General features: G+C 42.5%; 1 protein-coding gene across 2 annotated transcripts; it reads left to right on the top strand.

Moving 5' to 3' along the window:
- The first annotated feature begins 36,273 nt into the window (after window positions 1–36,273).
- ACKR3 (atypical chemokine receptor 3) lies at window positions 36,274–63,937 on the top strand. Of its 2 annotated transcripts, XM_073633644.1 has the most exons (3): window positions 36,289–36,387; window positions 44,978–45,089; window positions 61,976–63,937. In XM_073633644.1, the coding sequence occupies exon 3, from the start codon at window positions 62,006–62,008 to the stop codon at window positions 63,128–63,130; it is 1,125 nt and encodes a 374-aa protein (XP_073489745.1). In that variant the 5' UTR covers window positions 36,289–36,387; window positions 44,978–45,089; window positions 61,976–62,005; the 3' UTR covers window positions 63,131–63,937. The 2 variants fall into 2 exon arrangements, with proteins under 2 accessions (XP_073489746.1, XP_073489745.1); XM_073633645.1 differs by lacking the exon at window positions 44,978–45,089 and having other exon boundaries at window positions 36,274–36,387.
- The last annotated feature ends 8,152 nt before the right edge of the window (window positions 63,938–72,089 follow it).

Below are 72,089 nucleotides of genomic sequence, written 5' to 3'. Positions count from 1 at the left end.
AATGTAAGCCAGTACAGTGGCAAAACTTTATTGGCAGCTAGGGAAACAAAGACGGTCTGATATTTACAGGTAAGAAGTTTCATCCTAGGAACAAATGGAGATTATTCCTGGCATAAGTAAAAGAAGCACACCTGACCAGGAGATCTTCAGTCGAGAGGCTGTGGGTCACATAGCAAAAATGTTGGCAGAGCGGCAACAGGTAAGTACCGTATATAACTTGAAGGGGGGTTTCTGTGGTTAGAAGAGGGGGAGCATTTTCAGGATAATTGTACCAAAATAAGTAATCTTTTCTCTACGCCAATCCTATTTACCAGATGTGTGTTGCACTGTAATTAAAAAATGTGCAATTGCCCCCCCAACAAACAGATTAACCCCTTTCAGCAGCTAAATATTGTAGTCAAATCAGAAGGCCAGCATTTTGTGTTGAATGTGTTATCATTTATATCCCCCTACTTGCTCACCATACAATACAAATGTTAATTACTGAATAAGCAGTAAAGCTCAGCCCCCAGGTCTTCCTTCTTGTGATACTATGGGGTTGATTTACTAAATTCAGATATACTGTGCACTTGCAAAGTCCAGTTGCATTTTGCAAGAGCAGTCGCTCTAGAACTTAGTAAATGAGCAGAAGCTCTGCTGACTTCCATCATCCAACCATGGGCAAGCAAAAATGCTGTTTTTTTTTCCTTGCATGTGATTGGGTATTTGTTGCAAAGTGAAGCTTTACCTCATTTAATAAGCTCTGAAGCAACTGCACTCTGCAAAGTATACAGTCTATTTGCCTTTAGTAAATCAACCCCTGTGTATTAGTAACTGAAATCTTCCCAAGGCTGCCTGTGCTACTGTATATGATCTTCTTCTATGCATTACAAATAGGTGCACTGTTTTCAATTGTTCCCAGGACACTGATAAAGAGGTCCAAAGATCCAAACAATCCTTATCTTGAGCAAAGCAATTTTTTAATAGTCAGTGAAGTAGGGCATCTGTAATCAAAGCTGGGCAAAGTTTGCATTAAAGTGTTTGTTAACCCCAAAAAAATATATATACAGATCCTGGTCCCTTAAAGCAGATCACACAGCGCTTGTGTTGTGTAATCTCCCCCTCTGTACTGTAAAAAAAAAAACCCTCAATCTGCATGCCCTCTCTATACTGACCGCGAAAATCAGGGCTGCTCCGCCCTGATCACCATGGTCAAAGTACGTCCCTCTGTCATACACTGCTCTGCTCTCCTCTCTCCCCCCTCACCCCCTCCTTCCTGCCTGTCAGCTGTGTCTGTGTCACTGTCTCCACCCCCCCCCTCCACCGCTACTACTATCAAAAATAAAACCCTACAATGGTCACTACCAGCCCCTCTATTAGAGGATGGAATAGCACACTATGTACTTAGTTTTTAAAAACAAGCAGTCTAAATACCGATTTGCAGCTGTCTTCAGGCCGGTCACGTGACTCGCGGCCGCTTTACAGCTACGAGAGACAGAGCTTCTAAAGGAGGAGACGAGTGGCCACGTGATCTCCCCGGCTGACGTCAGAGGGAGATCACGGCTCCTCCCACAGAATCCATCCATTGGAGCTGTGAAGCTGCTATGAGTCATGTGTCCGGCCTGAAGACAACTGAAATTCGGTATTTAGACTGCTCGTTACATAGTGTGCTATGCCAGCCTCTAATAGAGGGGCTGGTAGTGACCATTGTAGGTCTTGCAGTCTTATACAAATGGGTTAACAAACCCTTTAAGGATATTGCGATTACTATTTTTACACCTTTATAAAGTGAATAAAGTGAATTGAATTCAAATTTCGGTGAAAAGTGGATAAGATTTCACTGACTAATAAATGATTGAGAAATACATCTCATAAATTCTACTGAATGATCCCACACATCTGTGTTTCTCCATCTTGAATTATTGAGTTCTGTAAACACTGAAGGAATGGTTGATAAGGAACTGGAAAACATATACGATCTCCTAAAAAGAAGCTTAAGTTCCACCGCTAGATGGATATGAGAAAATAAAATATTAATATGGATTATACCATATTTATCTGACTAAAAATATAAATGTTTAAATTACAATTGTATATTTTTTTCCTGCCTATAATAAATAAACAGAATATGTAGAAAATAACTTTCATGTCTTTTATTGTTGCTTTAAAGTCCTGCCTTCTTGGGTACTGTATGCCTCCACAATAATTATCTTGTTTTGTTTATTTTACTGGAGTTCCTGTGCTCAAAATTACGTGTGACCAGGGTAGCTAGTTAAGAAGAATAACTTGAAGGGGTCATCCATGCTATAATTGCATGCTCTGTATACTTTTTAACTTAGAAAAGTAGTCATGTATTATGAGAGGGAATGCCACAGAAAAAACTACGATAAATAATTTTAATTGGAATAAACCAGTTAACAAAAACAGCAGCAGTTAAGTGTATTTATATAATTGACTCTAATGTCAAAAAGTCTGCATTTAATGTTGTGTAGAAAAAAAAACACAATACTTTTTTTGTGGCAATGTACATATGAACTTATGAAATTCTAAAGCAGTTGCTGGGCATTTTTTGTTATGACTACGATCCTATAAGACTCTTGCTGGTGTTTGGTTGAGCATGTTGGAAAATGTTAAATTATTTTTATTCATCTCTGCAAAATGCATGAGATCCTCACATTCATCTCTGTTAGAATACAGTACAACATCTACTGTCACAGGATGTACCTGTGAAATGAAAAGGGGATTCTTTGCAGTTCTAACTGCTCTTGATGGAGGAACCCGAACCTTTTGTACATTTGGAAGACGTTTTATTCATCTCTGATGATAGAGTTCCAAACCTTCATATTTGATTGGAGACAGTGAAATATTCACTATCAAATCAATGTGCTGTAAAATGAAAAAGGGACATACATAGGTCTATCTTCCCCTATAGAGCCAACTGAAGTCATTTTGTAAGATTGGGGTGGCTGAAATAATGTGAGTGAGAGGTCAGGTGGACAAATTAATAACACATTTGGAAATGCAAATGTACAGTAGCTAAATCTATACAGTTGGTGGATGATCTCTGTCAAAAATTTAGATGAGGCACGGAACATATAATGATTGCATATATGAGCAGAACAAAGCATTGTGCTCAAATTGCAAAAACAATGTTTATGCAGATAATTACTGAGAACAGGGCCATTCTCCCCTCATCACTGATCCCTGGCTAATTGTTTAAAATACTTAGAATCCCATGTATGGACACCCTATAGTATTTAGCTTTATAGAGACTTTAAAGGGAGGTATGCATGTCATTTGACCATCCTTGGAGCAAGCTATTGGCAGACTGTGCCACAAACTTCAACTTTACTGACCTCAACATTTTTTATTAATACAGTAAAGAGGGAAAGGGTGTCATTATCATGATCCTCCTCGGAATTATCTGACAAACAATAGAAATCTAAATGGGCTTTCTAACTTGCCCCTTGACTGTTGTCCCTGACAGAGGGTTGTTGGAGCAGTTGGGGTTTTGATGCCCTCTCTTTTTCTTTTGGCCTTCATCCAATGCAGTGGTTCTCAACCTTTCTAGTGCCGTAACCCCTTGATAAAATTTCCCAAGTTGTGGGGACCCCTAACAGTAAAATTATTTTCGTTGGTCATTTCATTGCTGTAATTTTGCGACTGTTATGAATCGAAGTATAAATATCTGATATGCAGGATGTATTTTCATTCCTACAAATTTAACATCTTAAAGCGTAGTGATTAATCACAAAAACAATCTGTAATATACAGCGCAAAATATTTATTTAACATGTAAGTTACAAATGAATAAAATGCCCCACCGAGAGACAGGGTAAGTGCCGGGCAGACGGTGGGCGGGCGGCAGGGCACAGTGGGAGCATTGATATGGTACGGGGGCAGCATTTGATGGTACAGTAGGAGCAATTGATATGGCACAGTGGCTGCGTTTGATGGGCACAGTGGCTACGTTTGATGGCACAGTGGCTACGTTTGATGGCACAGTGGCGACAATTGATGGGCACAGTGGCTGCGTTTGATGGGCACAGTGGCTACGTTTGATGGCACAGTGGCGACAATTGATGGGCACAGTGGCTGCGTTTGATGGGCACATTGGCTGCATTTGATGGCACAGTGGCAACAATTGAAGGGGACAGTGGCTGCATTTGATGGCACAGCGGTGACGATTGATGGGCACAGCGGCGGCGCTTGATGGCACAGTGGCTACGTTTGATGGCACAGTGGCGGCGTTTGATGGCACAGTGGCAAGGTTTGATGGCACAGTGGCAAGGTTTGATGGCACAGTGGCTGCGTTTGATGGCACAGTGGTGGAAATTGATGGGTACAGTGGCTGCGTTTGATGGCACAGTGGCGGCAATTGATGGGCACAGTGGCAGCGTTTGATGGCACAGTGGCAGCGGTGGATGGCACAGTGGCGGTGTTTGATGGCACAGTGGCGGCGTTTGATGGGCACAGTGGCTGCGTTTGATGGCACAGTGGCGACAATTGATGGGCACAGTGGCTGCGTTTGATGGGCACAGTGGCTGCGTTTAAAGGCACAGTGGCGACAATTGATGGGCACAGTGGCTGCATTTGATGGCACAGTGGCGACAATTGATGGGCACAGTGGCGACAATTGATGGGCACAGTGGCGGCACTTGATGGCACAGTGGCTGCATTTGATGGCACAGTGGCGGCGTTTGATGGCACAGTGGCGGCGTTTGATGGCACAGTGGCTGTGTTTGATGGCACAGTGGCTGCGTTTGATGGCACAGTGGCAGCAATTGATGGGTACAATGGCTCCGTTTGATGGCACAGTGGTGGCAATTGATGGGCACAGTGGCGGTGTTTGATGGCACAGTGGCGGCGTTTGATGGCACAGTGGCTGCGTTTGATGGCACAGTGGCAGCAATTGATGGGTACAATGGCTCCGTTTGATGGCACAGTGGTGGCAATTGATGGGCACAGTGGCGGTGTTTGATGGCACAGTGGCGGCGTTTGATGGCACAGTGGCGGCGTTTGATGGCACAGTGGCAGCGTTTGATGGCACAGTGGCAGCAATTGATGGGCACAGTGGCGGCAATTGATGGGCACAGTGGCGGCAATTGATGGGCACAGTGGCGGCGTTTGATGGCACAGTGGCGGCGTTTGATGGCACAGTGGCGGCGTTTGATGGCACAGTGGCGACGTTTGATGGCACAGTGGCGGCAATTGATGTACAAAAATGCTTTTATTAATTAGTATCTCTGACTTACCAAAACACTGGTGTTCCGTTGGAATCAGCCGTCTGTGTTAACCGGAAAAGACGTTTCGTCGCCGCCATCTTGGTAGACTCGTCCTCAGCAAGCGGACTTCGGTGGGTGTAAAAAGATGTCCACTTGCCGACTTCTAAGTGCAGCCTCACTGCGGATGAGAGTACCAAGATGGCGCTGACGGAAAGTCACTTCCGTGCAGTCTCTCCTCTCCCGGAAGTGACATCTTGCTGGCCAAGGTGGACAGACTCCGGCATAACACAGTATCTTCGGGTCCGTCTCGGCCAGCATTCGCGACCCTCTGGCAGATCGGCAATCGACCCCCCAGGGGGTCGCGACCCCCAGTTTGAGAACCGCTGATCTAATGTGTATGATTTATTTTTGATGCATGCTGAATAGAGTTGATCTCCCTGTCCCTTTATTTTACAGCTTATTTGCCTAGATAAAGGTTTGCTTTGTTGCTAATTAATAGCTCCCATAGAATAAGCCATTCTTTTAGTTATCTATTACTGGAAAGGGTAGTACTTATATCATTTATGCAAAAACTATAAACTTTAGATGTGAGTGAAGACAGATAGCTTGTGTAACATATAAAGTAACTTGTTACCATTGAGATCTATAGGGGATCTTCACTTGTAATGAATATTGAGCATTCACTGCCATCTCCCACTGAGGTCCTGCCAATAAAAGTCCTTTGATTTCATGGGATGGCGTCTACTGGCATTACACAATACCTTTCCAGTAACTCAAGAGCCAGCAGACCATCAGCTAATGTGTATGTATCGTTTCAGACAGACAGACTACAGCACCATATTACATTTATGTGGATTTTGCTCACACAGTGTGCATTTGACCTTTTAGGTGGCTTCTCAAAGACAAATGCTCAAACTTTATAGTATGCTACATTATCCATGGGCATACACAAGTTTATATAGTTAACTAATGATAGAACAAATTATTCATTGCATTTGTTTATAAATAATGATGTGATACAGAGTGAAGAATACCTGTAGTTATAACAATCCGCCTACAGGTGCACTGTATTTGCAGATCATGGACAATGAATTTACTCTCCTCTCCTGGAATGCAGAGTAAGGTTTAGACCCATGGGCTAGACTCTGCCATCTGCTGGATGTTCCTCATTAATGTGGTGCGTTTACATTGCAGTTCAACACTTGATTTTATTGGCAGTGTTTAAATGAAGGTCTTACAGCAACGGGAGTTGCAGACCAAATTTATAAAGGAGTTCAAAGCAACTTTAAACATTTACAAAACAGCCAACAAATTTCAGGGGCAAAACATGCTCCCCTTCAACGGGGCTGCAAAACATATACAAAAATATAATTAAATGTCTTTGTATTTGTCTTGTAACTTTGGCAAAGGGATAGCGTGTTTGCCCCCAAAATGCATTGGCTGTATTGTGAATCATTAAATCCTTTAAGAATTTGGTCTGGTTCTCCTTCTATTGGTTTAGGCGCTGAGTGCCATTCCTGGGTAGCCATTATCACCTAGCCCTGGTTGCATGTAAGCTGCCTAACCAGAACCAGGGAGCTCTTCAAATGACTGTCTTTTTTGCTTTGCTACTGCATTGAAGTTCCAGCATCCCATGGGTGTATCCCTTAGAGCCTAAGATCTGTCTCGCTATCCTGCATTTTGGACTGCTTTACTTGTACTGTCTTTAGACTCTGATTGTCTTGATTCTGTCTGACACCTCCCTCAACCTTTTGCCTGTTTAAACGTTTTTTTTTTAATGTTTTTTATTACTAGACATCAGGGAGGTACAATATATACAAGTTCCATTACATAGCCAAGGCTATATAAACAAAATTTGAATCCAGAGATGCGTACTCAACACTAATTACATGAGCAGACATCAGCAAATAACAAAAAATTAGCCTATTACGGGTTTTTATCTGCAAACAGAAAACCTTTTACAAAAACAAAAAAAGATAAACCAACAAAAAAAACAAACAGGTGTAAGCATTACGAAATCCACTAGAGTGTGTGAGACCACCTTATTGCACCCCAACAAGGGGTCCTTTTCACCCCTCTTCCACCCTTCCCAGGGATTCCTCAGATGACTGATTTACCCTCCAGTGCTGCAGTACAGTCTTCCCAACGAAACCAAACCTTTGTATATTTTTGGGGGCAACCACGAGCATCATACGTCATCCTATAAAGTGGAAGATCAGTATTAACTAATCTCTCCCACACCCCCAAGATTAAAGACATAAATCCACCCGTTTGAACTTTGCTTTACAATTTTGTACTGTGACTAGTTTGCCTGTCCAAGTTTTCCAATGTATTAACCTTCAGCATGTTAGCAGCAAACCTTCTGTGGCTCTGTTAAATATCTGACACACTGGAGATGTGCCTTGGCATAGGGCAGTGATGGCGAACCTATGGCATGCGTGCCATAGCTGGGACACCGAGCCCTCTCTGTGGGCATGCCAGGGGAATCCCCCAGCCAGGCAGTCACTTGCACTGATGATGCAGGCACGGAGGAGCCAGCTCCCTTCCTTGCATCAGTGCCAGTGATGTCGGGGGGGGGGGGGGTTGGGCAGCCCATCATCTCGTCCCATGTGTGACGTTTAGGGGGGTGTAAAGTTCTTCCTCCACTGTCCCGAGGGTCTGTGTTGCAGCTTATTGTCTCCCCTGGACCCCTACACCTCCGGTAAGGCATTCAGGCATTCCTCTCTGCAGGCGCCCTATTCCAGCTCCCCCCTGCTCGAGGACGACTTTGGTTCAGTCTGTCCCTCTGGTGCAGCCTGTGGAACAGCGGAAGTGGAGGGGCGGTGCTCGTAGCAGATCATCCATGGCCATGGGAGAGTTGCAGTGGCTGCTAGCTGACCTCCCAGCGGCGGGGATATCGAGGAGCAGTTGGATGGCAGGGACTCCTACAATACTGCCCGGGGAGACCTGGATGATGAGGCTATGGAGAGGTAAGGAGGAGCATGGATCCTCTGATCTACATTGTACTGTGTATGGAGGGATGGGGGTGTGAGTAGGGATGAGCTTCGAGTTCGAGTCGAACTCATGTTCGACTCGAACATTAGCTGTTCGCAAGTTCGCCGAACACCGAACAATTTGGGGTGTTCGCGGCAAATTCGAATGCCGCGGAACACCCTTTAAAAGTCTATGGGAGAAATCAAAAGTGCTAATTTTAAAGGCTTATATGCAAGTTATTGTCATAAAAAGTGTTTGGGGACCCGGGTCCTGCCCCAGGGGACATGTATCAATGCAAAAAAAAGTTTTAAAAACGGACGTTTTTTCAGGAGCAGTGATTTTAATAATGCTTAAAGTCAAACAATAAAAGTGTAATATCCCTTTAAATTTCGTACCTGGGGGGTGTCTATAGTATGCCTGTAAAGGGGCGCATGTTTCCCGTGTTTAGAACAGTCTGACAGCAAAATGACATTTGGAAGGAAAAAACACATTTAAAACTACCCGCGGCTATTGCATTGCTGACAATACACATAGAAGTTCATTGATAAAAACGGCATGGGAATTCCCCCCAGGGAAACCCCGAACCAAAATTAAAAAAAAAAAAAATGACGTGGGGGGGTCCCCCTAAATTCCATACCAGGCCCTTCAGGTCTGGTATGGATATTAAGGGGAACCCCGGCCAAAATTAAAAAAAAAAAAATGACGTGGGGTTCCCCCTAAATTCCATACCAGACCCTTCAGGTCTGGTATGGATTTTAAGGGGAACCCCGCGCCAAAAAAAAAAAAAAAAACGGCGTGGGGTTCCCCCAAAAATCCATACCAGACCCTTATCCGAGCACGCAACCTGGCAGGCCGCAGGAAAAGAGGGGGGGACGAGAGTGCGGCCCCCCCCCTCCTGAACCGTACCAGGCCACATGCCCTCAACATTGGGAGGGTGCTTTGGGGTAGCCCCCCAAAACACCTTGTCCCCATGTTGATGAGGACAAGGGCCTCATCCCCACAACCGTGGCCGGTGGTTGTGGGGGTCTGCGGGCGGGGGGCTTATCGGAATCTGGAAGCCCCCTTTAACAAGGGGACCCCCAGATCCCGGCCCTCCCCCCTGTGTGAAATGGTAAGGGGGTACTTACCCCTACCATTTCACTAAAAAACTGTCAAAATAGTTAAAAATGACAAGAGACAGTTTTTGACAATTCCTTTATTTAAACGCTTCTTCTATCTTCCTTCATCTTCTTCTGGTTCTTCTGGCTCTTCTGGTTCTTCCTCCGGCGTTCTCGTCCAGCATCTTCTCCGCGGCGTCTTCTATCTTCTTCTCCTCGGGCCGCTCCGCACCCATGGCATGAGGGGAGGCTCCCGCTCTTCTCTTCATCTTCTTCTTCATCCTCTTCTCTTCTTCATCTTCTTCATCTTCATCTTCTCTTCTTTTCTTCTGCGGGCCGCTCCGCATCCATGCATGGAGGGAGGCTCCCGCTGTGTGACGGCGTCTCCTCGTCTGACGGTTCTTAAATAACGGGGGGCGGGGCCACCCGGTGACCCCGCCCCCCTCTGACGCACGGGACATGACGGGACTTCCCTGTGGCATTCCCCGTGACGTCACAGGGAAGTCCCGTCAAGTCACCGTGCGTCAGAGGGGGGCGGGGTCACCGGGTGGCCCCGCCCCCCGTTATTTAAGAACCGTCAGACGAGGAGACGCCGTCACACAGCGGGAGCCTCCCTCCATGCATGGATGCGGAGCGGCCTGCAGAAGAAAAGAAGAGAAGATGAAGATGAAGAAGATGAAGAAGAGAAGAGGATGAAGAAGAAGATGAAGAGAAGAGCGGGAGCCTCCCCTCATGCCATGGGTGCGGAGCGGCCCGAGGAGAAGAAGATAGAAGACGCCGCGGAGAAGATGCTGGACGAGAACGCCGGAGGAAGAACCAGAAGAGTCAGAAGAACCAGAAGAAGAAGAAGATGAAGGAAGATAGAAGAAGCATTTAAATAAAGGAATTGTCAAAAACTGTCTCTTGTCATTTTTAACTATTTTGACAGTTTTTTAGTGAAATGGTAGGGGTAAGTACCCCCTTACCATTTCACACAGGGGGGGGGCCGGGATCTGGGGGTCCCCTTGTTAAAGGGGGCTTCCAGATTCCGATAAGCCCCCCGCCCGCAGACCCCCACAACCACCGGCCACGGTTGTGGGGATGAGGCCCTTGTCCTCATCAACATGGGGACAAGGTGTTTTGGGGGGCTACCCCAAAGCACCCTCCCAATGTTGAGGGCATGTGGCCTGGTACGGTTCAGGAGGGGGGGGGGCCGCACTCTCGTCCCCCCCTCTTTTCCTGCGGCCTGCCAGGTTGCGTGCTCGGATAAGGGTCTGGTATGGATTTTTGGGGGAACCCCACGCCGTTTTTTTTTTTTTTTTTGGCGCGGGGTTCCCCTTAAAATCCATACCAGACCTGAAGGGTCTGGTATGGAATTTAGGGGGAACCCCACGTCATTTTTTTTTTAAATTTTGGCCGGGGTTCCCCTTAATATCCATACCAGACCTGAAGGGCCTGGTATGGAATTTAGGGGGACCCCCCACGTCATTTTTTTTTTTTTTAATTTTGGTTCGGGGTTTCCCTGGGGGGAATTCCCATGCCGTTTTTATCAATGAACTTCTATGTGTATTGTCGGCAATGCAATAGCCGCGGGTAGTTTTAAATGTGTTTTTTCCTTCCAAATGTCATTTTGCTGTCAGACTGTTCTAAACACAGGAAACATGCGCCCCTTTACAGGCATACTATAGACACCCCCCAGGTACGAAATTTAAAGGGATATTACACTTTTATTGTTTGACTTTAAGCATTATTAAAATCACTGCTCCTGAAAAAACGGCCGTTTTTAAAACTTTTTTTTGCATTGATCCATGTCCCCTGGGGCAGGACCCAGGTCCCCAAACACTTTTTATGACAATAACTTGCATATAAGCCTTTAAAATTAGCACTTTTGATTATTCATGTTCGTGTCCCATAGACTTTAACGGTGTTCGCGTGTTCGAGCGAACTTTTTTCCTGTTCGCATGTTCTGGTGCGAACCGAACAGGGGGGTGTTCGGCTCATCCCTAGGTGTGAGTAGTGCAGGAAGTATGTGTCAGGTAGGTGAGTGTAGGTGTCAGGTAGGTGAGTGTAATGTGGTCAGGTAGGTGAGTGTAATGATCAGTGCATGTGTCAGGTAGGTCAGTGTATATTGCACAGTGTATTATGAGCATAACTCATTGCTGAACCCTGTATTCTGAGCGAATCTGGCAGAATCGTACAATTTTGGTCCCTTAGGGCTCATTCAGAGGGATGATCAGTCCCACCCTCTATACAGAGCTGCCGGTAGGTTTAATTCTGTGTTGGCACTTTGAAAGGAATAAGTTGGTTTTGTGTCACGGTTTGGGCACTCAGGCTCAAAAAGGTTCGCCATCACTGGCATAGGGCTTCCGCCCTTACTGGTGACAAACAAGGTTAACAATATCTTGTGACTGTAGTGTTCATTCAGCAACTGGTTGTTTTATGAGAGTGAAATGACCAACAGGGACTTGTGTAGAAACAGAATGATATCATAATATTTTTTAACACCAATTTACCAAGTCAACGACTTACTAACCACTAAAACCAATGACTGTTACTCCATACTCGTACTATTAGGCTGGCCATACATTATACAATTTTCTTGTAAAATATCCAAAACCATATAATATGAGGTCAAATTCAAACACTTTTAATTTGTATGGCCCTTGTACTGCATAATTGAAGGTATATTTAAAGGAAATTGCATAATGTATGGCCAGTCTTAGACCTTTATGCTGCCCATGATACTGTTTACCACCCACTCCTCCTCCAAAACACGACTATCTTGGCCTCCAAGACTCTGGTCTTCCCTCGTGCTCCTTCTACCTATTGAAGTATTCCTTCAGTATCACCTACAACTCTATCTCCGATTCTCCACTCTCTTATTCCTTCAATAGGCATTTCCCAAGGCTCTCCCCTTAGACCCTTCCTACTCCCTATCTACGTCTCCTTCCTTGGTCACTTGATAGCCTCCCACAGCTTCCATTACCACTTCTGTGCGGATGACACCCAAATCTATCTCTCTACTCCTCGTTTCACCCCTTTAGTCTCCTCTTGCGTTATTAAATTACTAACTGACGTATGGATGGATGGATGTCACATCACTTCCTAAAACACCTCCTCATGCCCTCAACCCTGACTGTTCCATCGAGATCCATAATACAACTATCATTCTCTCCCCTTATACCATGGTGCCAGGTGTAATCCTGGACTCTGACTTGTCCTTTCAGCTACATATCCAATTAATGACCAAATCTTGCAGACTTCACCTCCTTAACCAATGACACCACCAAGCTTACTCCGTTGTTATCCCTCGCCTCAACTATTGCTCTTTCCTCATTGGCCTACCTCTACACAGGCTATCCTGCTTTCAGTATATCATGAATGCTACTGTAAGACTTATCTACCTTAACCGCTCAGTAACTGCCACCCAGCTCTGCCAATCCCTGCACTGACTTCCGATTGCCTAACAAATAACATACAAATAACTAAAAACAATATACAAAGGTAATGTCAACTCTGCCCCAAGCTACATCACCAATTTTATCTTGAAATATCACCAAATCATCTCCTCTGCTTTTCCCAAGACCTCCTGCTCTCTAGCTCCCTTCCCCTATGCTTGTATTCAGGACTTCTCTAGAACCTCCCCCAACCCTTCAGAACTTTCTCTCCCAATCTGTCCAGCTATCTCCTACTCTGTCCACCTTTATGTGATCCCTGAAAACTTCTCTCTTCCGGGAAGCCTATCGCGCCTCTGCCTAAAACTGGGAAAAGATAGTTTCTTTTTTTTCCATTCTGCCAGCGGGCTGAACGAAGAAAAATTAAAAAACGGTTTCTAATGACTGAATCCCCCTTTCCAGGCCATCGTATTCTGACAACGCGAATCTCCACTGTCAGAACACACTGATCAGTGACTGATCCGCTGACTGATAAAAGTTTTCCAACATTCGTGTTTGAATTTCGATCCATCTATGGCCAGCTTAACAACTGAACATTTCTTTCTTCAACTCATCCTCACACAGTTATGACCACTTTATGACCACTTGTCCCTCCCTATTAAATTGTAAGCTCCCGTGAGCAGAGCCCTCCTAACCCTCTTTGTCTTTTGTATATTGTATTGTAACTGTGCTGTCTCCCTTTATATTGTAATGTGGTACGCAAACTGTTGACGCTATATAAATCCTGTATAACAATAATAACAACATTTGTATCAGCGATTCCATGGAGATGGATTAGAACAGCTGTAGTGTAGGTGTTGGTACACATGGTTTTATATATGGGTTAGAAAGCATATCATCCAGAAACTTTATTAAACATTATTCTACAACTGGTGTCTATAAGCTTTCCACCCAACACGGAAACATCAGATTTCATGTCAAAATGCACACATCAAATAACAGCTGTGTCTATTTTCTACATCTGAAACATAAACCAGATCTTCCAGGTGGAATATAGTTTCCTTGCTTCTGTCTGTATTTCTCACTAGATAAGCTTAGTCTCCATGTCCTGCAGTGGGAGAATTCCATGAGGCTATGTCCCTGTGTCATCCTAGTGAACAGAGGTCAAGAACTCTCCTTCCACCGTGTCACTGCGCTGAAAGGGTAACACTCTATATGCCCCCTATCAATTTCTAGTGTGCGGCAACACAACTAGATAAAAGGCATAGGGGTCCATAGAATTTTGTGTCTGTAGCCAATGGTTAAATTACTTCTTCTCTCTTTATAACAATCCTGGACCAAGTAAACAAAAACCATACCATTCATTTTCAGTTGGACTTTTGCTAGTAGCATTTAAGATTTTTGCCTGCGGAAACTGAACAATTTAGATTTAAACTGCACACCTTAAAAAAAGTGTACTTATACACAGAGTTCATGAGCTCGTAGATTTAGGCGAGGTATGTCGGCTTAGATGTCTTTTTGGATGTGTACATGTCTTTGGCTATATGCTCTTCCATAAGCAGTGGCTTATTAGCAATGTTTCTGATTATTTTGATAGTGTTCTCTACATTTAACTCTGGAGAATTTAAAATGCCATTTTTCTGCCCTCTGTCAATAGGATGTGTCTGTAGCTCCCTGGCGGGGCTCCTTGGTGTGTGTCATCCCTCCTTTGTTGTTGAATACCATCTTATGCCTACCTTATGTTTGGCTGCACTGGGAGAGTCTATACAGTAGGTGCACTTTTGGATCCTCCTGAGACAAATTCTACTTTACACTCATTTAAGTTATTATGGCTAAATATATGTAATTTTCAATATGGTGAAAACATGTATAATGAATAATATGTATTGGATGTATATTATTATTATTTTTTTCTTTCTTTCCTCCTAGCAATCTTTTTTAACCGCACCCCTTAAGCCCCTGAAGAAGCCAACAAGACGAAGTGTGTCGGGATGAGCTATCCTTCCCTATTTTGATATCTTGATACATTATTACGTAAACATGTGATATATCCACATGAAATATCTGCATAGATCTCACTATATATGTGTAGGGAGGGACCTCGATCTTTAGGGGTGATCTGGTTGAAATATGGGTTGTGGAGGTTTTTCATAGTTTTAAAGGGGTGTATACCCCCAATACTATCTTTTAACCAATTTTGTAATAAAGAACATTTTTAACCCAAGTATATGTTTTGGTAATCATTCTGTGATGAGGTTTTAACACCTTAAAGTGGTGTTCCACCCAAAAAATACATGAAAATTCCTTTAAAAAAAAATTAAAAAAAACATTTGGAATTTTTTTTTTTTAACTCACCTCTAAATGCCTGTTGCTAGGGGGTCCCTCGTAGTCTGCCTCTTTCAGTGCCTGGGCTGGTGACATCACTTCCCCCTCGGCACAGGAAGGACTCGGCTCTGCTCCCTCCCTCTTGTCAATCACCTGAGACCCATTACAGGTCCCAGGTGACTGAGCGGCCAATCACGGCGCGTGGCGCCGCTCACGCATGCGCAATGCCGGCGCCGCCGAACGGAGGGGGAGGCGAGCGGGGCTTCGATCCCCCGCATCGCTGGAACCTGGGACAGGTAAGTGTCCAATTAAAAGTCAGCAGCTGCAGTATTTGTAGCTGCTGACTTTTAAATTTTTTTTTTTTTTTAATGGGCCCTCCTCTTTAAGGCCTCATGCACACTGGACATTAAAATAACATTATAAAAACGCCAGTAGCTTTGCAGTGAGTTTTTCAACTTTTTTCAACGTTTTTGCAATAGTGTTTTTTAGCGTTTATTAGCGGTTTTTTAGTGTTTTTCCATGTTTTAGCGTTTTTTTTTTTTTAAAAGAAATTTTTTTTTTTTTCAATGGATCAAAAACGTTAAAAAATGCTGGTGAGCGACGTTTTTGAGCGTTTATCGACATTTATCAGCATTTATCAGCATTAGAGCGTTTTTACAGCTAAAAACGTCTCTCAGAACCCACTAGTTTTGTTTTTTTTTGCTCAAAAACACCACTGCTCAAAACTGTTGATAACAGCCTATGTGTGCATGGACACATAGGATAACATGATGGAGAGTTTAATGACTGTAGAAAAAAACGTCTACAGCCAAAAACAGCTGCTGGAAAAACGTCAAAAAACGTCCAGTGTGCATGAGGACTTAAAGTTCCCCCCTTCTAAACATTTCTTGGTATCTATAGATTTACATAAACCCTATCTATAAGGTTTGTTTCACACATATGGGAATTGGATGCAGGTTTTTCCCGCATCCAATTCACATGACAGTAGAGTGTGACCAGCTCCCAATGGCCACGATCCGCATTTAAAAACAATCCTGTTTTGGACCAAATGGACAGCTTAATGCAGCTGCCGGATTGGCAGGATCCAACCCACCTCTGGACTTCTTGAGCGGTCTCCAATTGCGTAATTTTTTACGCCGATGCGCACGGACTTTGGGCAGTCCACGTCCGCTCACTGAGCTGGAACAAATATGCCACAGAAGGGAACCTACGCGCCACTCCTTGTCCTCAATCTATTCCTCCCTAATCGCCCCGGCGGAGGGATTTATTCCCCCTTTTATTTCTAAATGGGAGGATGACCTAGGAGTTCACTTTGATGACTCCCAGAGGGAGAAGATTCTACATTTCGCCCAAAAATCATCTTTAGCCACCAGGGTTCAGGAGACCTGTTACAAAATTGTAACTAGATGGTACAGAGTGCCATCCACTCTGCATCGGTATTTTCCACAGGTACCAAGTCTATGCTGGCGTTGTGGTTCGGGGGAGGGAACAATGTTCCATATTTTTTGGGATTTCCCTAAAATTAAACCCTATTGGCGGGAGGTGACACACACGATCGAATCTCTGACTGGTGCTAAGTTGGGGGGAGACCCTGGGGCATGTCTGTTGCACCTCTCTAGACGTCCAATTAAGAAATTTAAAGCCTCCCTAACTATACAGTTACTGAACGCAGCCAAGGCCTGCATTCCCTTATTTTGGACATCGGAAACCCCACCAACTAAAATTCAGTGGTATGCCAAGGTTAATGAGTTGCGCGTTATGGAGGATCTTACTGCCACTTTATACGGTGGGGAGGAGGCCTTTCGCGAGACGTGGCGTCCCTGACAGCACTTCATATACTCTGAGGTGTACCTTCGTGAGGTAGCACTGAATGAATGACCCCAGGGCTGGGGGCGCCGCCTGATCGGGGGGCCCGGCCGCCGTCCTTAACCTTCTGCTGTACCTCCTCCTTCTTCTCCTTTCCTCTCCCCCTCTCATCTCCCTTACACGCCCTACCTCTATTTCCCACCTCTCTCTACCCTTTACTTCCCTTTCCTCTTTTGTTATTTTATCCTATTCTTTATGTTTCTTCAGTGATGGGAAGGTCTACCCAGATATGTTGTATATCATGGTGTGCAGTGCACTTTGGCAGTATCCCATGGCCGAACCCTATTGACTTTTTTAGGAAGTCTTCACTCCTGGTCTGAGGAGTGTTTTTCTTTCATTATTTGAATATGAAAGGTGCACGATTTAATAAAAATCAGGGTTACTCTCAGGGAACCTCCACAGTTGTGTAGTCGGTCAATTACCTAGTATGACCCTTTTCATTTTTCTTTCTTTGTTTCATATATGTTTCATAGATCGTGCAAGCAGGAGAAATGTTACTATACAGTTTCGAAATGACAAATAACTCTGTTAATGACTTATCTCTACTATGGTTTTTATTGTAAACCCATAAGTTGTATGACATTCTATGCTTTGTCAACTGAGCTGTAACATTTATTTTTGGAAAATAAAGGAATTACAAAAATAAAAACAATCCTGTGCATCGTTGGTTCCGATTCGGGTGCAAATTCAGAAAAAATTTAGATCTGATTCGCACCTGCATCGGTGAACAGGGATGCACCGGACCGCATACTGTGAACCAAAGCCGCAGCATATGTGAACCCAGCCTAAATGTTTTGCAAAATAAGCCATATATACAAATCACTGACAAACAAAACAGCAAACTGTGACACCTTTAGAAAGAAGAGGGAATATACATACCCTTTCCAGCAGTCCATGTCTGAAAACACCACAGAGATGCTACCGGGCCATGGCAACTACTCAACCAGCATAATGCTTTGAATGTCAGTTTCCTCTGTTTTAGTGGTTCCTCTCCTTTGGCTTGTACATCCTAAAGTGACATATAAGTTGGAAGGAGGACAATGGTGTGTGGTGAGGATAGCAAATATTCACACAAAAAGAAGAGTTGAATACTTGCATTGACTGGAGAGCAGCATCATGGCGGTTAGAAAGGTAAGTATATTCCCTCTTCTTTTTGCACTTATTATATTTTGCTGTTTTGACCTTGTAGTGACACAGTCACTTTAAATTAAATGTGTACTGAGAGCAATTTGGGGACTGTCATTGCTGACCTCTCTCTGAAAATGTTAGTTATCTGACCGTCAAAGTGATCCACAGACAAAAGAGATCTGACAGGAATGAGTGGCACTAGGGGAAGAAACAAGATTTGTCAATGTGACCACATAACCAAGCACTCCATGAAAAATGGTTGTTACTAAGGAAAACAACTGTCTATGACAGCATGGGGTTGCTTTACTAAAGGAACAGAGACTGCACATTATGAAATGTGAATGGCTAGTTATCTCCATGAAAAAAGTGTTGCTGTGTTTATTTTAATCATCCAGTCATGTGCAGCAAAAATCCCATTTGTTAGTTTTCCTTGCACATGACTGGGTGTTCAAACCAAACACAGTTTTCACCTTATTTGCAAAGCTAAGGAAATATACAGTTTGTTAAATCAACAGTCTCTACTCATTTAGTAAACCAACCCCCGTGAATGCAAGCTTCAGGTACATTTCAAGTACTTGTAAAAAACAGCACTGACTTGTATATATATATTACTTTTATATATACAGTAATACCTTGGATTACGAGCATAATTCGTTCCAGAAGCATGCTTGTAATTAAAAAGCACTCATATATCAAAGCGAGTTTCCCCATAAAAAATAATGGAAACTCAGATGATTCGTTCTACAGCCACTGCAGTACTGTATGTGGCCAAAGGTGCGGGGATGCCCAAAAAAATTCCTGGGGCTCTTGAGCCAGCTCCGAGGGTACCATTCCACATGCTCCTTGAAAGATTGAATGAAGCCCCTGACCACTAAATGGTCTCAATTAAGCACAATAGAGATATGACCTTTGGGTTGTATCCACTGAATGTATACCAGTTTACCATATTTCGCAATGGATTGATCGATGTTCGCTCCATGTACATGTTTGTTTTTTTGTTGTGTACTGAAAATAAATAAAAAATTTACCCTTTTAAAAAAAGAGGTGCTGGGATGCTGGTGACTCTCGGAGACACTTGGAGGCGCTCCAGCTGGGAGTGTCTCCGAGCGTCTTCGAGCGTCTCCAAGTTCTCCAGCGCCCCCGGACCTATGGCTACATACGGTAATACATACACCAGCGGCTTGAATCCTGCTTGTCTTGAGAGACAGCGCTCGCAAATCAAGTCAGGATTTAAAAAAATATAATGCTCGTCTTGCGAAACGCTCGTACACCGTGTTACTCGCAAACCGAAGTATCACTGTATATGACTTTTATGTATCAGTGATCTCTCATTGTCTATTGAAGTGTGAACGCCAAGAACTATTTATTGTATTGTAATTTGTATTTGCTCAGGCCATTCAGTGGATAGACTTTGCCCCACATTAATATTTGATCCTTCTTTATCTTGTTTTTTTGTTTATAATTTTTGTAAAGGTCTTTAGGGCTCTTGCACACGGGCACCTGAGCTATACAGTGCTTAGACCTTGTCCCACATTATTAATTGATATTTCTTTATCTTGTTTTTTCCTTTAGGGCTCTTGCACATAGGCAGCTGGGCCCATTCAGCGTAATTGCTGGCATGCTTCCTCCACCCAGGCAGCTCAGGTGCGGCATACAGACTACCATTGGCATAATTGGCCTCTGTTGGACCGGCTGGCATACACACGGTCTGAAAATCGTCCACTTTTCATTGAATCGCTCGATGTGGGCCAGCATTTGGCCTTTGTGTAGGGGGCTTGAGGATCTCTGATCTTTCTAAAACAAACAACCAGACAATTGGAAGATCCAGTTTCCATCATTCATTGGACAATGCAGGTTACTGCACTCTCCATAGCAGGGGTCTCAAACTGGCAGCCCTTCAGCTGTTGCGAAACTACAAGCCTCATGAGGCATTGCAAGGCTGACAGTTACAAGCATGACTTCCACAGGCAAAGGCATGATGGGACATGTAGTTTTGCAACAGCGGGAGGGCCGCCAGTTTGGGACCCTGCTCCATAGGGACTGATGAACAGCAAAGACTTTGTGGGGTTGATTTACTAAAACTGAAAAGTGCAAAATCTGGTGAAGCTGTGCTTAGAAACCTTCCAGTTTTTTGTCAAAGCTTAGTTGAACAAGTTGAAGTTAGAATCTTATTGGCTACCATGCAGCTGCACCAGATTTTGCACTCTTCAGTTTTAGTAAATCAATCCCTATGAGTCAGTGGATAATGGAAGCTTTCCAGTCCTTACTAGAATGAAAAAAGGTGGGAACATATTACTGATCCCTACCTATGGGACCGGGGCAAACCCTGAGTTACCATTTAACAGTACTTTAATCTGATTGGGTAATTACCTGTCACATGTTTTATACCTCTGGAACATTCATCCGTTGGTCAGGTGACCCGGAGACAGTCTATATAAAGGAGAAAAAGAAGATGTTAGTCATTAGATCGGCGGTGACAGCTAAGAAGACACATTTGTGTTTTAATATTGAGGGTCTGACTCTGTTTCCATTAACTCCACAGATAGGAGTATGAGCTCTCAAACATATTGACTAAGTTGCTGCTGTTTTGTGAGCACTATTTCAGTTGTTCTACAACCAAGGAGAAGAGTCCATGGTCATATTTGCATGTAGCTGGGGTGGTAGGGATGGACTTTTCAAGTTAAAACCTTAGAAGGCTGATTCCTTTACTGAATGGTTATTATTTGAGGTTTAGAGTGTCATTCATAAAGTATCAGAAAAGAACAAGAAATCATCTAAAAATCCTACAACACACTCAGGTACGTACGCCAGACATCTGCTTTTGCTCCATACCCGCTCAGGCTGTGCCATAGTCATGGTAGAATTATCTGTATTTATACAAACATTTCAGACAGTATTGCTACCTTTACGTTCGTTAGGCTCTGCTCCTGATTACAGTTTAAATGACATAATCATTCCCAAATCAACCACAAATCCTTAACAAAAATGCCTTCTATGAAGCTAAAAAAAGATAATGCTAAAAACCCCCTTACCATTCCAATCCCAGGAGTCACCTTATCAGATGGTAACCCAATCCCTGACTTGCCTTATTGAATTATCATCATTTGTGACTTTTCAACAACTTGTTAAAGCCCCGTTACAGATCATATTCTCTGGCAAACTGGTGTGTTACTCAAGGGGATTAGTGCTGTTCCAGCATTTTATAAAAAAGGGATCAGAACATAGGGATCTTTGTAAGGATTGCAGACAAATAAAACAAGCCAGCAGTGTCAGAATAAATTAACGCTGCTAAGGTGTGCCGCAGAGTCACTCTAGTGTGGCAGTGTTCTCTTGCTCCGCCATAATGTACTCAGATTTGTTTATGTGTCAGTGCTGGCATTCCTCTATTTAATTCATGTTAATGTGAAAAGGGAAACATGGTACTCAAGATACATCTTCTCCAAAGGCCTTTTAGTCAACATGTAATGCAATATGGTGCCAAATTCTATAAAAGAGTGGACCTATTTTCCTAAAAGCGAAGCATGCTGTAATAAGAACAGACATTAATTGACTTGTGTTGCATTTCTGTAAAGTAAGGAAATATTTCCTTCAGTAAAGCTCATGCAGACATGTCTGCTTAGTGTCATTTCAGAGTGGCATTGCCAATTGTGAACAGAAAAAAATGTCACCTAGTTAAAGAGTTATTTGACCAGCCTCCATGACAAGAAGTACATGGATGCAGAGGGGTGGAGTGTGCTGCTCTCAGAAATCATTACTCAATGGCATCACATCACACCGGCTTATTAGACCAAGTCTACATAGTAAAAAGTAAGACCAACATCTGTATTTTAAGAAATGTAAACAGAGATTTTACATTTACATTTTAAAGCTAAGAGGAAATGAATGAGTATAAAGTGCTTGGAAGAAGTACATGCAGGTGTGCTGTTTGCCCAAAAGACTACTAACTTTTCAGATCATTATTTTCATTTTATGTTGCCTATGAAATGCAAGCAACTGCTGTTAGTAGTGTTCCTTTGGCTGTATTTTTTTACAAATTTCCTTATAAATCTTGAGCAACTTCAAGAGAGATTGTAGGGTAATACTGTTTTACTATTATGGTGTTCCTACTCCTCTCTCCTGTGTATTCATTTGCCATGTCATTAACAAAGTTTCTTACCCAAAAAATCCATTCAGGTAACCTACCATAACATCAACCTACATGGACCAATAAGGTAGAATATTACACTTGCTGTTGTTTTCTAATAAGACAATTGGCATCTAAAGCACTACCCTCCCTATTCATAAACACAAGCATGCAAGTTTCGCCAATGGTAACATATACTGTATGATTGTAGAATGTCTGAAGGGGTCAATTTACTAAAGGCAAATCGACTGTTCACTATGCAAGGGAAGTTGCATTTTGCATGAGAATTTTCCACAGAGCCTCGTGAATGTGGGAAAATTCACTTTGCAAAGAATACCCAATTTGTGTAAGGAAAATAAAAAAAACAGCGTTTTTGCTAGCATATTTATAGGATTTTGATTGGACTATGGACGTTACAAGAGCTTCACCTTATTCACTAAGTTCTAGGGAAAATTCCCTTGTAAAGTGCAACTTCTCCTGCAAAGTCAACAGTCTATTTGCCTTTAGTAAATCAGCCCCAAAGTGTATCTCTGGTCATTTGCTTTTAGCACTAAATTTTGGTATGAATTGAATTTCCCAAATAAAAACCACTTATAATGCACACGAAAAAATTTCCATCCTGCCTCTTTCATTTTTGAAAACAATCAATGGTTTGACCTCATTAACAACTGGAAAATCAAACTTTTAAAAAATAAAAATTAAAGGAAAAAAAATCTACTAGTGTGTGGCCAGCTTTGGAAACGGTGGCATATTGGGGTTGATTTACTAAAACTGAAGAGTGCAAAATCTGGTGCAGCTGTGCATAGAAACCAATCAGCTTCCAGTTTTTTTTGTCAAAGCTTAATTGTACAAATTAAAGTTAGAAGCTGATTGGCTACCTTGCACAGGTGCACCAGATTTAGCACTCTTCAGTTTTAGTAAATCAACCCCACTGTGTTGCTCTCTAAGACTGGCCATAGATGGAGTGTTTTTCTTTCCTGCCACAATGGGTTACAATCAGTGTTGATGGAGGAATCTATTCCGCGGAGCCATTGTGTTCTCCCAATGGGAGGGGTGGTGGAAGCGGTCCCCACCTGGAGAACACAGTGATTATTGCTAGTGGCTATAACAGCCACTAGCAATAGTTGCATTTAAATCTGACCGGCTGGTTGTACCCAAGTTGATCGATCGATCAACTTGGGTACATTCAGCCTGCCCATACTGTACATGGTTTGAAACTTGGCTGGTTCCTGCTGAATTGGCTGATATTTGAACCATCTATGGCCGGCTTTAGCCCTGGTTAGGAAGATTTCCCCATTACTATAACCTTGTAGCGTTTGCATACTATCTGTCATACCAGAATACAATAGATCCAACTGCATATGAGGATTATAGAAGGTATGCACCAGTAGTTGCAAGTGGTTCTGGGGCTTCCTGGATATTGATGAATAGTATTTTCAATATGTCACATGTCAAAATCAACATGTCATGTGTAAATAATTAATTAATATTTACATTTTATCCTTCTACATATTAAAAATGAAGACCACCTTTCTGACCATGCTACACCCATATTTAGAGTGCATGGTCCCCCTTGCCGCTCAGCCAGTCACAGGCATTTCAGCATCATCACATACATTGTAGAAACAGCCATCTGAAGATTGGAGAGCGCCAGCTGTTGGAGAAGCAAGGAAGACGGTAAGTATAACTGCTTATTCTTCTACCCCTAAACAAGACAAGCATTTAATCTGTGCAGTGCTGAGAGGGGGACCCTTGTGAGGGTCATTTTTATCATTTGACCCAGAGTTCAGCTTTATTTATATTACTAAATACTTTATTTATAATACCGTAAGTTGTTTTCAGTACTTTGCAGTTACGTTATATCTGAAGATTGAGATTTTCACATTGTTACAATAAGATCCAAAAACAGAATAAGATAGAAGTTGAGAGACCTGTCCTCCACAATTTTGGAAAGGGACCTTTCTGTTCTCCAGACCCCAGAGCAGATTCATTGCCAATAACTCCACCTGTACTCAAACAATAAATACTAATAATTATATTTTGTAAGAACAAAAGAAAAGAAAGGGAAAGAAATGAAAGATATGGAATGTGTTCAACTTTACTGTATGTAATATTGTTGGAGAGGTGGCTGCTGAAATGGTAAAGACATTTTTCCAAGAAACATGTGAGATCTATTAAGTTCTATATGACCAAAGTTTGACTTTGCAAATGAGGGATACATATGTAACTAAATTGACCATAACTGTGCATTAACCCTTTTCTAACCCTTTTCTAAAATATTAGGGTATATATTTTGCATTGGGAAACAGATTGCAGCACTGTAATCACTTTCTCTAAATACTGTAAATGCTAACTCTAACAACCTTGTCAACGTATCCTAAACATTGATGGAGGAACTAGAAGGCATATTCTTCCTGGTTGACTTGTGTTTACATAATTCTATCTGTGCCATAAGGAGCATGGGGGAATGTATAATTCGCTGCTATACCAATTGTGATTAATTTTGTGAACTTCCTATGTGAACCATGTTTAAACACTGAGGGGAATGGTTCTTTGGGAGTTCTTCTGGTGGGTTGTTTATTTATATTGTTGATGCTGACTTTTTCTGTTTATGTCATTGCTCCAGTGGTGGCCAACTGCTGTGGTCATGTTTGTAAGGAGAGGAACACACCCATCAACCATTCTAGAAGGTTAGAAGAGGTAAAATATTTACTCAAATCCAAATATTCAGTAGTGAGTAACATAAAAGTGTATCTATGGCCCAATTCTTTGAGGTGGAAGTAAAGCTGTCCATACACTATACAATCTGATTGTACTGTACAATATCCTTTAGCTTTACCATACCTATCAAATATGAGGACAAACTATTTATGCAATATATATCAAATCAGGCAGGTCCTTGCAGTACATAGTTTATGGTAGATCTAAAGGAAATTATAGAATCAGATTGTATAGGATATACTCAGCCTCAGAATCCCAGTTGAGTTCTTATTGCTGGTTGTGTCCTTAATAAGGAAAATCACTCTCTATTAGTGGTGATCATTTCCACTAGAACAGAAAATTAAGAAGAATCCAACATTTTAAAGTTCAACTCATAACGCAAATTAATGCAACTCTGTAATCACTAACCAATTCCAGTTCAGGCCAATGCTGACATAACTCCTGTAAAAAACATATTTTTATTCACTAGAAAACCACTTAGAACACCCCTATATATATATATATATATATATATATATATATATATATATATATATATATATATATATACATACACAGTTGTGCTCATAAGTTTACATACCCTGGCAGAATTTTTATGATTCCTTGACCATATTTGCAGAGAATAAGAACAATAACACAAAAACTTTTCTTTACTCATGGTTAGTGTTTGGCTGAAGCCATTTATTATCAATCAACTGTGTTTACTATTTTTAAATCAATGACGCTGATCAAAAGTTTACATACCCTGGTGATTTTGGCCTGATAACATGCACACAAGTTGACACAAAGGGGTTTGAATGGCTATTAAAGGTAACCATCCTCACCTGTGATCTGTTTGCTTGCAATTAGTGTGTGTGTATAAAAAGTCAACGAGTTCCTGGACTCCTGACAGACCCTTGCATCTTTCATTCAGTGCTGCACTGACGTTTCTGGATTCTGGGTCATGGGGAGAGCAGAAGAATTGTCAAAAGATCTGCGGGAAAAGGTAGTTGAACTGTATAAAACAGGAAAGGGATATAAAAAGATATCCAAGGAATTGAGACTGCCAATCAGCAGTGTTCAAACTCTAATCAAGAAGTGTAAAATGAGGGGTTCTGTTGAAACCAAACCACGGTCAGGTAGACCAACTAAACTGTCAGCGACAACTGCCAGGAAAATTGTTCGGGATGCAAAGAAAAACCCACAAATAACTTCAGGGGAAATACAGAACTCTCTGAAAACATGTGGTGTGGCTGTTTCAAGATGCTAAATAAGGAGGCACTTGAAGAAAGATGGGCTGCATGGTCAAGTTGCCAGAAGAAGCCATTACTATGCAAATGTCACAAAGTATCCCGCTTACAATAAGCCAAACAGCACAGAGACAAGCCTCAAACCTTCTGGCACAAAGTCATTTGGAGTGATGAGACCAAAATTTAGCTTTTTGGCCACAGCCATAAACGCTACATTTGGAGAGGAGTCAACAAGGCCTATGATGAAAGGTACACCATTCCTACTGTAAATCAAGGAGGTGGATCGCTGATGTTTTGGGGATGTGTGAGCTACAAAGGCACAGGAAATTTGGCCAAAACTGGCAAGATGAATGCAGTATGTTATCAAAAAATACTGGAGGAACATTTGCATTCCTCAGCCAGGAAGCTGCGCATGGGACGTACTTGGACATTCCAACATGACAATGATCCAAAACACAAGGCCAAGTCGACCTGTCATTGGCTACAGCAGAATAAAGTGAAGGTTCTGGAGTGGCCCTCCCAGTCTCCTGACCTCAATATCATTGAGCCACTCTGGGGAGATCTCAAACGTGCAGTTCATGCAAGACAGCCCAAGAATTTACAGGAACTGGAGGCTTTTTGCCAAGAGGAGTGGGCAGCTTTACCATCTGAGAAGATAAAGAGCCTCATCCACAAATACCACAAAAGACTTCACACTGTCATTGATGTTAAAGGGGGCAATACACGGTATAAAGAACTGGGGTATGTAAACTTTTGATCAGGGTCATTTGGGTAGTTTCTGTTGTGATTATGATTTAAAAAGAGTAAACACAGTTGATTAATAATAAATGGCTTCAGACAAACACATGAGTGAAAGAAAAGTTGGATGGGTGTTGCATAATTCTATGTCACACGGTATTTGCGCAGCAGTTTTTCATTTGATAATTTTTGGAAAAAAATACACTTTAAAGAAATTTAATGCACAGAAACACAATATGATACCCAATTGTTTCATAAAATATAAAAGATGATATTACACCAAGTAAATAGATACCAAACCTGTCATGCTTTAAAATTGTGCACAGCCATGGAACGGCGCCAAACATTGTAACGTAACAATCTCCATAGGCAACGCTTTAAAAGCCTTTACAAGTTATCAGTTTAGAGTTACAAAGGAGGTCTGGTGCTAGAATTATTGCTCCTGCTCCGATGTTTGTGGCGATACCTCCCATGTATGGTGTAATCGCCATTTACAGATGTATTTGGGACCAACACGTCTGTTCACATTTGCTTGTGAGCACTTGGGAACGGGGGTGCTTTAATAATTTTTTTACATTTTCTTGTTTATTTTATTCAATTATTTTTTTCGCACTGTAACTGATGGTTAATACATCATTAAATGACTCGGTATCAGTCTTATGCAATCCCTGTACAGCACAGCTGGAGTGTGGAAGAAGCAATACAAGGAGCCAATCAGTTCATGCACTGACAAGGAGCATGCTGATAGGGGGAGAAAGCAGAGTGACAGAAAGATGAGCTCATCTTTGTATTACTTTTTCTTTCGCTGGCCAGTCACAGGCTTGGGTGGGTCTAGGATTAAAGGAAGTGGGTTGAATGCTGCTATCCATCAGACTAAGGACATCTAGTGGCTGTAAAAAAATACTACGTGGGAAATCTCTGATTTGAAGGTAAAAGCAAAAGCTGGTTTTGCTATTTTCTCTTTTAATGGGATATTCATCTTGTTATTTTTGTCTGGAGTTCTGTCTGAAGGCTGTCATCAGAGACACAAGACTTCCAACTGAGACACCTTGTTCTGACAGCTTTCTGACTGGGAATTTTACCTCATTTTGCAGAGATTTCAACTTGCTTTTTGAGGCATCTCTGGTACAGGAAGTGGGGGGGGGGGGTCTCCCCTAATAGGACACAGACATCAAAATAAAAAAAAAGCTTTGGCTAGAGATACATTATAATTAAATTGCTATTCATTTGTATTAACTGTGCTTCTAAAGCTAGTAAAAAAACAAGGGGTAATACTGGTACCATGTGATCGCTGTGGCCAATCACAGCAGATCACGTGACAGTTGTACACAATGAAAGGCTTTGATTTGTGCCTTTCACTGTGTACTAGTGTGATGAGCTGTGTGATTGGTCACAGTCATCACAGTCATTACATGGTACAGACAGGGTCAATCACAGCCCATCTGTACCATGTGATTAGGGGTTAATGTAAAACTGTACAGGGAAAAGTAACTTCTTGCCTTGATAGCCTTCCCCTTGGGACTCCTATCAGTGTTGCCAGGCTACCAGATTGAAATTTACTAACACGATACCCAACATTTACTGGCACAGCCAAGTTTTTACTGACATTTCCAAAAGTTCCAATTGCAATTTTAAGTGCAAATTTCAGTATTAAGGCTACAAAAAAAAGTATAATGTGAAGTTAGCAATGTGATTTAAGGTAGATATTAAGGCAAAAAACACATTTATTTTTTTATTTTCAATATAGTAAGTAGCTCGGGGACAGGACTTGGGAGGACAAGAAATTAGAATGGGCGACACACACACATGTAAATGACTCTCACAGTGACACTGACAGCAGTGTGTAGCAGCACAGATGATGATGACACCTTACTGACATGACATGTCCCCTCCTGAGTCACAGTGACAGTCTCTTTCCACGCCGGCTGATCCCTTCAGTCCTCAGCAGTTCAAACAGCACTGACAGTTCCACTCTCGGCTTGCATTGCTTCCATCCCGCAGACCTGCATGTTGGCTCCGGCTGCTACACTCGGCACCCTCAGAGCCGGGACAAGGTCATCTAGAGCCCAGGGCGAACATGTCAAATTGCGCCCCCCACCCAAGATGCATGAGCATTATGTGTCAGTTAAATCCCCCCCCCCCCAAAAAAAAATTGAGGACCAGTCTGCATGCTTATCCTCTAAGCAGTACAAATCCGCCTCCTGCTGAAATTCCCCCTCGCTGCACAAATCTTTGCCCCCCATCCCCCCTCACCTCACATCCCCTCTCTCCTTGAATGCCCCCAGCACAAATACCCCCCCCAAAAAAGTCCCCCCCAACACAAATCCTCTACCCCTCAAATTTCTCCTTCGAGCACAAATCTTCTCCCCCTCCAACTCCAGATTCCCCCCTCCCAGCACAAATTCCAAAACCCCCTCCTAGCACAAATACTCTTTCCCCATACCTCTTCCCAACACAAATCCCCCTAAATCACCACTCCTAGAACAATTCTTACCCCCTGCTGCCCCCCAAATTCCCCCTCCCAACATAAATCCCCTCCCTCCCAATCTCCTTGTGGTGCCCCCCCACCTCACATGATACCACAGTGCCCAGGGCAGCCACCCCTCCTGCCCACCCCTTGTCCCGATCCTGGGCACCCTTGTACCATGACATCACATGACACACACGCTCAGGTACCGCCTCCACCATACTCGTCCCCCACTGGTGCTGCCCAAACACACAACAGGCACTCTGATAGTCTTGGCTGGCTTTGGACCGGAACTGCGTATGCTGAGCGTCACAGCCATATTCTTAACTGGCAAAATATTCCCATCACTGGCATTTACTGGCATGAGAAAAGGGCCTTTTGTTACTGCCTGCTGGTAAGAATACTGACGGTTGGCAACACTTCTGCCTATACTTACCTTCCCCACGTCACTCAGCTGTCCTTTCCACCCCCTGGAAACTAGTGAAACATCCTTAAATAGGAAGAATAAAATTTTTCTTTAAATGCTTACATGATTAGCAAAACACGAGAGACATCTTTACACTAATGCTAAGATAATAAAAGGTATGTATGGTATGGTACATATCTGCAAAAACGATGTAAAAATCTGGCAAAAGGAGAGAAATTTAATCCATCACAAAGCTTCTGTTCAGATTCTTTTCCTGTCCCTCTTAGATACTTCTACAACTGAAAATTGTAACAAAAATGCTACAAGAACATTACCCTTTCTCTAATAAATGCTATTTGACTCCTGACTTCTGAAGACTGCATGAATTGATTTAGTGGCTCGCTCAAGCCCTTCAGAGCACTAATTCCAAGCTTTTAGAAAATAAGCTCCTTAAAAAGGACTAAAAGTTTATTGTTTCCTGAGCAACAAAAGTGGTAAAAGGCACGTTGTTGTAATGGGAAATATTTAGCATGTTTTGGAGTCTAAATGAAAACTTGGGGCTATTATAACTATGATAATACTGTGGAAATTCTAATTTGCATAAAAACACAGAGGATTCTTTCATGATTGATAAGCAAAGCAGCGCTGCATTTCCCTTATTCTAACTTCAGCTTGTCAAAAATGGGCTCATTTTAACAGCTGGATGGTAGAAAAGTGGAGGATTTACTTGTAGCTACCAATCCAATTTTCTGCCACAATTGCACAATTTGAAAAACGCAATCTGGTCCCCATTGAATTAATTTAATGATAATGCAAAGTTAAAGTGGTTCTTAAAGTAGATCTTCACTGCATCTTGGCACCACAAGCTAAATACACTATTTGATTCATTTTTTATATTCAGAGAGAACTCCCCCTTCCATCCATGTCTTCACACTTTACTTTATTGAGAAATCTCTTTGAAAAACAACCCCCTAGCATTTCTGGCCGTGACCATCTTGAGTAAGGGCAGATGATTCATGTAGCGTTTACTTCCTGGAATCCGCTCTTAGCTCAAGCATGCATGCAGAAGAGAGTAGCTATGAAAACCACTCCTACTCTCCTCCCCTCCTGAAGACTCCTGGAATGTATGAGATCATTTGCCTAGGCAAGAAACCAAGAAGTAACTGAGAAAATGTTAAAAAAAAAAGTTTAAAAAGTTTAAAACAAGTAAATATGATCTATTTACTAATGCTAGCAGCATGAGGATTAGCCACTTGCTGACCAGCCGCTGTCATTATACTGCGGCAGGTCGGCACTATCCCGTGAGCCGTTGTAGCTATACATCAGCTCCTTTAAGCGGGTTAGCAGGCGCATGCGCAGTGCACTAGGGATGACCGCCGGCCACGAGTGATCGCGGGCACGAGAGGCAGAACAGGGACGTGTGTGTGTCAAAAAACAAATCCCTGTTCTCTTCTGAGAGGAGATGCAGATTGTGAGTTCCTAATAGCTAGGAACCACGATCTCCTATAGTCAGTGCCCTCCCCCTACAGTTAGAACACACAGTCAGGGAACACAGTTAACCCCTTGATCGCCCCACAGTTAACCCCTTCCCTGCCAGTGACATTTATACAGTAATCAGTGCATTTTTATAGCACTGATCACTGTATAATTGTCAATCGCCCCAAAAATGTGTCAAAAGTGTCTGATGTGTCCGCCATAATGTCGCAGTCACGATAAAAATCGCAGATCGCCGCCATTACTAGTAAAAGAAAAAACAATAATAAAAATGGCATAAATCTATCCCCTATTTTGTAGACGCTATAACTTTTGCGCAAACCAATCAATATACGCTTATTGCGATTTTTTTTTACCAAAAATATGTAGAAGAATACATATCGGCCTAAACTGAGAAAAAAATTTGCTTTTTAAAAAAAAAAAAAAGGGGATATTTATTATAGCAAAAAGTACAAAATATTGTGTTTTTTTTCAAAACTGTTGCTCTTTTTTTGTTTATAGCGCAAAAAATAAAAACCTCAGAGATGATCAAATACCACCAAAAGAAAGCTCTATTTGAGGGAAAAAAAGGACGACAATTTTGTTTGGGTACAGCGTTGCACGACCGCGCAATTGTCAGTTAAAGCGACGCAGTGCCGTAACGCAAAAAGCGTTCTGGTCATTGAGCAGCCAAATCTTCCGGGGCTGAAGTGTTTAAAAATAATCAATGTTTATTGGGAGAGTGAAGTTCCACTTTAACTCCCAAAAGGAGTTCTGTTGTAACACTCATCCCTCCCTACCTCCCCAAGCTGAATTGCTGAAAATTGTTTACATTTTTTTTTCTATTTGTTTTTTATTTTTTTATTTTCTTAGATATACAAGGTACAAAATTAAGCAGCATACAATGTATAAAAAATGAATATTCAAGAGAGATTGCTCATACTCTCAAAGAGAATTTTTTTCTGGCCCCGCCCCTGCCGCCATGCTGCCTAGGCCAGAATGAAATGTACCTGGAGCTGCATCCTCCTGGGATACTTACATGACATCTCCCAGGAGGCTGCAGGATCAGCACACAGAGCGGCTGAAGGGCTGGCCGGGGAAGCATTTCTGGCATATCAGTGGACCTGGCTGCCTGCACCCAGAAGAGGCAGCCAGCTGAAGAGGACCAACATTGCAGCATGGGACCCAAACAGCGGACTGTAGTGAGACAACGCTGGATTTGCTCTGTGTGCGAGAGGTGGAGAGAGTTGAGTATTGCTTTAAAATGTATCTAGAGCTGGAACTATTTTTCTTAGTTTTGGATACAGTGTAGAAGGCAATCCTGACACCCCTCCACACAGGGATGACCCCTCTATTTGTCCTAATAACCATGTATATGGAGATTGAGAGAAAGGTAAATTGAACACTTTAAGGAGGAATTGGCCAGCTCGGTAAGGTAAACCCCGCTTGGGGAGAGCGCCTGTCAGTCCCAGGCACGGTCACACCGACCCCTTTCCCTCACCATGTCCGACAAGCTGCAGTCCATCGGCCTGCTGAAGAACATCTTCGCTGGAGGGTTTGGGTAGGAGGGGTGGGGGGGGGGGTGTGCCTGACATTCTCTGGACACTATCAAGGTGAGATCACTGGGAGGCTGGGGGGGGGGGGGGGGCTGGCAATGCATGGATCTGTGGAGGGAGGGGGTCTTGTGTAATGATGGGGTTTTATGGGGGAGAGGAACCCATGTAACGTGAGCAAAATTGCATAGGGTGGGAGGGAAGAAAATGTTTGCCCAGGGTCTAATCAATATTAAAGATGGCCCTGTATATAGTCAGCTTGAAAGTGATCAAAACTGTCCAGCCTATCAAGTCACTTTTATCATACTTCTTGATATTTGAAATCAGTCAGCTGTTGACACAGTTGTAAAAAAAATCAGTAGTCAAAAGTGAGCACAGCCTATCGCATTAAGCTTAAACATATTTGCATGTGTGTATATATACTGACGGTGTCAGCAGAGCAGTAGACGGTGTCAGTAGGGCAGAGATTGGTGTCAGTAGAGCAGTGGACGGTGTCAGTAGTTTTTTTTTTCTTTTTAATAATGTTTATTTTAGTTTTCAAAAGTAACATATGGTATACAGAAAAAAGAAGGGAAAAGCACCCAAAAGGGCAGCAAAAAAGCACCACGTCATAAATCACAATTAGAATGGTATTAATGAGGACCCAGAAGTGGCAGGTTGGGGAGCCTGCAAAAGATTAGAAGAATAATTGATCCAGGTGGCCCAAATACCATAGAGCTTCCCATATCTGTCTTTACACTTCGCCACCCACTCTGCAGCCATAATGGTATTGACCAGGCGGATCCAATCAGCTCTGCTAGCAACATGAGCCATCTTCCAATGCATGGGGATCAGACGTCGAGCAGCATTCAAAAGGTGAGGCAGAACCAACTTACGGTAGTGACTGAGAGGGATGGATGGCATGTGAAGCAAGAACTCCAAGGGAGAATCACTTAGTTCAATATCTAGTACTACCCTAATCTGGGCACTAATATCTCCCCAAAATGGCCGGAGCCTCAGGCAATCCCACCAAATATGCTGATAAGTCCCTCAGAAGCCCACAGCCTCTCCAGCAGGCATCTGAGGTTGCAAGAAAATCGTGGCCAGAGTGTCAGGGACTCTGTAGCATTGGATTAATAGCTTAAAGCTGTTCTCCTGCATCTTTGTATCCACAGAACTCTTGTGAGTAAGGCTAGGGTTGCCACCTCATCCCTTTAAAACCAAACACATATTAATTACACAGGTTCTGTGGCTGATTAAGGTGGTAATTAAACTCACTTGGTGCCTTATCTGCATTATATTAGCCTCAGAACGTGTGTCATTCATATGTGTTCAGGTTTAAAGGGATGCGGTGGAAACCCTAGCTGCCCCCCACCTGTCCCACTGCCCCCCTACCTCTGACACTGCCTCCCACCTGTCCCGCTGCCACCCACCTGTCCCACTCCCTCTCACCTGTCCTGCTGCCCCCTACCTGTGACACTGCCTCCCACCTGTCCCACTCCCTCCTACCTGTCCCGCTGTCCCCCACCTGTGACACTGCCTCCCACCTGTCCCACTCCCTCCTACCTGTCCCGCTGTCCCCCACCTGTGACACTGCCTCCCACCTGTCCCTCTCCCTCCTACCTGTCCCGCTGTCCCCCACCTGTGACACTGCCTCCCACCTGTCCCACTCCCTCCTACCTGTCCTGCTGCCCCCTTACCTGTGACCCTGCCTCCCACCTGTCCCACTCCCTCCTACCTGTCCTGCTGCCCCCTTACCTGTGACACTGCCTCCCACCTGTCCCACTCCCTCCTACCTGTCCCACTGTCCCCCACCTGTGACACTGCCTCCCACCTGTCCCTCTCCCTCCTACCTGTCCCACTGTCCCCCACCTGTGACACTGCCTCCCACCTGTCCCTCTCCCTCCTACCTGTCCCGCTGTCCCCCACCTGTGACACTGCCTCCCACCTGTCCCACTGCCCCCCTACCTGTGACACTGCTTCCCACCTGTCCCACTCCCTCCCACCTGCCCCACTGTCCCCCACCTGAGACACTGCCTCTAATCTGTAATGATGCCCCCCCCCCACTTTTCCCGCTGCCCCCCATTCCATGACACTTTACCCTCCTGTCCTGCTGCCTGCCTCCTGTCCCACTGGCCTCCTCCCTTGACATTTCCCCCTCCAGTTCCACTGCCCCCAGCCTGTCCCACTGCCCCCCTTTTATCCAGCTGTCCCCTCCTGTCACGCTGCTCTTCTCCTGTGACACTCCCCCCTCCTAACCCACTGCCCCCACCTGTCCCCCTGCTCCCTTCCTGTCCCACTTCCCCCCTTCTGTGGTAGGAGGAGATGAGACTGGAGGAGGAGGACATGGGATGAAGGACATTTGACTGGAGGAAGAGGACATGGGGATGGAGGAGATGGGATTGCAGGAGGATGAAGAGGACATGGGATAGAGAACATGGAATGGAGAAGGAGGAGGACGTGAAATGGCCAGTGGGCACATTTGATGAGACAGTGGGCGGGCCCTGGGGAATGTTGTTGGTCAGGTCCGGGGGGAGGGGGCTCATGCCTAAAGCTGTGCAAGGGGCCCCACCATTTCTGATGGCTGTCCTGCTCTCTCCCATCCCCTTAGTGTCAGTAGAGTTTTTTTTAGTTATTTTTTTTTTTTTGGGGGGAGCCCGTTAGGGGGCTTTGGTGAAATATCAGGGGTCTAAACAGGGGGACTCTGGGTCACACAGGTTGATTAGGGTGTGCATGCCTAAGTCAGTAGTGGTAAGATTTCAAGTGATTTTAAAGACATAAGGTTTTTTTATCTTAATGCGCTCTATGCATTAAAATAAAAAACCTTCAGTGTGCAGCAACTGCCCTCAGCACCCCTAATACTTACCTGAGCCCCATCTCTATCCAGCGATGTCCACGAGTACCTCGGCCGTCCAGGACACTCACCATTGTTTGGCTGAGACACAGCAGAGGCACCATTGGCTCATGCTGCTGTCAATTGGGGGAACCTCTCCTCCATGTACTGATCACAGGCGGTACACCACCAGGGGGGTCAATTAAAGTCAGTTCCTTTAGAGCTGTTAAAAATCATTTCAAGACAAACCTAAGCATTATTTGAGCTTTTTACAATCTCCTTTAGATCTGCCAAACCATGGTAAATGAAGGCAAACCTAAACAATTTAATCAGTGTGGATTAAATCAGGCAGATTCTTGCACTACAATAGTGGATTTACGGGAGATTGTCCAATCACGTTGTAAGGTGTGTGGTCAGCTTTAGGATCGGATCAGCAAAATAAATACAGCCATAGTCCTGTAAAAATGCAGACACCATGTCACTCTTCTAATCTCCGGAGAAGAACCAGCTGAAGTTATCTGCACGAAAAACTTCAGTCTGGGGATCTGAGAAAAGTTGTGTGTGTCCCAGCAGAAGGAGTGTGTGCCTGCTGTCACATCTCCATCTACCTGACCCCTCACTGCCAGCTGTCCCCATAGTGTGTGATCCGGGTGTACAGTCCCCTCCTCTCCCCCTTCTATATACAACCAACGTCAGTGTGAGCCAGGGGACATGCAGCGCGTGCGGCTGACCCTCCCTCCCTTCCTCCTATATACACACACGGGAGGGCTCCCCCTAGCGGCGCCCGCACGTCTATCTTATATATAGAAGCTCATGAGCGCTGAGAACTCATAGAGCACACAGAGAGAACTAGTGAGAACACTGCTCCGGTCTATGTCAGCGCCATCTCAACAGCAGGGTAAGCCGATGGGGTGAAAAGTCACCTATGTGACAAGGGAGGGGGGGATGTGACTCCACCCAGGCTTGTCCTATAACCTGATTGTCATTTTATGGTGGGTAGTAATGACGGGGGGGGGGGGGACTTGTCACATAGAACTTTTTCTGGAATGACTCTGGAGAGGTGACACTCATCGGGGGGACCTTTCCTATAGAGATCACTGACTTAGGACCATTTATTATAGGATGGGTGATGGGGAGTCTGATGATAGACAGCCAGGAAGGCAGTGGGGGCACCTCTCCTCCATGTACTGATCACAGGCGGCACACCACCAGGAGGGTCCAACAAATGGAGGAAAACTTCTGTTCAAGTCTACTAGAATCGATCATTTCATGGGACATTAGTGCTAATCCACAGATCTATATCTATATAATCATATATTTATATATCTATGCATATCTGTTTTTGTATCCCTCTCTTTATATATATATATATATATATATATATATATATATATATATATATATATATATATATATATATATATATATATATATATATATATATATATATGCGTGTGTGTGTGTGTCAGTATTGCATTTTCTACTCTACCTTTGTTTATTTTATGTACTTTGTTGTGTATCATCTTTTTACTCCTAACAACTCTTCTATCACTATTTTGTGTATTATAGATACAATACACAAGGTACATACCTATTTATTTGAAAACATGTACAAAGTTTCTGATTTTGCAGTGTAAAGTTGCAGGAGTAGAATATCCGAATATCCTACAATGTTAGTTAGTGATTCATGGAGAAAGTTTGGAGTTTAAGCCCTCATTCACGCTTGAGTAATTTTGGAGTGTTTTTTTTTTTTTTGTGCATTTGTATACGTGTTTTTGGGTGTTTTTAAGTTTGTGTTTTTTGTTTTTTTTTTACCTAATGGAAGGCTAGGTACTAGGAGGAGGAGAATTAAGATGTCACATAAAAAATCAGGCTTTTATAGATGCTCTTATTGAGGTCTATAGGGGCCAGAAAGCAGCTCTCATACTTTTTCAAGCTTTGAGCGTAAAGCTTTAAGTGACATGATGCTCAGGTGTGAATGGGCACCATTGAATATATTGGGCATCTTGATGCTGAGCGTTGAAGTACTTTGGGAAACGTGGTACAAATTGGTCAGGTGTGACAGGGGTCTAAAGGATACCCTTTACTGGCTAACTTTAGGTATTAAGGATGCAAGATTTAAGGTTGCCTTACATCCCCCCTTCAGACTTTATACAAAAAAGGGATCTATGTTATCCCGAATGCTTGCATTTTAATTATCTAAATTAGCCAAAAAAATGTAATCACTTAGCCTGGCCACACATTGTATAATTTTCTTGTTCAGTTTTCCTTTAGATTTACCAAAACCATATGAGGTCAAACCTAAAACACGTTCAATTTGTATGCAGTCAGGCAGGCCCTTGCACTACAGGATTAATGGAACAAGAAAATTGTATAATGTATTGCTAGCTTTACACTACGAACTTTCTGCAGTATAGCCACACTTACATTGATTTGCTAAGGGAGCAGATAGTGCATGTTCACTTTAAATACAAGTGAATGTTAGTGAATAAGATGAAGCTATGCTCACTTTGAATACAAATCCTTTATTTAACCCCCCCCCCCCCCCCCACCCAACCCCTCTTCGCACATCATCAAGTGTTCAATGGTTCACCTTATTCATTGACATTCACCATGCTAGGTGAGCAGCCTTTAGTAAATCAGCCCCCATGAGTCATTTTATTATAGGCGCAATGATGCAGGACCCAGTGACATGCTAGTGCCATATACAAGCTCTGTGAGTGACCTCTGGCCGCCGAGGTTAACTTCTCTCATCCTTCAGCCATTTGTTTGCCACCCATTAACTTGTATAGCACTTTTAAATTGCTGCTTGGAGATAAACACTCCCGCCTGAACTCTGCAATATAAATCACAGCACAGATTAAAAAAGAAAAAATACCCAATAAATATAAGTATAGGCAGTCTTGTGTCTTGTGTGTCACCTAACTGCATTCAAGCATTTAGCTTTTTATTTTTAATCCTAATTTTATTCCTTAGGATGTTTTCAGAAAATAAAGCACACTGTTGTGCAGACACATTTCCACGTGCGACAGTTTACTGCTATGCCTTTGTTTTTGTTTTTTTGTGCCCCAACCTGTGAAAAAACTCAGTTTGCATTTAAGAACAGACTAGTCCAGACCACATCCAGCAGAGTCGTGTACTTTTGTTTGCTTCGCAGGGAAGTTGCAAGGTCCTGCATAGTCTGCTGTACTTAGTTTGGGAAGTTCTTGGGCTCAGTACAAAGTTAGGAGTCTCAGTCAAGGTGATTTGTTGTCAGCTTACCTGTCTTTGGGGCTGTTTGAAGTTTCAGTGATTGCTGCTGTGCAATAGAGCTGGGTTGACTGTGCACTTGTTGGCTTATTATATGTTAATTATTAGTAGATCAAGGATCAGATCCAGAGCTCTGGAAATTTGCACTTGTTCTAGAGCAGAGCTGAGTAATAGAAGATAGACGAGAATGTATATCACCAGCACACCATAGATCTACCATATCATATTTAGGTTGACTTGCTAAAACTGGAGAGTGCAAAATCTGGTGCAGCTCTGCATAGAAACCAATCAGCTTCCATTTTTTTTTTTTTGGTCAAAGCTTAATTGAACAAGCTGAAGTTAGAAGCTGATTGGCTACCATGCACAACTGCACCAGATTCTGGCGACTTGCGATGTATTGCCTTTTCAGAAGCAGTTTAGAGATGGTTTACAGGCATTCAGAATGTGATACTGCTGCCTTTTGAATGCCTTTTTTTTAACCCCAAGGGATATTTCACATTGAAATACTGTACTGCCACTGGGTGCCAAACATTTGGCACGTGGTTGAAGCGCAGTCCTAAGCCATTTGCCAAACTGGACATGCTGATTTAAAATTTGCCACACTGCAAACTTTCACGGCAGCGGCTCCGCAAACAGACAATGTCGCACTATAGGTGGGTGGTAAAAAGGTGGATCAACCATCTGTTTTTACTGGCCGCCTGTGTGAACTTAGCTTTAGTACCAGTACAATGTTTTGGGGCAGCACAAGACCCCTTTGTCAGGCATGCCTTCCCTGATGTGGTTGCTTCAATTAATATCTGGACTATATGGTATGGATCCATGGTGTGCTGGGGACATACCATTTCTCCTATGTGTAAGCCAGTTAACCAGATGGTTGTTAGCACAGCCCCCTCCCCTTACTCCAGGATCTTCCCAGGAAGAAGTGTGATGGGAATATAACTAGTATTGTAATAGCAGACAGGGCGAAGTACTTGTAATAGTTTAGCACACATATCAATGAGTCATTTAATTACTGTCCTACAAAGGAGCCAATAATTAAGAATTGGATCGTACAGAGAGGGGAAGGTGATGATGTGCAAGGCTTTTGGCAAGTTGAATTACAGGTGTTGTGCTAGGATTGCCAATAATACATAAATCAACTTTTACTCACAATGCAGTTAAAGACGAATGACAAATCTGTGTGTGTAGACCTGAAGTAGATGAGGAGAAGAGCTTTTAAATGGCTCATTGAATCCTCTCACTGCCATGAAAGTTTATGATGTGCTGGAAAAACATTGTTTTAGCAGAACAGTGGAAGCCTTCCAGTTGTAGTAGCACAAAGTTGGCTTTTGATCAGCTAGGCATCACTTTGTGCCAAAGGTTGCCAACCCACCCATGTGTAGTACACAATCCTGGACAAAGGGGTCTCTAAGCATAGACTACATTCGGCATTAACCCTCAGACACAATTCTGTTAAAGGAAAATTTAAAAAAACAAATGTCTTCTTAATCCATTTAGATAATTAAAGTAAACACAGCTTTGAATGGCTGGTGTTAAAATACAAACTTTAGTGAAGCTCCAGAAAACCTTAATAAATGACAACATAGCTCACTATAGGAGGTATGGAGGGAATTATTACAAAGATCTGTAGAAGTATATTGTTTGTAGGCAGGTGCCCAAAGTCTGCTACTTATGTCCATCAAGGTATTTCCATGTGATACCTTTTTTGTTTATCCCAAACAATTGTGTCTTGCAACCTAGGTGACATATCCTTCTTTATTATTGTTAATTGGAACAATCCAGGAATATACAATGAATAGGAGGATGAGAAGCCCTATGTACAAATTTACGAAATTGCTAGGAATTAAACACAAGGTAAAAAGTCTTAGTTTCTGTAACCAGACCTGCTAGTTCTATAGCCACAAGGAAGGGCGTAAGAGACTCTTCACCTATAAATAGATGTTTTCGGTTATGGTGGGATCTGGTCATCCATTAAAAGTTATATGTCTTAAGGTGCCCACACATGTATTAAAATATTAAAATCATAATTAAATCAATATGGTCATGTTGATCTATAATCGTAAATCACCTCACCCCCCGGGTAATTTTGACGTTAACCCCCTCTTACCTTTGCTGCGTTGAGCTAAAAATGCATACTCACCCACCCAGCAAATCACATGCTGTCCTGCCGCGTGCCCGGTTCTTTGCTGATGTCATCAGAAAGCTGGCTGTCCCCAGATGATGCTCCACTGTACTTGCACGGTGTGTTCTACACAGCCACAAAGCTTCTGGTGGTGCATGACTTGGGTATCCCAGGTGGCTATGGGCGAGGAGATGTCATTCTCACCCAGGTGAGAAAGATATCCCCCCCCTATCAAAAAATAAATAAAAAATTTGGTTGCAGTTTGCTGAAAAGAGAAGGAGTAGGGTAAAATGGAAGGAAGTGGTAAAAGTGAGTGAAGGTGTAATTCCACTTTGAAAGTTCTTTGCCATAATCCCCAGTCTTGGTCTTTCCTACCTTTGAGTTTAGGTGTTCTTATTTGCCCAGGGCTGTGTCCATTCTCATTATTGCCTTCTCCTAAATAGATAATAGAAATACATTAAGATATAATACAAATATTATATAATGTAAATAATAAAAAGTCTGTGTTCAAGTTCATTCTTATAAAAGCATGCTAATTTTAGTATGTGCGTCATTATTTATTGTATTTATCTAGAGTGTCTAGACCAGGGTTTCTCAATCAGGGTTCCTTCAGAGGTTGCTATAGGTTCCTTGAGCAATTTTCTGCCTCTCGGATAAGTTCCCACTTATGCCATTGATCTTTGTAACTATCTCTACGGGGATAGTTCTTCCCAGTGACCACAAGTGTAAGGAGCATTCTTATCACTGACAATCACAGTAATGTATCATAAGTTGTAGTAATTTTTAGCAGGGGTTCCTTGAGACTGGAAAGTTTTTCAAGGGTTCCTCTGTGTTGAAAAGTGGTCTAGACTAATCTAAACTCTTAACTCCATGCGGATGTCATGGTGTCATAAATGTTTAAACAGAAGGCTATCATACTGGTTTTCCACTGCCAATTACTCAGCTTGATAAATGCAAAGCAACGTTAACATTACAAAGGGTAATGCAACTCTATTCTCTGCATAAATGACAGAAGAGCTTGAATAATTGTTTATTTGTTATAATAAAATAATATGTAGCACTAAAAATAGGTATCCCTTGGGAAATAGTGCCTGCACAATAAAACGAAGCCCAAAGGAGAATAATTAATGTAAAACAGACATATACATTGTGTTCCAGGCCGGGTTTACAACTTCCTGTGATAGGGTTAATCTGCATGGTTAGTGTGAGCACCCCAAGCCCAGGGATATGAAGGTACAGCGGGGATCCCGAGATCAGTCAGGCACAGCCAATTTGTACCCTCAAAGGACAGGAAGATTGCTAGAAAATGAGAAAGGAGATGCAGTTTGACTTTAAAGGCTGGAAGGGAAATAAGAGGAAAAAAGGAGTGTGAAAGGGGAGAGTCGGGAATGGGAGCTGATGAAGAAAAGGAAAGAAATGAGAGGGAGTGAGAGAGACAGACAGCAGGGGACAGAACAGAGAATAGCTGCTGGGTTTCTATGAGGTGGATGGAATAAAGAGCTCACCAGGGTGCCTTATTACCCCAGTTTCGGGGAGGATCATTTCTAAAGGGCATTTTCTGACATTTCACAAGAGCAAACAGTAAAGAAGTGAGATCAAGAAAAGTCCTGGGAACTGTGTCAAAAAATACATTAACTTTTCTCCTGCTAAAATCTCCTTCTGATTATTTCAAAACCATTTAGTTTTTTAGGACTTTTTTTTTCCTCTATTAGGTATAATAGACATGAAGTAATATGAAATATACTGTACAGATTTTGTGGGATGAGGTCATTATGGGTATGCTGTTATGACATGATTATCATCATTAGCATACAACACAGGCAAAACACTGTCTGTCCTCTACTATACCATGAATTTGCTCCTTTGAAACATACCATGCAGAATAATTGTGAGACGAGGCACTTGGGTTTACATCCACAGCAGTGGAAGGGCCAGCTTTAAAAACTTGTGTACTGGTGGGGGCCAGTAGTAGCCACACCCTGTCTGCCTGCTCTACAAGTGCCATTGTCTTTACACATGTAAATAGATGGATAAACCAGTACAGTGAACTTGTGTTTTGCCATACCCAATGCTAAAGTGAACCTGTCACCTCTAGGTGTTTGCATTTTACTTCTGTTACCAGTAGACATCAAGCTTACCTTAGTGTAAGTGTAACTTCATAGGTGATTAGGTTTCACTGCCTACGCAGTCAATGCCGCAGTCTGGGAACTTGAAAGCCACAGTCTTCTTCTGGGATGGATCAGAGCAACTCTAGGTAGCGCGTTACTGCTTTGACAAATCAGATTCAATCTGTTCTATCCCCAAGTAAAGATAGTGAAAAAAGAGGTAATCTTTCAAATCTCCAGACCGCTGTACCAGCTGTGTGACAGCTAATCATCCATGGAAGTAAGTACAGTGGGGACTGGGGAGGTGGGGAGGATGGAGGGTCTTAGTTCACCTTTTTGTTTTTTGTGAAAAGATGAACTCACAGTTTAAGCAGAACAGTATCTTTTTTTTTCCTCTCGACCTAATACCCTTAGTTTTTGAGCAGTTGGATTGGAATTTTGTGGACGACTGGTATGGTTATCCCAAGACAGATTGATATCTGACTTGTTAGGTCTAAGTCACACAGGTAATTCTGCTGTTGGTGGAATGTACCAGCAACAGGATTGCTAAGTGAGCAGAGAGGACACTCACTTAGCCATGCAGTCTTTTATTTACTGGCTGAACCAGAAGGATGCAGGTGAGTGCTCTCTTTAGTGATCCTGTTGCTGAAGGGTTGCCATCTGTGACTCAGTCGTTATGTGCCGGGACACTTTTAGGCCTTGTTCACACCAAAACCACTGAGCTGTGTTCTTCTGCACACCATTACGCATGTGTGGTGTGAGCAAGGAACATAGAAAGCGGTTGTTTTTTATGTGTCTTGTTCACACCCAACATATGCAGTCGTGTGCCGAAAACTGAATCTAAACAGAAATGGTGTGAACAAGCTGGTTACTAATGGATGGTCTTGGTAGTCAGTGCACACAAGCCCCAATAGCCTCTCAACTGCTGACTTTACAAGTTTAGGTTTAAGATGAATAGAACAGTACAGGTGGTTAAAAACTGGTTTATATTTAGGCAGCTAGTGTGACACCTCTTGGATTTGTCCATAGCCATTAGTTTCTTATAACCACTTGTGCTTACTCCATCTGCTCCTTTTTAAAATAATTGGAGCAGTAAACAAGAAGTTATTAGGCAGTTTGTCATAGGTATTTACAAACATTTTTCCTATTTCCATATCATTGCCAGTTTTCTAAGTATTTTGCCATTGTTTGAAATGCTTTTTTCATGCATTTTGGACCATTTTCTTAACTTTTGGCAACCACGTCACATGGGACTCACCTTGGTGTGTTCCATGGCCATCATAGAAAACATAAGCAATTGGGCTCACTCCAGCAGCATCCATTCACAATAATGTAAGCCTTTAGCAAGCGGTTAGAAAGAGGTAGTTAAATAATTCCTTATTTTTTCCTGTTTTGTTTTTTTTTTGCCATAATTTGATCTTACATCTGACACATGCTTTCTAGCAGCTCACCAAATGCCAAGAAAGTGCTGGAGACTATTGATATACCATTGAACAAACCCTGCAAAAAAAAAAAAAAAACACAATGGGATTGGTTTACTAAAACTGGAGAGTGCAAAATTGGGAGCAGCTCTGCATAGAAGCCAATCAGCTTCCAGGTTTTTTTTTTTTGTCAAAATTTAATTGAGCAAGCTGATGGGCTGCCATGTACAGCTCCATCAGATTTTGCACTCTCCAGTTTTAGTAGATCAGACCCACTCAGATCTTGAATTAGGTGGAAAAATGGTCAATGTATATATCCTGATTACTTTTTATACCTTAAAATATCTGTACATTTTAACTTAAAGTTGTTTTGTACACACTTGAGTGTGCAGAATTGAATGAAATGCATGTATATCTATTGAACATCCACAGACTGTTCATCACAAGGGTGTTGTGTTGAGTGCTATGCTTTCTCAGGAAAGGTTGTATAGCCTAGATTTAGACAACATTAATATAGTGTTTGTAACCCTCCTGATCGTAACTAAACAAATTACAAAACCATCCTACCTAAATTACTTTCTGTCCCTGCAGGGATAAGGTCCCAACATCCTTTGTGATTCCGAGGAAGACCGCAATCCAACAATACAATAAACCCCATTTAATCTAATTTGGATAAACCTGTTTATCTGGACCTCTTTTGAAGGTAAATCACACAACTTGATCATACTTACCTGTTTCACTCAGATCAGCTTTCTATTGTCCAGAAAACTAATCATAATCCCTGCCTCATTGTCCTAAAGCACAGAGGAGTTGGGTTACAAGGGAACTTGGTAACTTGCTGCAAAGCCGTATTCTTGTCAGTGTTGGCAGATGCGAAGAAGTAATTAATACTGAGTGTAACTGTTTATTTAAACTTGTTTTGTATGCAGGTGCTTTTTAAAAGGTCCATATAGATAATAGATAAGTGTTGGTAGAAACAAACTACTTGTACACATTTTACTGCCTGAAAATCTGGGACAGAAAAGATTATTCCAGATGCGAAAAATCGACTACAGTGAAACCTTGGTTTACGAGCGTTTTGAAAAACGAGCAACTTTAAAAAAAAAAAATTGCCTTGATTTGTGAGCGCTGTCTTGATATACAAGCATTTTTTTTTTTTTTATGGGAAAAAAAAAAAAAGAATTACACTCACAATGTGAAGGAGTCTGCTGCTCATCCGTGTAAAGCCGCTGTGTATATATGTACAGTGAAGCCGCTGGTGTACAGCATACAGTACAGCTTTGTATGTGGCCAGAGATTTGCAGGCGATGGTGGCTCCCAGCGCTTCCTGGAGACACTCAGACACTCCCAGCAGGAGCGGGCATACCCGGAAGTGATGTCAACAGTTCCTGAGTTCTCTAGGAAGCGCTGTGAGCTGAACCTGTGGCCACATCAGTGTTGTACTGTACACCAGCAGCTTTACTGAACATACAGTACTGTATACAGAGCGGCTTTAAAGAGATGAACACCAACCTCTGGCCACATACAGAGTTGTGTACACCAGCGACTTTACTCTACATACAGTATACACAGCGGCTTTAAATAGGTGAGCACCAGACTCCTTAACAATGTCACTGTGCACATTCTTTTTTTTACCTTAAAACTTTTGCAACACAGAGGACAGTACAGTATTCCTACTACTGTACAGTACTGTATTTTGAAGTGCAGTTTTATTTGTTTTATGTTTACAGTGCACTTTATACTGTATACTGCCGTAATCATTTTTATATGACTAAATAGTTGTGGAGCGAATTTTTGGAGTTTCCATTATTTCCTATGGGGAAATTCGCTTTGATATAAGAGTGCTTTGGATTACAAGCATGCTTCTGGAACGAATTATGCTCGCAAACCAAGGTTTCACTGTAACATCTAACTTTCTGACTAAATCTGGCCAAAATGTTTATTTTTTTTGATGTGAGTTTGGGAGTGTTTTTGTGTGAATTCTGGCTGTTGACAATGACAAATGACTTTGAACGCAGTGTATTCTGGAAGTAGATCTTTAAAAGCTTAGGCTGGGTTTACACTGGTGCAATGACAGACATTGCATGTAATTTGCACCGCACTGCTGTGCAGATCACATGCCATTTCTGTGCAATGCGAATTCAGCCATACAGATTGTATTGCTGAATTTGCATCGCATTCGCACCAAAATGGTGCAGGAATCTTTTTTTTGGTCCACACTGGAATCAGATCGCATGGGTGTTTCTGGACCAGTTGGTAGTTTGCACTGCGGTATGCAAACCGATCTGGGGGTGTCATTAACTTTCTATTGACACCAGCAGCAGGTCGCATAGAGAGGAGTGAACTTCCTGCAAGTCCTATGCAATGCGGGAACCGCCACAGGAATCGCGCTGGTTCCCGCATCACGCTAGTGTAAACAGGTACTTAAAATGGCTGTAAAGCCTCAAGGTTTTTCACTTTAATGCATTCTATACATTGAGGTGAAAAACCTTCTGTGCTGCAGCTCCCCCCAGACCCCCCCCCCCTTTTTCTTACCTGAGCCCAATCCGATCAAGCAAGGTGCTGTGGCTCCAGCCTCTCTCCTCATTGCACAGATTGATAGGAGCGGGAGCCATTGGCTCCCGCTGCTGTCAGTCAAATCCAGTGACACTGGGGGTGATGTCTGTGTCAATGGACGCAGCAGCGACACTCGGGAGCGAGCCCACATGGGTGCTCCCAGGGAAAGCGACTTTCCGTGGGTGTACCCGAAGAGGAAGGGCGTGGAGCACTGGCGGGGAACCCCAAAAGTAGAGGGTCGAAGCTGCTCTGTGCAAAACGATTGCACAGAGCAGATAAGTATAGACATGTTTGCTATTTTTATTTAAAAAAAAAAGAGGGTTTACAACCCCGTTAAAGTAGAACTATACGCAAAACTTTTTCTTTCATTTTGGATAGAGTAAGGGGGGATATAACCAGGGCTTTTTTTCTGAGTGGACAGGTGCAGGAACTCTCCCCTTCTGAGTCACCCCTTGTCTCCACCCAGTACCCACCTAACATCACCATCCCTTGGTTACACCACCTACCCACCTCCCAGTACCACTCCTTTTAAAGAATACAGAACCAAGCACAATTTTGTGGTGCTAAGTAATTTCTATGGTACTTGTTAATGATAACAAGAAAGGCAGTAAAATAGATCCCCTGCTGCCATCAATAATATATACCCCCCAGCAACAATAGACCCCCACCAGCAACAATAAATCTCCCTAAGTGATAACAGCTCCACCCCAACAATAGTCTCCTCCTCCACCAACAGATCCTCCTCACAACAATAGACACCCCCCCAGCAACAATGGACCCTCTGCAACAAAATACCGCCCAAGCAACAATAGACACCCTGCAGCAACAACAGATCTCCCAGCAGCCAGGATCAATAAACCCTGCAACAGCCAGCATCAATAGATCTCTCCCTCAACAATAGATTTCTCCCAGTAACAATAGACCCCCATGCAAAAATAGATTCCCTCCAGTGACAATAGATTCCCCAGCAGACAGCATCAACAGACCCTCCAGCACACCCCGGCACCTCTTGCCATTGCATGCATTCAGTGCTGGAGGTGCCGGTACTGCGTTCCTTCACGTTCCCGCTGAAAAAAACCCTGGTTATAACCCCTGTACGGTTTATTTTTGCCCTCTTTGTCCCATTGGAGGGATTTTCTGACTTCCTGTTTGGCTATGGGACAGGAAGTGAGAAAATCCCTGCAAATAAAGGGAATCTCTTGGGGACCCGGAGGTCTCCAAGAGCAAGTGCCCCCATTGGAAGATCCCCCCGCATACTTTTCTGGGGGCAACCAAAAATGTGGGATTTTCTTTTACTTTCACTTTTAATGATAACAGTAAACAGGACAAATAGAGAGGTTGAATGTCCCTAATGGGGACACAGACAGCAATAAAAACTGACAGATGTTCTAATTCATCTCCACTCCATCTAAAAACTCTATCCTATCTATCCTAAAAAAAAAAAAAAGAAAGGTTTGGCCTTTAGGCCTCATGTACACTGCTGCTGGTAAACGGACATTTAGGAGCAGTTGGGCGTTTTTTTTCAGCTGCCCCTGAACTCTCCTCTATGTTATCCATTTTAGTACTTGTACACAGGGTTGTTTATAGAAGTTTCTAGGCAGTTGAGCTTAGAAGCATTTTTTGGAAAGCAAAAAAAGCGTTCAGGACAGATGTTCAGAGGCATTTGAAACGCCAAACGCCTGTAACAGTTTGTAAACGCGGTACCTCGTGTTTAGTTTACAGGCGTTTTTAATTTTTGACAAAAAAAAAAAAACGCTTCTAAAGGCAAACGCGGCTAAACGCGGCATGTAAACGCGGCAAAACGGATATTTTTAAACATCGTTTACTATCTGTCAAGTTACATTGTTCAGAAGAGGTTGTAAAACGTTTGTGTACATTAAGCCTTAGTTATACTTTAAAACAATATAGGACACAAGCTAAAAAAAACTATTATTCAAATCAAAAGTTATCTAGAACATGACAGAAGAATGATAAGTTTACTGTAAATAAAAATGAAAAGTAAAACGATTCACTGCATTATATGCCCTGTATTCATCCTCCTAATGCAGATAGAGTTCCAGCTATAACTTTGTGAGCACATAAGGAAATAGCATATGTCTCATTTCCTATCTATGGACAGCCTGAAAATTGCAGGCAGGTGGAACCTCGCTCTTTGGATTGCATATAGACAGTAAATGGAGGTCACAAGAGCCAGTACATGTATGATCCTTCTAAAGAATGATTGTGACATGAGTATGCTGGATTATTTTAACCAGGATTTCATGTTTATGCATGGAGCACACACCTGTGGGATTGATCAAGTGTTGAAGAAAAGGGTTAAAAGGTTATCAATTCCCAGAAGTGCACTTTGCCCCTCTGCGCTACAGTTCTGAAGCTAGCCTTAGACAGTGGATCATTTTTGTCAAATTTTGAGATGATATAGAATTCTGTGTAACTTCAGAACTAAATAGATGCCCTGTCTGACTAATGCTAGAGTCCTAAAACTTTCTCACCGAAGGGTCAGTTCACTAGCCTTCAAACCTTAAGCTGCCAGTATTCGATCCATCTAAGGCTGGTTGTACTGAAGTCGATCCATCGATTGACTTCAGTACAACCAGCCTGTTAGATTTTTTGGATGCCATCACTGCCAGCAGCTATAGCCTCCAGCAGGAAGGCTCCCCGCTGCCAGAACACAATAGCGCTGCATGAGGGATCCCCCAATGACTGTGTTGTTGGGGGAATCAAGAAATTTTCTTTCCTGCAATCTATGGCTTGCTTTGGGAGGGGAGGAGTGACCAGCGGGAGTGCAGAATGCCCCAGCGCCAGTGTTCAGTTTGAGTAAAAAATGCCCCAAGGTTGGTGGTCAATGGGAATAAAAAGTACCCCAGGGTTGGTGAGCAATAAGTGTGAAAAGTGATCTTGTAGCTGTGGTAAGTGGAAGGAGGAATAGTGTCCCATTGTTGGAGTCAGTGGAAGGAAAAGAACGTCATTGTTGCTGCCAGTAGGATAAATAGTGTCCCACTGTTATTGTCTGTGTGAGTAATAGTGCCCCATTATTGGTGTCACTCAGCGGAATAGTGCCGCATCATTGTTGTCATTGGGAAAGAATAATGCCCTGTTGTTGGTGTCAGTGGAAGGAATTGTTTCCCATTGTTGGTGTAATTGGGAGGAATAGTGCCCCATCATTGATGTCAGTGAGAAGAACGGTGCCCTATTCTTGGTGCCAGTGGGGTGATAGTGCCCATAGTTGGTGTCCATGGAAGGAATAGTAACCCATTTTTGGTTTCAGTGAGAGGAATGGTGCCCATTGTTGGTGTCATTGGAAGGAATTGTGCCCTGTTGCTTGTATCAGTGGGAGGAATAGCGGCCTATCATTGGTGTCAGTGGGAAGATTGGTGCTCTTTTCACTGCTGTCAGTGAGAGTAATAGTGCTCATTGCTGGTGCCAGTGAAAGGAATATCTCCCCATTATTGGTGTCAGGGATGGGAAAAGTGACCAAAGAGCCAGATAAAGATAAGCTAAGGGCTGCATCCTGCCTGTGGTGGACCATAGTTTGGAGACCACTGTTTTACTCAGTGATGCAAGAGGAAGCTAATTTAAACACACATTTTTTTCACTTTACTGGAGCAAACCTATCTATGTTTGATAATCTTGAGCACACAAATAGAATTCTGTACATTTTAATGTTTACATCCAGGGTTACTGAATATTGAAGATTTTCATAAAACACAACTGGCATTCATTCATAGTGACTTTATGGGGTTGGTTTACTAAAGGAAAATAGGCTGTACACTTTGCAAAGTGCGGTTGCTGCAGAGTTTAGTAAATGAGGTAAAGCTTCACGTTGCAAAGAGTACCTAATCACGTACAATGAAAATTAAAAGACAAGAAAAAAGGAACGGTAATATTATGCCAGTCTAGTGCCATATCCTCTAAGGTGGACTTTAAAGGCACATAAGAGTATAGTTGAAGGAGTATACAAAGTATTTATAATGCAAAAAAAAATGTATTAATGGTTAAACCATTAACCTCCCTGGCGGTATGATTATTTCAGATTTTAGGTGCTGAAAGCGGTACCATTATTTTTGCATGGAAATGTGGCGTTTTATATTGTAGGCCTGTAATTCTTAGGAATAACTCACTGAAATCTGTCCAAACAAGAGTCTAGTAGACATCCTGGGTATGATAAAGTTTGAAACACAAAATCATAAATTATAATATAATAAATAACTATAAATAATAACAAATAATAATATAATAGTAATAATACTTTTTATTCAATAAATTTTAGTAAATAATATAAATCAAAAACACTGACATTTTTTTTGTCCAAACAAGAGTGCAATATTAGTAGTCATATTGCTTTTAGTAAACGTCTCGGGTATGGTAAATTTTAAAACAGGGTACAGCGCAAAGTCCGACGTCACAGTCAGGACAGTAGAACCGGGTTTCTTTTCTGGCTTTCCTTCCTGTGTCGTCACGTTTAGAGCAGCAAACCACACACATCCTTGTGGTTGCTGCCTTCTTTTCTGTTGGTGGAATGTGGTCCACAAAGTGTCGACCTGTCAGACGTTCCGGGTTCACAACGCCAGCAGCACGACGTCCAGATCGATTTACAGTGGTCGGTGTTTGGTGCTTCAGAAATATGAGTTCTGCAACTTTCCAAACGAAGTCTGCATGAATCACAGGCCTGTCACTCTTTTTTTTTAGAAGAATGAAAGCGTTCCACAGGCACTGTTCAAGAAGATGCCTGAAGATTTTTTTATAATATTTTTTTTGTTGCTTTCTCATAGCAGGGTAAAAAGTCATGGCCTGGTCAGCTCTGTCAACACCTCCCATTGTGTTGTTGTAGTCCATTACGACTTGAGGTTTCATAACATCTTTTCCAACTTTTGTACGTACCATGACAGTAGAGGTGTTGTGAATGGTACTCATTAGGCACACATCTTTTTTATCTCGCCATCTTAGTGCAATCATTTTGCCTTTTTGCCAGGCAACTATTTCTCCTGCAGTGAGCTTTTTTTTGGCAAAGGTTGGCGGCATGTCACGCCGGTTAGCTCTAACAGTCCCGTAAGCATCTGTCTTGTGTTGTATAAGGAACTCATAGAGTTCTGGAGAAGTATAAAAATTATCTGTGGTTACACAGTACCCCTGATTCAACAATGGCTCAATCAAAGTGAGAACAGAAGCGGTTGCCATTCCATATTGACTGAATCTGTCGTTGAATTTCGTCCCTTTCCCGGTGTAAAGGACCGAATTCCATATATAACCAGTGCTGGCTTCACAGAGCATAAATGATTTTATGCCGAATCGCGCTCTCTTAGACGCGATGTACTGTATCCAGCTAAGTCTTCCTTTGTAGGCCATAAGACTTTCGTCGATACTGACGTCTCTGTCTGGTATATAGGTCTGCTGGAAATTTTTCTGAATAATTTGATATAAGTCCCAAATTTTTTTCAGTTTTGGAGCTGGATGAGAAGTCTCATCAAATTCGTCATTGTTTTGAAAATGCAGATATTTCATTATGAGTGAAAATTTGTATTCCGACATTATGGTGCCAAAAAAAGGAGTGGCTAATATTTTGTTGGTTGTCCAGTACCACTTTTGCAGGGGTTTGCCCACCACTCCCTGGAGAATAATTAGGCCCAGAAACTTCCAGATGTCCTCCTTGGTCACTGGTTCCCATTTTCTGCTCCTTGAAAACCTCTGCGGTATAGCAGCTTGTTGTTCCTGGTACCGATTGGTCTCTGTAACAATTATTTCTATGACCTCATCAGTCAAAAAGAGTTGGAGGTATCCCAAGGGGCTGTCATCTTCAACCTCCACTTTTATACCAGGCGCTCCGGTAAACGGGAATCTTGGGGGCGCTGCGTGCTATGTACCGCAATCAATCGAGCACCAAGTCCGCACATCGCTGGGCAAAGTTGCAGGATCATCGCTGAAATCGCTTTCCGTGCCTGATGACGAACTTCCCCATGATTCGCTAGTCACACTAGCCTGACAGCAGCTCAGTGACTTCGGGAGACCCCTGACAGTGCAGACACAGGAGAAGCCGCTAGGTTTGCCACTCTTACCTATTGTATGCAGATTTATCAGCAGGCAAGTGTGATAGTTAAAGGACTTTGAAAGTTGGTGTCAAAATCGCTTTCTTGCTTTTAAGGTTGTTGAATGAAATATTCAATCCAAACATTTCCATTTCCATAGGTTACTACTTGTCCAAAAAGTTGTATATATTCCACAAAAGGTCAAGTCACCCAAAATGTTATTTCCATTTTTTGGCAATGAAAAGTACAAGTTAGGACAGGAAGATTTTGTTATTGCTGAAAAGATGAAACTGGAAAATCTCTGGTGCCACTGAGTGATTCTTCCCTTTTCTCCAAAGAAAAGGTTGGCAGGGTTTCATGATGGCCTCTAGGTTCAATATTAGCTTATCAACGATCAACTCGTATGTTATTCTATTTGGGGCTTCTTTTGTAACATGACTTCTTGATAGGTGATTTAGCTATTTTGGCCCATTTTAAAAGATTGGATACGTTATTTTTAAGGTCATCGGGGAGGGGAACCTTGGTCCACCTTTTTCAGTTGCTGTTTTGGATAAGCAGGATAGTGGAAAGTTGTCACAATTTGTCTAGGCTTTTCCTGTAGTCTTTTGTATCTTTGATGCAATGTAATCACCCAACATAAACAAAGTTGTCTAATTGGAAGAATCCTCTTTCATGGACTTAATAGATAATTGTGTGCATGTTAGGTCAGGGAGGGTCTCTCTTTCTATTGTGTAGAGAGAAGTGATGCTGATGTAAATCCCTGTCTCGCCTAATCTGTCACATTTTGTATGCCCTAATCTGCTGGATACACACAACTAAGTATCGGCTAGTGACCAACATATGATCTAAGGATGCAGCAAAGAGGTAATATCTCTAATGTCGCATCACAATGAGAGCCAGAAACTGAATGTTTTCACACGTCCCCCAGTGTAAAATAAAATAATACTGTTAAAGTGCAAATCGCTCCTTTTATAGATCCAGCGATTTAACACTATAAACACTTAAACAAATATACATAGCTACAGCCAGATGTGTAGATCCGTAAATAGTAGCAATACACAATCCATTAAATTCAATTCATGTAGCAACAGGGGATAATGAGGCTTTGAAGCTGCAATTATTGCATACTGATATTTTCAAGCATGCGTCAAAATCTCTGTAGACAATCATCTACGCAAGGTAAAGTATAACCATACATGGGTAGAATTTCATTCGTACAGAAATTCTGAGAAATCTTTTATCAAAACATGTGATAGTATCATCAGTGGCTTGACAAATTTCATTTGAAAGCCCTTAAAAATTTTGTTATAATGCTATAACTATTGTTCCAACTTTAACGCTTGATTTCGGGATGCACAGAAATGAGACAATGTTTATGCCTGTGACCCTAGCACATACCATATACAGTATAAAACAAATGAATGTTTGTGATAAGACAATAAAAGTTCTACTTCTGGATCAAACTTTACCTAGCACATGCACATTACAATTACAAGTACAATTTATGAACAGAAATGATAGTACTTTTACAGTTAGAACTGTGTTTGTTCCAATAAGAAACAAAGAAAATTCCATTTCCTTTGATTTTTCTCATTGCTACAATCGAGAACACTTGTTGAATTGTTACAATAGAAAATTGAATGATCATTTTGAAAACAATTATTTTCAAATGAATCTCTAACTGTGCATGGCTAGATTTAGTTCACTGCCTTTGCGTTGCTTTTGTCTATAGCAGCCTTTCTCAACCTTTTTAAAACAGAGGAACCCTTGAAATAGTTCTCCGGTCTCAGGGAACCCCTGCTAAAAAATAGAAATCTACTCACGATACATTAGTGTGATGGTCAGTGGGAAGAATGGTCCTTACACTTGTGCTCATTGGGAAGAATTACCTCCTTACAGATAGCTAAAAAGATCAATGGTGTCAGTGGGAACTTATTTGAGAGGCAGAAATTGCCCAATGCTGAAGGAACCCCCAGCAACCTCTGGAGGAAACCTGGTTGAGAATCACTAGTCTATAGGGAGAGAGTATGTGACTGTCAGCTGGGCGGATGTGTGTGAGACACAAGACCAATTGCAGGTATCTTCATGTTTGAAAAAGTTCAGATTTCCCCATCCTTCTTTTTGTTTCCTTTTGCCCATTTTTGACACATTTAAAGTGATTGTAAAGGAAAAAAATAAAGAAAAAAAAAAAATAACACATGTCATACTTACCTGCTCAGGTTTTGCACAGAGCAGTCCCAATCCTCCTCTTCTTGAGTCCCTAGCCAGTGCTCTCGGCCCCTCCCTCTTGCCAAGCAGCTTGCTATGGGGGCACCCATGCATGCTCGCTCCCTCTGTGTCCATAACACAGAGAGCACGGCCATTGGCTCCTGCTGCTGCATCTCAGCCAATCAGGAGGGAAAGACTCGAGAGACCCTCGGCTCTCATGCACATCGCTGGATCCAGGTCAGGCTTAGGTAAGTATTAGGAGGGGGGGGGTAAAGGGCAGCTGAACACTGAAGGTTTTTTATCTTCATGCATTCAACGTTTCAAAAAACCTTTAGCCTTTACAACCACTTTAAGCTCGCCATACATCGATTGAAATTCGACCGGTTCAGCAGGGATTGGATGAATTCAGATCCATGTATGGGCACCCTGGTTGTACAGAAGCTGATCTACAGATCAACTTCTGTACAACCAGCCTGTCGGGTTTTTACCCGATCGATCAGTGCCGACAGTTATAGCCAGCAGTGCTGATCATTGTATTCTGACGGCACATTAAATGTGTGAACGGGGGAATCCCCTGGTTGAATATTAAAAAGGATGAACTATTGGGCTGCCTTAGAGTAATAAAAGAATGTGCTTTGGGATTCAAGCTTCTTTTGCAAATAGCAAACCATGTTAAACAAAATGGTGATAGTGAATAAGTTTCAGCCTTAAAAGTGCTTATTTCTCACATGAAGAGATTTTTCAGCTTGTTTTAAAATCCCTAATCTGGTCCCTTTTCTGTATAGAAAATGCTACACCATGAGCGACTTTGATCCATTGGTCCTAATCCTAGTAAATTGCTAATCCATCTAATCTAGGAACAGTGGTGGATCAGGTAATTTGAGTAAAGGACCTTAAAGTGAATGTAATCCTCTCCTATACCCAGTGAAGTGAACAGCGTCAGATGATATACAGAGGTGAAACAAATCTCCCTGCATACGTTTTACATGCATATCTGCTGTCTTATTCTTTCTACACTGTTTAGAAAGGGAACATCCTGTTAGAGATTTTCTCTTCCTGTTCAGCACTGGGTGTGGATTCTTGACATACACTGTGTGAGCTGATTGGAGGAAAGGCACACACCCCCCTCTCCACATAGGCAGAGGAAGGAAGGAATATGCAGAGCTGTACTGTGTATCACCCACCCCAACACAAATTTCAGGCTGGTTTTATCTTGGTTGTCTGAGAACTTGTCAGAACTTATCATGCTGATAACAGAAGAATAGAGCAGCAGAAAGACATAGGACTTAGGGCTTTGGAGAGAGATAAGAAAACACTGCAGATATATGTGCTTAGGTCAAATTTCATGAATCAAGTCTTCATCCACTTTATTTCTCCCCACCTGTTCTTCAGCTATTTATGGTCACCCTTATTGGGCTTTATCAGTGATAAAATTCTTGACTTCAGTAAGGCCCCTTTCACATGGGCGCCTCTGCTAAGCGGAATCCGCTTGCTCAGTGGGGGATCTCTCCGCAGGCGGATTACAGGTCTGTGCCCGCTCCGCTATGCAGAGCGGACACGGGCACAGTCACACTTTCCTCTATGGGGCAATAAGATGGAAATGGACCACCTGTCCTTTTCCATCTAATGCCATCCGATCCACCAATCGGATGGAAAATAGGACCACCATCCATCTGTTTTTGGAGGACAGGATCAGATCGGATAGTGGCAGGTGTCCGCTGACATCTGCTGCTCCATAGAGTAGACTGGAGGGTCCGATTAGGTCTGCTTGTCAGTTTTTCAGACCTGACAGCCTGTGTCAAAGGGGCTTAAAGATTTTTAAGCTGGCCATTCATGGATCGAAATTCGGCCGGTTCAGCAGGGACCGGTCAAATTTCCGTTTATGTATGAGCATCATGGTTGATCGACTTGTGTATAACCAGCCTGTGTGTTTTTTCCCAAATGATTAGTGCCATTGGCTATAAGCTGGCAACACTAATCATTGTGTTCTGCCATCAGGGATGGCTCCCCACACTCCCCACCAGCAGAATACAATAGCATTGTGGGAGGGATTATCCCATCAACACTGTATTGATGGGAGAATCAAGCAATTATGGTTCTTTCCATCCGTTTTGGAAGGAAAGAAAATTGCCAATGTATGGCCTGCATTAGCGTATACTTACTTGATTGTATTTAAGAGTTTCTGATGTTGGCACTGATCAGGATTCAGGACTGCTGCCGGCTGAATGAGAAAATGAGGCCACTGTCACAGTGAGCAAAGGTATATCAGGTCATTGTCATAACCAGCTAAGCTGACAAAAAAAAAAAAACTGAAAATCTTTTAACACTTAAGGACATGAAAGATATTTACCAATTAATACGTTTACAGCAGCCCTTCCTTAATTGCACTTGCTGTGTTTGTCACATGTGTTTCTTGTTAGGAGGAGGGAGCTGAACTGATGCACATGTGTCTTTGGGTTATTTAGTCATCAAAGGGCACGTGTAAAAAGAAAAGCAGATCTGGGGTCATTTTAGGCTGATTTCCTGTTGCTTATTTAGGAGAAGATGCATGGTCATGTAATACAGACTCAAAACGAGCATTAAAGAAAAGTATGAAGTATAGCATTATATTCATGAACCTAATGTGGATATCCTGTACTGTATATCCGTTTTCTAATGGCACAATACAAGATAGAATTTTAATGGAGTTCTGCTAAAGTATTTAGTCTCTTGATTGGGTGACCCTCCCTCCCCCTCTCTTGGAAGTAGACGTTTGAAAAAAATGTCTACTACATATGTAGGGCTTACATTTTCATTGATGTCCCTTAAAAGTTCATTGAACTACATAGACAAATTACACTTCTGTATCAATCAATTTTTTCTGCAATATTTAATGTGATTGGTCAGCAAAGTTTTAGGAAATCCTCTTTCTGCAGAGACAGCTGTACATCGTTAAATGTGAAGTAACCATGTCATGCTTCCAGTTTTAATGCATTGAAAACCTGGTGCTGTCCATCTCCATTATTACGGTATAATGGCTTACTGAGCTAAAATGAGATTTTATACTAATGTACAAATAAATAGAAAATACCACTGTAAGCGCAAACATTCCTGAAAATTACGTATATACCAACGTTGAGCGCTAAATTATTAAAGGAATGGAGAATGTTCAATTGGCAAAGTTAATAAACCTCAATTCACTCATCATCAGGCAATTTTATTATTTTTTTTACATTCCCTGGAACATGATTGGGGACTTTTAAGTAAATGCAACTTCAGTTGACCAAGTGAGCATTGTCTACTCTTTTGGTAAACCAGCCCCATAGTATGCAGTTCCTGCCAACTCGCTTTCATGTTTCCAGAGGGTAGGAAATATATAGCAGACATGAGTTATTCCTGAGCAGTTCCTTGTGTGCCTGATATACTCTTTACACAGAACAGCTTCCTGTAAAATGCTGCACATAATCTACCGGCAGGGGCAACTGTAAATTCCTGGGGGGGGGACAGGAGGGGCTGAAGGGTTACAGCTTTTCACATTGCTGGTACCCTTTGATCTCAGCAGACAGCCTCTTGTGTGTATGTAAGCATCTCTAAAAGACGGCATCTGTCTGTTTTTATGTAGCTACACTTATATTCCTGTCTTAATTCCTACCAGTGCTGATTGTAAAAATGATTGAGTTATCATCTGCAATGAAAGAAAATTCTGGCCCATGTAAATGTAATATAACCAAATATTTAAAAAAATCATGTTGAAGTCACTCTTATCTAGTTAGTACCGGTGGTGCCGTATATTTATGTAATGATGTTTATTTACTAACCATGTTGACCTCAATTTGAATGGAATTTGTTCCCACCACCATGTTGTTGCTTTGACATACAGCAGGTCACTAATTAGGTAAAATAGCATGTTACTTCTGAGTCTGGCAGTATTAAGATGATTTAATTCATGATTTAATGCTTAGTTCAGCATGAGCATTGCCATTTAACATAATTATTTCCGGTATCCAGACCAGTGTCAGGAGCTCCCACTTCTGTTACGAGGCAGGACGTTTCAATAGAAGACACCAAGAATGCTCATTGTCTCAGTTTTAGAAACAGCAGTGTTAAAGTAGTTATAAACCCCCCTGAGACATTTTTACATATAGGTAAGCCTATAATAAGGCTTACCTATATGTATTGAAAATATCTTCTAAACGTGCACCGTTTAGGAGATATTTACCTTATAGTGCACCGATGAGGTCATCAGCGCATGCGCAGTGAAGAAACTGCCCTCCGTGCCGTTTCTTCCCCAGCGTGTGCCGTGACTGGCAGCTCCTGTGTGCATGGGCAGGACCATCAGGGTTTACTTCCTCTTTAATATAAAAATCTATTTCTATGTTTATTTTTAGAATGCTATATTTTATTTATTTTTTAGCATCTGTAATATAAATGCCGTAATCCAGCATAAGCTATATTGCACACATTGAACCAAGACACCTTTAAAGTACTATAGGCAAAACTTTTTTTTTTCAGTTTTGGATAGAGTGGAGATGGATTAGAACACCTGTCAGTTTTTATTGCTGTCTGTGTCCTGGAGATTCACCCTCTCTATTTGTCCAGTTTACCATTATCCTTGAAAGGGAAAGTAAAAGAAAATCACAAATTTTGGATTGTCCCCTGTTAAGTAATAGAGGGGAAATCTTCCAATGGGGACACTAGTTCTGGTGACCTGGGGGTTTGCAGGGTTTTCCTCTCAGTTTATGTTTGGCTATGGGGCAGGAAGCGAGGTGAAATCTCCACAATGGGACATGAAAAAAGCAAAAAAAAAAAAAAATAATAATAATCTGACAGAGGTTATAAATGCTGTCTACAATTCTATAGTTCTACTTAGTTCTACCATAGTTTGGTGTAACCATTTTCTGAATTTTGTAGCAAACTAATTTTAAGAGACTTAGAACCCTTTCACACGACAAGCCAGCTCGGATCCGCCTGTCTGTTTTTCAGGCGGATCTGAGCGGGTCATCCATTGATCCCTACGGGGAGACGGATGTCAGCGGAGATGTGTCCACTGACACCCATCTGCCATCCGATCCGCTCAAAGCAGACATATGTAATTTTTTTTGGGGGGGGGGAGCGGGTACCCTGTTTTTAAGGGCACCAAGCTCCCACTTCCTCCTCTGACTCCACCATGCCGGAAGAAGGTTCACCTCTCCCCCCTCCCTCCCTGCAATATTCTGGGACACAGCACAGATCCCAGAAGATTGCCCGGCCATTTACAGCGTTCAGTGCGCGCCTGGCCGTGAAGCCACAGCCAGGCGCCCACAGTTAGAATACTGGCGCCGTGGAGAGGAGGGGGAGAGGAGCGAGGCTTTCTAGCGCCCTCATCGCTGGATGTCTGATTATTAAAAGTCAGCAGCTGCACTTTTTTGTAGCTGCTGACTTTTAAATGGGTGGAACTCCGCTTTAAAGCAGTGTTTCTCAAACTTTTTTGTCTTGCAGTGCACCAAAAAGATCTAAACATTTTCACCGCACACCTGAAAAGATTTAACAATTTTTGTGGTGAAGAACTTATTTATTTTTACATATATATTTAATTTAAAATGTAATGTGAAGGATGTGCCTGCTTTTCGAGAGAAAATCATATTGAAGCGAGGCTCCAAAGTCGAAAAACGGAACAAACAAATGGAACGGTCTCTTTATTATAATATAATTAGAGCGAACGAGTTCTTCCATCAAACAAACCACCCGTTCCCCCCCTCCCGTGTGTCATACTCACGCGGTCAGGCTCTCAATCGGCGCCGATGCAGAGCACTGAGAGATCGCTCTGGGTGGCCGTCTCCCGAGTCCCGGATCTTCCTGTACATCCTCCCTCCTGCTCTGCCAATAAGATCGCTTCTCCTCAGGGCCAATCACGCTCCTTATGCTTCCTGATTGGCCGGGAGGAGAAGCAGGAAGACAATAGTGAATATTAATTAGCTATTGTCACACAACTGGGAGGGCCACTTAGGGCCTCAGGCTCTAATCATGTGCTTAAACCCCCCCCCCCATTGGAATCCATGCGTCTGGTGCCCTGCATGTAAAATATGGGGGGCGGCGCCCCTGCGCCCCGTATGGAGCGGCCGCCACTGCAAGCCTGTAGAGAAAATTTTAATGTTCCCTTATCGAGTGTAGGGTAAGTTTTCCATCTTTGGTTTCTAAACAGTTTAAATGATTTGATCACACTGAATGGTTGATGACATGCACATATTGATTATGTGTGGCCACTATAACATCTGTTTGCACCTTGTGAATAAGACAAGTCACACTTGGCAAATTATCTAGTTTTTACTGTAAAAGGTTTGGAGTCTTGTAAATAGTCTACAGGTTATGGTAGATCATTGGTATTGCAATCTATGTGTTTTACAAACCTTATTATGCGTACATTTCAACACTCACCCACACACACACTTGTACTGAAATAAGTGTTTTTTTGTTTTTACTGGGTTGTCATTCTGTTGTTTGTGCATTGCTTTCCTGTTATTGCCCTGTTTTGTCTGTTTTGATGTGCTGTTGTAGCTGTTGAGTGACTACGATTTAATGCTATTGTCAGAGACCTGTTGTGGCCAGGATGTTAGAGACCTGTCTTTAGGGGATTAAGTGAGCTATGCAGAAAGATGGACAGGCTAAATCATGTCTGTATAAACGTTAGCTTGATAGCTGCTGGTTCCTTCCTTCAACTGACAAAGCATGCTGGAACTTGTAGTGTCAGATCAGTTGGAGAACTGGAGCTCAACTCTAGAATGTAGCAATTTGGATGATATCTGTATGTTTTCCTTTTTATAATCTATTGCTTTGTTTTGTGCAGGCTACTGTGTCCTACTGAATCTTTACACCAATGAATGCTGCAGAGTACACCGCCGCTATGGATTATTCGGACAGCATCAACTCCAGTGACCTAAACAGCAGCTGCCTTTCTGGAGACTGCATCACCATGGAGTCTTTATCATGCCCCAACACTTTAAACAAGAGCGCTCTGTTATATACTCTTGCCATTGTCTACATCTTCATCTTTGTTATGGGACTTCTGGCCAATTCTGTTGTCATTTGGCTCAATATTCAGTCCAAGACTACTGGCTATGAGACTCACCTTTACATTTTCAATTTGGCTGTGGCTGACCTCTGTGTCCTTCTAACTCTACCCGTCTTAGTAGTGTCATTAGTACAGCATAACCAATGGCCAATGGGTGAGGTGACCTGCAAAGTGACACATCTGATCTTTAGCATTAATCTTTACAGCAGCATTTTCTTCCTCACATGTATGAGTGTTGATCGTTACTTTTCAGTGTCAATGCGTGGAGCTGTTGGTAAACGCAGAAGGAAGATAATTCGCCGAATGGTTTGCGTTCTTGTGTGGCTCATTGCCTTTGTAGTCTCCCTTCCAGACACCTATTATTTAAAAACTGTATCTTCCCCAGTCACTAATGAAACCTACTGTCGTTCCATGTATCCAGAGGAGTCCGTCAAAGAGTGGCTGCTGGGAATGGAAATTCTTTCCATTGTGTTGGGATTTGTCATTCCTTTTCCAATTATTGCAGTCTTCTATTGCATGCTGGCTTGGACTCTGTCATCCTCCTCCTCCAATTCCTTAACTTCAGCAGGAGACCAAGAAAGAAGAATCAGTGGAAGGCTAATTGTTTCTTATGTTCTTGTATTTATGGTTTGTTGGTTTCCATATCATGTTATGGTGTTGTTGGATGTCTTGTCCTTCCTCCAGGTCCTGCCATTCACCTGCACATTTGATAACTTCCTGTATGCAGGAGTTCACATCACGCAATGTTACTCACTCCTTCACTGCTGCATCAATCCAATCTTGTACAGTTTCATCCACAGGAACTACCGCTATGAGATCATGAAGGCCTTTATATTCCGTTACTCTTCTAAGACTGGGCTTTCCAAACTAATTGACTCTTCTAAGGTCTCTGAAGCAGAATATTCTACTGTAGACCAAATCCCAAAGTGAAACACAAAGAAGATTTATTTGACTAGTTCCTTCCCTTACTACAGCACAGACTGAGGTCCCAGAGACCAAACTGGTGCATTCACATTCCTGCCAGGGCTGGCAGAAGCGAGAAGAGTCCCTTGCCCATGACTACAGCTTAATTAAGCTGGCAGTTCACCAGGATACACTTTCTCTACCAAGAGAGCACACGCTAACTAAAAACAATGGAGCAATAATGACTGTGACCTGTCAATTTTCAAATGCCTGCCACTGAACTGTTCTATGAATAGGTATAAATGGCGCTAAAGAGCACTGACATGTGATCCTGTCTCCCTTGCCTTACTTATAAAATAATGCACTGCATGTATATCATTTAATAACCATAAAATGGTGTAACACATCAGCAACACGCCATATTTTTCCCCGCGTCTACAAGACACAACACTTCTGGAAAAATAAGGCCTGAAGCCAAGTATTTCATAACTGGCAACCTCCCAGCAAATGAGGTATATAAAACCCACAGGGTAAACCGAGCCCAAACTTGTCATGTCAGCCAATGCTTTTGTATATATGTAATGTAAAAGGTTTTCTGTAAAGCACGTATATATATATTTTTTTCTATAGCTTAATGTATTTAAAAGCCATTTTTACTGGCGGGTCTTTGTATTTGAAATTCAAATAGACATTTATATATATCTATATATGTATTATCTATATTTTTAAATTGTTTATGTTATTTGACCATTGGAAATATACCTTTTTTATATTTTACTTTGGTGGTTTTGCTAGTACACAAAAGCTCTTTTAACCATTAAAGCTTTGTACAAACCTCTGGTGTCGAAGTGTCGTGATTGAAAGGGTGAGAAGCAAGAGTGGGAGTGTTAAACAGAATTGGCCTCTTTGGGACAAGTCATTCTTCAGGCCAACGGGCAGTGGTTCAGCTGGAGTGTCTGGGAAAAAAGACAAATGAGATTGTCATTTAGACAATAGTTAGCAGGAAGATGTTTAAACAGTAGATAAAGGAAATTGCTAAAGTCTTGAAAGCATGAAATAGATACATAGCTTAATGGGGAAAAAAGGCAGTAAAAGGTGTTCTCAGGACAAGACATATATCAGTTGAAAGCTGAATTTCAGGCAAAACTAAAAAAATAAATCCAATTACCGTATTTATCGGAGTATAACACGCACCGGCGTATAACACGCACCCCAATTTAGGAGGGAATTTTAAGGGAAAAAAAACTTTTAGGAGGGAAGTTGAAGGGAAAAAAACTTACATTTAAATGCCCATCATTGCAGCCTTCTCAGTGCAGCCTTGCCCCAGTGCAGCCATGTCAGTGCAGCCTTCCCCAGTGCAGCCTTGTCAGTGCAGCCATGTCAGTGCAGCCTTCCCCAGTGCAGCCTTGTCAGTGCAGCCATGTCAGTGCAGCCATGTCAGTGCAGCCTTGTCAGTGCAGCCTTCCCCAGTGCAGCCTTGTCAGTGCAGCCATGTCAGTGCAGCCTTGTCAGTGCAGCCTTCCCCAGTGCAGCCTTGTCAGTGCAGCCATGTCAGTGCAGCCATGTCAGTGCAGCCATGTCAGTGAAGCCTTCCCCAGTGCAGCCTTGTCAGTGCAGCCTTCCCCAGTGCAGCCTTCCCCAGTGCAGCCTTGCCCCAGTGCAGCCTTCGATCAACGGTCCCTGCTTCCTGGGCTTCAAAATCGCCGACCGCGATTTGAAAATGGCGCCGCCGGCGCCGAAATACACAGAGCCGGTCCTCGGCTCTTTCCGGCGGCTCTCGTTTACTTTCGGCTCCACTCGTAGTCCCGAGCGGAGCTATTCGAGTAGGTTCGGATAGCTCCGCTCGGGACTACGAGTGGAGCCGAAAGTAAACGAGAGCCGCCGGAAAGAGCCGAGGACCGGCTCTGTGTATTTCGGCGCCGGCGGCGCCATTTTCAAATCGCGGTCGGCGATTTTGAAATTTTGACAGCTCGGGATCACAGGATATCGGCGTATAACACGCACCTGCGACTTTCCCCTGATTTTAAGGGGAAAAAAGTGCGTGTTATACGCCGATAAATACGGTATATATTGAAAAATAAAGCTTTCTGTGTATTCTTGATATTTCAGGATTGTGATTTTTATATGAAAGTATTACTTTACCAAATGAGTAGTTAATGCTTTAAACAGACTTCCAGAAGAGGTAGTGAGGTAGTTGACAATAAGGGTCTATTCACACCAGCCTCTACATTACAACACAGTGGATGGTGTGCGTTTCAATGCTGTGGGATCACTGCAGTGCCAATGTGGTAATAGTGGCGCATCACACTGTTCACTTTTGTTTTTTCAACAAACTTTATTAGAATCTCACACAGTGACATTTCATTAACTTCTCCTGGCAATCACACAGTTCAAAGTGGTGAAAATCTCACGCTGCACTGGAAAAAAGTACAGCCTGCCATACTTTTTTTCAGCACACCCCACCATATTACGGTGATGTGAACCAGCCAAGTAGGAGACAATGCATTTTGCCTTGTCTTGTGTTAGAACTGTGGTGAGACCTGCTGGAATAGCCACCCAACACAGTCCTACTGCTCCTGGTGCTAACAGACCCTAAAGCCTAGTACACACTATCAGTTTTTTTTTTCGTTCAACCCAGCAGGCTTTTGTAGAAGTGGTTGACATACATGGGCTGAAAGTCAGACGTTTTTTATTGAACCGGCTGATGTCGCCCGGCATTTGGCCCATGTGTACTAGGCTTTAGGACCCTTTTCACGCTGGTGAGCTTTTGCCACACTGGAATGCATCTTTCCAGCATGACAAAAGCACATCAAAATTATACCCCTTTAAATGTACCTTTTAACATCACTGTGCTGTGTTTGTGCTGTATTTTTCTAAGTACTACATGCTGCATCTTTGGTGCATTTTTCAAAAGCGCACCCAAAACGCACCTTCCATTTTAAGTCAGTGGAAACACACCAAAAACTCAACAAGGGTATGTTTCTTGGTGCGTTTCTATAGTTAACCAAAGATGCTAGTTGTTAAGGAGCCAGTACCCGCCATTGTCCTTAACAACCAGTGAATAGTTGGTTGTTAATGATCTGGCACCTGCCGGCATACTTAACAGCCAGTGGATAGCTACACATACAATGCTTCCATGGTGGTCACCCCCAGCTCCTCTCTGCTCAGTCTTTTCATGTAATAGTCGGTCCGGCCCTCACATTCACAGAGCTGTGTGAGTTGAGAACGTTCCCAGCTGACCTGCCTAGTCTTGTTCTGCCTAGCCTCTCTTTACACTGCCGGCTGGATCGACTCCTGCACATGAAGAGAAGAGAGTAGCTGGAGGTGACCACCAAGGAGGTACACTGGGCATTGCATTTGTAGCTATATTCTCTGGTTGCTAATAACCCCAGCGGATGCTAGTGACCAGCAGCAAACACGCATGTAAACCACATATGGATTGTGTTACATTTTACTGCAATGCATTTAAAAACAAAATATGTGTTTTTGAAAATGCATAGCGTGTTTTTAAAGTGCACTAGTGTGATGCTCCTTTATTGTCCAATTATCAAGTTGTTGCCAGGGAGGTGACACCACTGTCATGCTCCTGCCTGTGTTGTGTGGCAGCAGAGTATAAATCCAAAAGGCGGCTGGACAGAATTGCATATCCTCTTGCATATAAAACACATTAGAAGCATAGTTATTTGGGCGGAGTTCTGCTTTTATGATAAATTCACTAGTGTGGGTGACAATCCCTTTCAATAATCATGGCAGGCAGATGAACCTGGGAGGTCAGGTGCAAAACTTACAAAAGCTTTACATCAGGAGCAGGCAACCTCAGCCTTCCAGCTGTTTTGAAACTACAAGTCCCATGAGACATTGCAAGACCCTGACAAATCACAGGCATGACTCCTAGAGGCAGAGGCATGATGGGATTTGTAGTTTCACCACAGATGGAGGGCTGAGGTTGCCTACCCCTGCCTTACATAGTCATAAACCAATTCTATGTAGCAATTATAGATTTAAACTGGGCAAGGATGCGTAAGAGGTGAAGGTGAGAAAGAAAGGAATAGTGTCTAAAAAATCCTATCTCACCCAGAATGTGAAGCTATCTCTCTGATGGCCTATCAAGACCTATCTCTCTCAGATATGTAATGCGGGTACACTCATTCATGTGGACCCAAAAACACCACTAATGGACGAGCCTTATATTCAACATATCCACAAAAATCCTTCTCTAGTAGAAAATCAGTATCTTGGCAGGCATATTTTTGTACCTCACCCCAACATAAAAGGGAAAAAAGATTGAGGAGAAAAAGATAATTCATGTGACCCCTAAAAAAAAGAAGAGAAAAATATGTGCTCCCAAAAGGATCTTAAACCTTACATGTCTCGCTTCACATTCTCCGTGAGATAGAATTTTTAGACACTATTTCTTTCTTTCTTAATTAATGTACATTTCATGGAAGGACAGGTGAACAGTAATAGCTGAGATCAGCATCCTCTAAGACCATATTGGTAAGTATGCCCAGGTATATATTTTACAACTGTTTTGGGTATTCACATTATTGTACCATATGGGGGTGATATTGAGATTTTGCCATCATTGTGCCCCATACATATTGATTGTTTGCTATACAAGTTGATATCCATATAGATTTATGTTACTTGGAGGTAGTAAAGTCTTTTTTTTTTTTTTAAATGGTCCCTCGTGCAGGCTTAGGTCATAATGTACTAGTATGCACTGCATACTAGTACATTATGAAAGACTTACCTGCAAACGGAGCCCTCCAGTACTGCACTGACAAGGCTCTCCTTGGTCTCCTGCGGCTTCCATCTTCGCCTGGCCTTCCTTCCAAGTTCCCAATCATAAGGTGTTTGAATGGTCGCACCGCAGGTGACCTTACTCCTGCGCATGCACGTGGGAGTCATATCACCGTGGCACACAGAACGAGCCGTAAATGTGGTCTGCACTGCGCATTACCTGCTGACAGGCGGAGGGGCATTTGTGACAGAAGAGAAGACTAGGGTCTCTTTTCTTATAAAAAGCCTACTTGTCAGTGGATTGTCACTTGTAAAAGCTTTACAGGGGCGGGGCCCATCCATTAAGTACGATTAGAGCCAGAGGCTCTAATAGGCTTCAATATAGGGTGGGCTCTGGTCGCAGAGAGTGCGCTCCGATCTCACCCAGGTGTGTTACAACAGCGAAGCCGGTTTTGATACCGGTCACTTGATTGGCTGAAAGGACAGGCGATCCTATTGGATGCCTAGGAGGAGGAGGGGATGAGCTGGAAGCCGCCATGGAGGAGAGGACATGGAGCCGCTGCACAACGCTGCCTGCCACCCACCGGGGTAAGTGCCAGGCCAACCAGCAAACAGCGGGGGAGGGGGTTTAATTGCTGCCCCCCCCTAAAAAAAAAACAGCTGCCACAGCTGGATTAACTACCACCTTAAAACAAGTATAATATATATATTTTTACCTCACCCTATAGGAAATTACATTTAAGGTAATGAAACATATTTTTAGATTACTGAAATAAAGATTACATTTTATCTTGGTGGCCCTTGGTGCATCAAAGTTAAATATCGGTTTCGAGCGTACATACTCTTCAATTAGTATAGAAAGTGTAAAAAGTTCCTTTTTACATTGAACAGCATTTTCTTTCTTTTGTTATTGTTATCCTGTATTTTATCCAAAGCCCTTTCCATAATACCTTTCTGAACTTGTATGACCTCTTCATGGATAATATTTGAAGCATCCAAATTTTGGAAAGTACACAAAATAAATAGGCTTAAGGGGAAAAATAGAGGATTTGGAATGACAGAGAAGAGTGAAGAATGCATGTCAGCCCTCCTGTCTGAAGGAGCTTACTGTGTGTATATACATATACAAGTTCACACTAAGCTGTGAAAAAACAGACCCTGCCTGTAATGTCTGGTTTCCCTGTGACCTCGAAGCACCTTGCTCATTACTGGACTTGTTAGAACAAGGGCCCTTACTCAGATCTGCTCTTTTGCCCCTCCACCCTAATGAATTCCAGACGGACAGAGGGAGACAGAAAGGGTGCATATCACACCTCTCCCCCTAGGCGGTGAGCGGTGGGTCCTTCAGGGTGACATCTACACAGAGTTTGACAGGGACATTGATCGGGCAAGTCGCAAAGTCATGTTCTGAGAATTTGTTTGCAGGTCTAGCAAGTAAAGGATCTAAAATCATTTTGCGTAATGAAATAGAACTTAGAACCAGATTAAATGCTGCAGTGTAAATCAAGTGAATACTTACATATGATTGTTTGTGACTCTAAAGAACACCAGTAGCCTCCCTGGCGGTTTTCCCGAGTGTGGCTCGGGGTTAAAATTCAGCACCATTAGCGGTAACCCCGAGCCACACTCGGGATCACATTGCAGGATCCTGGTGCCTCCTTACTTACCTTGTCCCCGGGATCCTGCGATGTCCCCCGCAGTGTCCGCGGGCTGTGTCCTCCTCCGAAGCCTCTCTGTGCCAGGCTCCGTTCCCTGCGAGCGTCGCGACGCACGGGGGCGGAGCCTGGCGGCAAATTAAAAAAAAAGTAAAAATCATAATACATACAGTACTGTAATCTTACAGATTACAGTACTGTATGAAATGATTTCACATCCCTTTTGTCCCCAGTGCTTTGGCCCATGCCCTGCATGCAGTTTTACATAATATACACTGTTCTTTCTGCCTGGAAACTGGAGATTGTCCATAGCAACCAAAAAGTGTCCCTTTACGTCAAAAGTGGCTTTAGACCAGCTAGAAAACAGCAATAGTAAATTAGAACACTTGCAGAATTGAGCGATAGTGAATCGTGGGGAAATTTATTTTATTACTATTTATTTTTATTTTTTTAAATGATTTATTTTTATTTATTTATTATATTATAATTTATGTTTTTGTGTTTCAAACTTTATCATACCCGGGATATCTACTAGACTCTGGTTTGGACAGATTTAAGTGCGTTATTGTTAAGATTTATCCAGAAAAACGAAGAGGGTGCCGCCATCTAAATGTAGATTATTTAAATTAATGTCATTTTGAACAAAGATAAAACGGTATAGCACTCACTTAGTGGGAATAGCTGTTGTGCGTGTCATCCTAGGGAATGTTGGTAACATCCAGGCTGGTGGCAACTGATGGATCCTCCAAAACGGGGCTACTTGCAGGTAAATGCCTAGCGTATATAAAAACCTAATCACTAAAATTTCATATAAGATGTAACATGTTAAGGTAGTTTCAAAAGTGTATAGATTGGGCATTTTAACTCTATATTTGACTTGGAGTGGTATGTAGTAACTCATGGTCATCACATAACATTGATGGGGTTTCAGTAACACAGCTGCCTATTAGTTTTGATCTATTTTGCAGTTGTGTGTAGAATGGGAGTTGTAATGCTGTATTTGACTTGGAGTGGTATAAAGTAACTCTTGGTCAACACATATATAATTTCAAAAGTAATTTTAGATTTTTTAAAACCTGTAGATTTCATTAAAATAATACTAGATGATTTTGCAATAAACCTTCTTTTCACTCTATTTTCTGTGATATGGTGACAATGCTTTTTACTGTCTTCTTATTGTGCTTCTACATTGTCACTGTGTCACTTGCACCTCTGGTGGAGCTCACAAGTGACTATGTTGAATTAAATTGTACCATAAAGGTGGAGTTCATGCATATAGACATGAAATATCAATATAGAGGCAGAGGGAAGCATGGTGGCTTAGGGGTTTACACTGTTGCCTTGCCTCACTAGGGTTCAAATGCCAGTCAGATTGCTATGTGCATGAAGTTTGCATGTTTTCCCTATGCTTGTGTTTGGGTTCCTCCAAACCAAAGACATGCTGATCGGTTAATCAGATCCTATGTAATTTTGCCCTAGTACGTGAGATAAAGGTAGAATACCTGTCAGGTTTTTAGATTGTAACCTCCTTGATAGTAGTGACTGATATGACTGTACAATATGTAAAACATAAAGTGTAAATTGCTGGTAAGTACATGTAATTATTATTACAAAATGGAGATCAAGTATATTAAAGTCATTGTAAAGTCTTGTTTAAAAAAAAAACAAAAAACAAACATGTTATACTAAACCAGCTCTGAGCAGTCGATTTGCCAGAGTGGTCCTGTTCCTCCTCTTCTTGGGTCCCTCTTTGCTGCTCCTGGCCCCTCCCTCCTGTGGAGTGCCCCCACAGCAAGCAGCTTGCTATAGGGGCACCCGAGCCGAGCTGCAGCTCCGTGTGTCCATTCAGGCATGGAGCTGCGGTTTGGCCCCATCCCCCTCTCTCTCTCCTGATTGGCTAACTGGTTTTGATTGACAGCAGCGGGAGCCAATGGCGCAGCTGCTGTCAGCCAATCAGGAGGGAAAGTCCCGGACGGCCGAGGCACTCGTGGACATCGCTGGACAGAGATGGGGCTCAGGTAAGTATTAGGGGAGGCAAGTGAGTCTGCTGCACACAGAAGGCTTTTTATCTTAATGCATAGAATGCATTAAGATGAAAAACCTTCTGCCTTTACAACCCCTTTAAAGCTGGCCATAGAGAGATCGAAAATCGGCCGGTTTATCAAGGGCTGACTGAATTTCTATCTCTGTGTGGCAGTTCCTGCTTGTCAGAGATCAATCTAACAATTGACTTCTGTTGAACAAGATTGTTGGAAACTTTTTCTCAACAGCATTTGCAGACAAAGGGCTGCAGACACTGATCAGTGTATTCTGACAGCTGACCTGTCAGAATACAATGTCTTAGTGGGGAGGATTCCTCCACCCACCCATTAATTTTTTTACAATCAGCCCAATGGAGTCATCTATAGCAGTGTTGCCAACCATCAATATTTTTACTGGCAGCCAGTAAAAATCGGGAATTTTTCTCCTGCCAGTAAATGACAGGAAAAGGTTGCCAGTAAAAAATATGGCTGTGATGCTCGGCTCAGAAAGGCGTAGTTCCGGTCTGCAGCTGGCTGCATCATACAAATGCCTGCTACAGTGTGTTC

This window comes from Aquarana catesbeiana, linkage group LG06 (assembly GCF_042186555.1).
Source record: "Aquarana catesbeiana isolate 2022-GZ linkage group LG06, ASM4218655v1, whole genome shotgun sequence".
NCBI classification, from domain to species: domain Eukaryota; kingdom Metazoa; phylum Chordata; class Amphibia; order Anura; family Ranidae; genus Aquarana; species Aquarana catesbeiana.
Note: the sequence above shows the minus strand (reverse complement) of the source record. Positions and strands in the feature narration are given on the sequence as shown.

Coding starts and splice junctions, on each gene's coding strand:
- ACKR3 (XM_073633645.1), top strand. CDS start 62,006: ATGAATGCTGCAGAGTACACCGCCGCTATGGATTATTCGGACAGCATC.